Source organism: Populus trichocarpa, chromosome 18 (assembly GCF_000002775.5).
Source record: "Populus trichocarpa isolate Nisqually-1 chromosome 18, P.trichocarpa_v4.1, whole genome shotgun sequence".
In the NCBI taxonomy this organism is placed as follows: domain Eukaryota; kingdom Viridiplantae; phylum Streptophyta; class Magnoliopsida; order Malpighiales; family Salicaceae; genus Populus; species Populus trichocarpa.
In genome coordinates this window covers 3,933,547-3,998,053 of record NC_037302.2, presented here as the reverse complement: position 1 = coordinate 3,998,053, position 64,507 = coordinate 3,933,547, and the positions used below count along the sequence as shown (strand labels likewise).

Genomic DNA, 64,507 nt, shown 5'->3' with positions numbered 1-64,507 from the left:
AAACCTCAAATATATTTTTTTTAATTTTTTTAGGTTGACCGTGTGACCCGGGACTCGGCCCCTTGGCCGGGTCAATCTCCAAGTCGGGTTTGATAATTATGATCAGAATTTTGTTGATCAAGTGGTTACAGGTTCAAATTTCATCACCCTCATGTTAATTAATAAAAATTAAGCATAATGTAGTATGAGCATATATAAATTTCAAAACCAAAAAGCTTCATTTAAGAGGATGTGTTAAAGAATAATATAAATTTTTTTTGGTAGCCTCACCAGACAGTTTAAGTTATTGAATTGAATTAGTTTTTTGACATTGAATATCATGGTAAGTATTAAAAGCAACCGAAGTAGTATGAAGGAAAAGAACTTGAGGTTTGTTCCTTCCAATCTAAAAACCAAAACCTAACTTACCAGTGTATCCTTATTGTTCATAGAGCCTTGCTCCTATTTATAAAAAGAATGCACATACAGTCTTCTAAAAGCTATTCCTCACAAGAACAAAGAACATGATGCATGCTATTTTACTTGAGAGGCATGTAAACCTATAAGACTCCCTATATTATCATCTTATGAAGTTATTCAAATTATCTAGATTTGTAGAATGGGACGTTTATGTTCACAAAAACTAAACATAAACGGAGTACTCTTCCATGGCATGGTCGGCTACATGACTAGCTAAATAATTTTCTCAGCATGCAAACTAGTTTAAGAAATCCTCCTCGGTAACAACACAGAAAGTACTCACCCATTATTATTACTACCAATATTCAGACGAGAAAAAACAATTAACTCATGTTCAAAATTTCTGATACACTCGTGAGAAGAATAAGTTTACAACCATTGAGAATTCAATGAGTTTCATAGCATGATGTATGACAGACAAGGCTCGAAAGTAAGAAAAATTTACCTAGTTTTGCAATCAACTCTGGTTTGGTGTTGAATATGCTAGAACTTGTAAGAACAGGATCCACGAAAGTGATGTGAAGACTTTCTCTTCCTAAGTAAAGTATCATACCCCTTCTTTGTTTTCTTTTGTTAACGATGTTGCCTCTTCTTCTTCTTGGAAAGGTGAAGACACTACCTTTCTCCAACTTTTTTTTTTTTTTTATTTCCTTACCCTTTCTCCCTCTCTCTCTTTTTTTTTTTGCTTTTTGTGTTTTTGAGGGTCCCTTTTTATAAGAGGATGTCAATCATTTTATAAAAGAATACAATCACTGACTTTATGGAAATTGAATCCTTGAAGACTTCCCTTTTTAATCTGGAATGGAAACTAGCTTACATGTTGGCCACCAGCCCTCTTTTGCTTGATCTATATGGAGAGGATCAAGGCAGAAAATATGGTTTTTTTACTTCAAGATCGTGGACAATACGCTTAAGATTATGGGTATGTGTTTTTGTTTGCTGGGAGGATCAATTGGTAGCTAGGATTGGATCGTAAAAATGGCAAAAGATTAGCTTCTATATGGGTGATTTCAAAACCCAGAACTAATGCATATTTACGAACAAAATGGCGTCATTTTGTTTAAAGATTTAAAACATGTTCTTCCTCAATTTAAACAAAACACACTTAAGTGTGAAACGGTGTTGTTGTTTTTTTTTTTCTCAATCCGAATTAAGTCTTTTAATTGATCACGCTTTTTTTCATACCAAACTTTATATTTTAGTGCCTTTTGCTTTTCAGTCCCTGAACTTTCAATTCTCTTATTTTGGTCAATTTTAGCTTTTTTTCTCTTAATTTATTTCAATTTTGCCTATGATGTCCTTTGATTTCTCCATTTCTTTCATTTCAGTCCTTGGTTCTTCAATTCTTTATATTTTAAGCCAAATTGACTCCTAATTTTAATTTTTCTCTTCAATTAAGCCCTCAATTGATTTCTAACTTGACTATTTAATTCAACCTCATCCTTGTACTTTCAATTTCTTCCAATCCTAGCTAAATTAAATCAAACTAAGCTCTTTTACCAATTTCATCTTCAATTCAACCCTCAATTATGGCTCCAAAAAATTCAAAACTTAATTTTTACCTGGGATGCTCGACTATTGGTCCGATTTCAGCCCTATCTATTCATCACTATCGGTCTGATTTCATCCACATCATCATCATCATCATCATCATCATCATTATGTCTTCAAAATTGTGTTTTATTTTTAATTTTTCTGCTTTTTTATGTTTTTTTATGATTATTTCTAATCAAACACAAAATTAATGAAAATTACCAAAATAATAAAAATGGTTAAAATTGACTAAATTTACTAAAATAACATGTTTTTTATTTTTATGTTTTTAATGGAAGGTCTAAATTGAGTTCTAACAGTATTTATTTGTAATGACCTGGACTTTCAAATACTTTATCATCTTTCCTAACAATCTTGCACGTAAAGATTTTTCAAGTAATTTTTTAAAAAAATATCATGTACAAGAATATACAATTTATATTTACACATTAATAAGATTTCCAACACTTTCAATATCATATGTGGATATCTTGATTACAAATTTCTTCTTATCCATTACAATGACTTATCTGTAAAAGAAACTAAATAACTTGTTACCCTTTAAGAAGCGTTGATATCTTACAAGATAATTCCCTATAACACATGCAACGTTATTGAATTTAATCAGAATTCAAGTAATTATAATGACTAGTACTTATTAATCTATATTAGCAAACCAACATTATTCACTTGCATGTACAAAATCCATGACAGTTTTCAACATAATACTTTTCCATCCACCATTGATGAAATATCTTCCTTTATTAATAATTATTTTAAATCATCATCATCTCACTTCTAACAATTCCTTAACTTACAATCTATTTTCTTACTTGTTTAAATTTTAACTTCACACTTCTCATAAGTTATCTTATTGTATTACTTTAAAAAATACATAATCAATTAAAATATAACACACGACCTATTTAACTCATTTCCTTTCTCCATACTAATTTCGTGGAATGATCCATGAAGTGATCATCAAATTGAAACTCTTTACATATATGTCTATAACATATAATTAAATTAGATTATAAGTCATTTATTTCCACATAAGTCTATTCTCTAAAGACACTTTATTACCCTTAAAAAGATTAACACCAAGTAACTGTACATACTTGTCCATAACCATAACTATAAAACCTTAATCAACCTTAGAAATAATCACTTAATTGTGATTCCTTTACAATATATTACATCTATAATAGCTTACAATTTCTTTCAATTGATACTTGAAATATTATATCTTTATTATTGTATTACCCATAATATACAATTATATTGACTTATATAACCATTCATTGTAAATATTGTTTCCACAATTTCAAACCCACCAATTTCATTTGTTTCTTCTGTCATCCTCTAAGATTATTTATAGTCTTCCATCTATTATAAAAAAAATTTATACCTTATTTTCCTTTTCATTGTATTCTTTCTAAATTTCATCTTTTTATCTTACCAGCATATTAAATTCATTCCATTATTTCATTTTGTAACACATTTATTTGTACCACAATTTATTTCATTACTTCATTGAATTCATATTTCAATACAATTTTGGCATAATTTCCTTTTAATTGTCTATCATTTCAATATCTTCATTTTTTATTTTTCATGTATAATACCAAATCATTTCATTCATCACGTCACATGGTAGCCTCGGGCATACCCCAGTTCATTAACTCTTTGTTCTACAATTAATTATTTCATCATAATATCATTATCTTCATAATAACATATAAATCTTCAATTATCTTTTATATTATACATATAATATTATAAAAGATATACTCAGGCAACAATAAAATCAGTTACTAGGTCTATTTAGTTGTATGCAATGGACTTACAACACATATAACAATAAAATAATAGGTTGATCAACTTCACAATTCTAATACAATCATTAATTAGGCATGTTTAATAAATCTTTTACATATGCAATTGCATTACGACTTTCCAATTTAAATTTCATTATAATTTCAATTATTACCAATTTAATATATTCACATTCATCTCTTAGTTTGTCCTTACCAAGGACTATATATTACTAGTTAAGCATCCATGGTACTTTTAACTCTTAACTATCATACCATATCGATCTATTGGCCTTATACCCTTGACGAACATCATGTGTAACAACCTCAAATTCATAATCTTTATTTACTTTTCACCATATCAAAATCATACATCTTTACATATTCATGTCAAATGATTATTTATATAATGTATATGTTGTTCTAGGATTAAGGCAACAATAACACTTGAAATGGGTAAATAAGGTGTTTCATTAATAATAATAAATATTGTAATTAATTCAATTAAACACAATTAACTAACAATATATTTAAAGTGCTTAAAGTAAAGAGTATAGAGATAAAAATTGCAAACTTGGTTTTTAATGTGGTTCGACAATTCTATATTCACACCTCAAGCACCAAACCGGTTTTGAGTATTGTATTATTTACTAATCCAAGTCAAAGATTACAATGTCCTTGATGAATCCTCCCCAAGCTTTTTTTTCACCACTTAAAGAAATACCCTCTTCAAGATTTTTCACCTTAATGATGTACCTCACCAATAACCAAGAGTTTTTCACTTAAACTCTTGAAGGATTATAATTTGTTTGAATTATAACAACACTTTCTCAAAGAGTAGACAATATAATTGAAGCTTATATCTCTGTAGCTCACTCAATAGTACTTAGAATATATGAAGGTATTTAATTGTAGTGAGTGTGAGAATTTATACTCTTATGCAAGAATATAAAGGTTTTAATGCACATATATAAGTATCATTTAGGATTAATGATTTGAACTTGTTTTTGCTCTTAAAATAGCTTCCTTTTTTTTTTTTTATGTGTGTGTCTATATATATTAAATGTTTGTGTTTAATTACGCAATTAGACAAGCAATAAATATGTTTCTAGCAAAAACTAGTTGTTTTATAGCCGTTATTGTTCCTCTGATAGATGAAATGATCAACCAGTTCAGATTGGTCAAGCCAATTGATCAACCAGTTCCTGTAGATTAGCAGGTGTTCATTCCAGATGAACAAGCGGTCAACCAGTTCAACTTAAAATCCAGTTTTAGCAGTTTTAAGCCTAGTGAATCTTAAACCGACTAAATGCATATCAATCCTATAATGCATGCAATGTAAAGTGTGTGAATTCATTTTAATTTGTGCAATCAAATTAGATATAAAGATTTACATAATTTGCACTAAAATGAATCCTTAAGAACTAAGTCTTCACTTACTTTGCATCTTGAACTTATTGATTCATTTCTTCATTTAATTCTTCATATTTATTGATGATCTTCATATACATGTTTAAACTTATTCTCAACCAAGTATATTATTAGTTCAATTTCATTTAATTTTTATCATCGAAATACATAAAATATTAATATGTGACTCAAAGATCAGTAATAAATTCATCACCACATATAGTCAGCATATATCATTTTCTCATTTTAATAATTTATCATAAGAAGTGAAATTTCTCTCTTGCTTTCTCAAGATTCTCTCAAAATTCTATACTTTGTATACAAACTCTTAACCCTCAAAATACTTGGACATAAAAACAATGCCAACATCAACCAAACATCATTAGTCTCATGACTAATCAATTCCCTGCTAATATCAGATACTTGGATACCATTAGCAAAAATTAATCAATTTAATATCAATATCAATTATACTGATATTATTAGTCTCGCGCATGTGGACGACTAATCAATTTGATCCTAGTCATCAGTAACACTGATACTATTAGTCGTGGCAGAATAATCGGTTATGATATTCATCAGTAACCATTGATGTTATTAGCCCCCACCTCGTGGCAGACTAATAAATTGTACTGATCATCAGTAATCATTGATACTATTAGTCCCTACCTTGTGATAAACTAATTAATTTTTGTCAATCCATCCCCAACATTACTTTTCTTTTTTTATTTTTTCTATTTTTTTTCTTTTTTCTTTCTTACTTTTTTTCAGGTTTTCCAATGAAAACAAACCATTGCCTTCCTAACCATCCATTTTGAAACAAACCTTTAAATTTCAAATATCTTTTTTTACTACCAAATACAACATTGCACTTTAATTTTTTATTTCATTCTTCTATTCACATCATATATCGATTTCATAACGATATGACAATAAGTAAGCAACAATTCAATAAAAAAAATGTAAAATCTTTTAAAAAAGAAGAAGAAAAGGGTGTCAAGCACCTACCTGCAGCTCATTATGATCCTACTCCTATTGTTTGGGGTTTAGTTCCTAGAGTCTCCCCTATCATAATAGTATTTACAATCATTATCATCATATCATTTTAACCTAGGAATCAATGTTGTTAAAATCATGAGTTGAATCCTAAAATCATATGATTTTACGAGTCAATACATGCTTATCGTGTTAAATCGACTTAAAAACTCGAAAAGTGATAAAATCATAGTAAAATCATATTAAATCAGTTGAAATTGTGTAAAATCACGATTCTGAACTCGATTTCACAAGTTTATAAGGAATATATATATACTGCAATACAGTTACAGTAAGTGCACCAAAAAGTCAAAAAACTTAGCCATCCACAATTCCACAATAACCCTAGCGGGCAGCGACCAAGCCTCTCTCCTCAAATTCCTTTAGTGTTGACTGTTGAGTGTTCCAAAACAAACAATTAATTCATCATTGCAATCTGCCTCTCTTTAACCTTCAGCCCTCTCTCTTTTTTCTTCACTCACCAACGGGCAATGACATCATCTTCATTCTTCAAATCTTCATTGACTTGTACTTCTGGGAAGCAAATCAATTAATTTGATGAGTGATCTGTAACCTTGAAGTTTATTTGTTTATGGGGCTTCTGAATTAGTTTTCTTAGTTAATCACTGCTAGGAAACTAATTAATTTTGGTATGAGAATATTGATCTTAAACCCCCTTACTGTCATTTTCACTCCTTGTCTATTCCAGATGATTTCCAATAGTTAAGATGTGGGAAGAAAATATGAGCTCATTTTCAGCAAGCAGCAGATAGTGAACTTTGCTTGTTTATTATTGTGGTGATCGTATTATTTCTATATTAAGGAGGTTAGTTTTCTTTCTTTAATTTTCTAGATTTAAATATCAAGACTAGAACTTAAATACACTATACTAACATAGAGAGTGTGTTATTAATATGTTATAGAGATAAAGAGAAATGTATTCTGACAGATTTAATTGTTTTGGCGAATTAAAACAATTGTCAATGTGAAGGATGAGGAGCTTGGTTTTTGTGTAGATAACTGAATTGTTTTCTTATTTGGGGACCATTTACAGCTCTTACGTGGTTGATAAGATGGTGAAGCCAAACCACCAATTTAAGAATATAAGTTTCAGTATGTGTGCATGTTTTACTTTCTTTCTTCTGGATTACATGTGCTAAAAAGAAGACTGATATCTTAATACATAAACTATATATATGAATGTCATTTTAAGGTCAAATTACAAGAATTTGTTTTGCTTCTATCTCTTGTTTCTCGAGGGCTGGTGCAGGGGAATGGATGGTTTAGCATAATCAAGTTTATCTTTCTTTATTTGAAAACAAACTGGTGACCTTTACTCTCGTCATCTCTGCTAGACCAACAGAAACAGAATACTAGAGAAAGTTAACATGTGTTTTTGTCAATAGTTTTTTTAATGTCATTTTTCAACATTGCCATTTGGCATAATAAAATTTATAATTCTTCAATAAACACCTCTTTTAGTTGCTTGCATGCAAATAATTAATGGCACACTCTAAAGCAAAACAAAGAAAATATGGCTACTTGGTCAGCTGAAAATGCCACTGAATCCCTTAAAAAGCCCTACTGTAGAAATATGGCTATGGCACACTCTTGAATGGATGAGTTCTCTACTTCACTAGTTGAATTTGTTTTTGGGATAGGCTATTCACATGCAAAGGATTGTCTTTCGAGTAGAGGGCAGCCCTTGTAGGAGTTATTGTCGCCATAAACCACAAAAGTTTTTTCCCAATAAGGGTCTTTCAACATGAAGAATTCATTTTTGATTTAATTGGGTAAAATTACAAGCTCAAAAAAGAAAAAAGATGGTTTTAGTAGCTGCATGAACAAGTTCCAAGCATGTTGACTAATAGTAGATAAAGAGTATGTTCATTTGTCTATGTTGCTTACATGTATCATGTTTTGATTACTCGTGAATAACCTAATAATATCAAGATCGCATAAATGATGCAAAGAGCATTCAACATGCATATTCGATATCAAACATGATGAACTAATTTAAGCCTTGTTGCTTTAGTTTTGTGAGTTCTTTATACATGTTTGCATAACCCAATGATTGGATTGATTACGGAGCTGATTTGAGTTGGTTTTTGAATTGCTTCCACACCAGTAGATAGTTTGTTTTAAGTTTGTTACTTGTTAGTTAATGAAAAATTACTTAAATTATGTATGAATTTTTATTTGAACCATGTATTTTAAGGTACTTGAACTATGTATGGAAAAAATTTCCTTACGATTTTACGATATGTTTTTACGATCCGAGTTTATTTTGTATTTTTCATGCCGTGTCAAAAATGTGTTTTTAACAACCTTGCTAGGAACCATATCCTAGTTAACACATATATTCATAACCCTTTGAGTCAACCCTTAATCCACATGTTATATCATCATATGACAAAAATGTTCTTCTTTCAATTGTTCATTAATTTACCAAATTCAAAGTTTAAGCTTATAGCACATTTCAAAACATAACAATTTTCTCGTTATATTTGAATCTCTTACTATTGAACATGGTCCAAACATACTTTTGAGCCAAGTACACAAAATCCATATTCCATCATCATTAATTGAAGTTCAATATATGATTCTTTAGCATAACTAAACAATCTTTTAAAAACAAAAAACAAGTTTATTAAAACTCTTACTATTTACCCTTTTTATGTTGAAACCTCCTCTTGGAATTTTCTACACTTTTTTTTTTTTTTTTTGCTAATTCCACTTCTAAACATTATGTTTTCAACAATTCATAAGAAATACATTGGTATCAACCCATTCCTAAAGTCTTCTTAGTCGAATATGGAATTATCATTTCCATGGATTTTCTTTTGTAATTTCTTCAAAATTTTCTAAGCTATATTCATTTAACGTGTTTTCAACTTTCATACATTAATTTCAACATCATTTAAATATAAGTTTTCAAGCCAATTCCTTCCCTTTTCTACACCTAAGTTTCAGCCAAATAGGTTCCTACCCCATGGATTATTTCCTCATAATTTTGTGTTAAATTATACTTACTTATATTTCACAATATCCTTACATTATGTTATCACAAAATCAAGCCAACACATCAAGGAATTCCTCCCCTTTTGATTTTTCTTCATTTTCCAATTCAATTTCATGCATAATCCACATCTTAAAATCCGTATAACATGTTTTCAACCATTAATTCCTTTTTCCCAAACTTTCAAAACCCTAACTCACACATTTCAATATTCTAAGATTTTCAATTCTTCAAATTACCCATCATAAGCAAAATAATAAGAAGAAATAACACTTCTCAAGAGTTCAAGATGGATTTGAACATGTTTCCATGGCCATCTTCTTCCAAAACTTCCTTTCTCTTTCTACATATCATATTTTCCTTCATGGACTTCCACCCTTAACTCTTAATTTCACCCTCCAAACTCACTTTCATTGGGTTTCATCATGTTTTTTCTCTCAAATACCAACTCAATCTCACCTAAAGCTCTCAATCATGGTTAACACCCTCAAACGTTTAGGAGAAGATGAGGGCTTTACAAGCTATTTTCATAGCTTTTGGGTTTGTAATAGCATTTTTGCCTTTTTCAGCTATAATAGCCTTTGAAGGAAAGAATTTTTTTTCCTTATTGACCAATTTACCCCTCATAAATATCTATATATACCTTTCTATTAAATTTGGGTTTGTTGGTATCTTTTTAATACCTTTTTGAACTCTGATGACCTTGAAATTTTAACCCAGTGTAAAAATATATGTTAGGAGACTACAAGTGAAATTCCAGCTTGATCCAATGGCCAGATTGAAAGTTATGTCTGATACTGTAAAACTAGTTGGTAGGTAATTATACACAAAAATCCAAATTTTATTACTCAATCCTTCCATGAATCATATCAATCATTTTTCTAAATTCTTGGAACCATTTTCTTATTAAAAAATATATTTATTTCATCTTTTATCATTTATTTCATTTATGTATTTATTATCATCTCATGGTAACATTACCATTTTTTTTATTCTTACTGGTTTTATCAACTTTATGAATTTTAAACTAAACTTAATAATTCTTAATATTAACTTCGACAATACCCTTAGATTTGTTTGTGGAGATCATCCCCTCCATTACATATCACATTTATTATTATTCTCCTCGTTTATCTATTTCTTTTCATTCCAAATTTTCATTACTCATCAAGGTTTTATTATCTTTAGTCCCATGTTTGCGCGGGAATTTATATTATTAATGCTACTACTATTAATATAATTTTTATTTTCAAGTAGGAAACTCTTAAGAAACTTTTTGGTCAATGATGAAGCTAGCTTTGACTAACAAGTTTTTTAAATGTGTATAAAATAAAATTAAATAGCAAATAAAAGGTCAATGACTTCGTGGAGGTGAACCAATTATTTTATTTGTGTGATTTAGCAAATTATTTCAACTTAGAGATAAGGTCAAATTCCAATTTATTTTTGGACATGCATTTTTAATTGGTAAGTGAGCTAAGCCCTGATATTTATGTCCTCTCTAATTGGGCTCTAATAGCCCAATGCCAATATAGGTGAGAGGTTGTGTTTTCCTTTTAATCTCCAAAATTATCTCATTTAAGATGCAAAATAATAATAATAATAATAATAATAATAATAATAATAATAAAAGCCTAATAATCAACCCACAACTTAGGATAAAAAAGTGAACATTAATGTAAACTTGTATAATAAATTCTCATAGATTAGAGATTAGAGATAAGTGGTAAACTCATTATGAGGGTACCCTAGGGTGGTTGTGGTATTTTTTTAATTAATCTTTTTAATCAAAACTCTAGGATTAACATTAGATTTTTTTTTAATTTTTACTTTAAAAAAAAATGAGTGATGACTCTATTTTTATGAGTCATCTAATTTGTGATTGCCTAAACTTCGAATACGACAATTACAATTATAGCTCAATTAATAACATGCAAGAAATTAAGCATCTTCTCTCTTGCTTTTAAAAGGTTAAAATAATGGGTTAATAGTAAGGGTGAGAAAAAAACTGAAAAACCGATTAAACCGAGAAAACCGGAAAAAAATAACTGAAAAAACCGAATCGTGAAAAAAAATCGATTAAACCGATTAAAATTTTGAAAAAACCAACCGGTTCGGTTCGGTTTCATAAGCCTAAAACCGAAAAAACCGAACCGAACTCAAACCGAAAAAAACTGGGAAAAAACCGAGTCAAACCGAAAAAACCGAACCAAAACCTGAAAAACCGAGCCAAACCAGTTTGAACCGGTTTTTTTCCTAAAAAACCGAACCGAAACCAGTCGGTTTGAACTGGTTTTGGTTCGGTTTTGGTTTTTTTTTTTAAAATCAGTTTGGTTAATTTTTTTGGTAAAAACCGAACCGAACCGAAAATGATCACCTTTAGTTAATAGCTCAATTTGTCTTCGTAGAATTGGGTTTTTTTTTTTTTTTCATCTGTCTTTATATTTTTAATTATATCCTTAATTGAGCTAAATTTATCCTTGAATATACATTAAGTTTACAAGCTATCTTTCAGGTTAGATTTTTAGGTCATCCCATCCAAACCAGTTACTTCATTTGCACATAATGGTAATAATTAAGTTTATATTTTAAACATATGTTGTTAAGTTTCCACGTCACGTGCTTTTCTTGCAAATTACATGATTGATTTTGGTGGCCTAGCATGGAAATCTCTCCAGAACGGTAGATTAGAAGCTTAATATGTATTCAAATATAAAATTAATTAATTCAATTAAAAAATACAAAGATAAATCGGAGAGATATACAAGGACAAAATCATTAACCCTATATAATCGCTGCATGGATTAGTTTGCTAATTATGATCAAACCATAGACATCCGATCGAGTTTATGATTTCCGTAGCCCACCTCAAAATCTTTCCTCTTTATTGTCAACTGATATCTTATGAGCTGGGCTACAAGAAGGAGTTGGGTCTGTATACTTTTCAAACAGCTTTCTGGCTGCACTCCTGCCCTTTGGGGACTTGGAAAGTAGCATCTGCTAGCTTGCAACAAAGGTTTCAGAACTTGTTTAAAGATAGATGCAGAAAAGGAAGAAAAGAAATTCTCTTTAAATTGTGATTGAGACTGATATTCTGATTCTGTATTGATTCAGGATATTTGTTGTCTTTCAAAAATTGAATGAAATGATCCGCCCCACACACAGACTCCCTCTCGTACTACTGCTTTTCAGTTGAAAACGTGTGAGAGAATATATATAGGATGCATGCAAGGAATCCCAGTGACCTTTTTTTTTGTATCAAAGCACAAAACAATTCAGGAGCTATAATCTGGCCTTCTGGCACTGACGCACTGTGCATGGCAGCAAGCTTTGCTCACTTGTTCACCAGAGGAGCCAAGCACGAAGAGAAAATTGTACACTCTAGGCCCACCGATTTATTTAGTACTTCTAAAACCCGTGAGGAAAGTAAATACCATTCCTTTTGAGAGGCCCTTGTCTCCACGATTCTATTATTCTAAGCAATATTTTATGCAGACAGATTTGTTTGTTCATTGTGGTCAGATTTTCTTTCTGGTTTGTTGTATCTGTATGCCAGAAAACAACTTGCTTTTGCACCTGATTCGCATTTTTCTTGACTGGATTATTTCTTTGGAAAATAAAAAGGATAGCGAAGAGAAACAATGCATGTTAATTAACAGGTGAATATTCGTTCTTAAAAATGAAAAAGGTCGTGATCTGTGCACTTAAATTAAGCAATTTAATTTGAATACAGAGAGTATAACTTAACTAGTCAATTTATATTTATTTTATAAAAGTTATCGGTTTGAATTTTAAAAATTTCAAAGCTATTAGAAACTTAAATAGTCATTAGCTTTAGGATATATGGTATTAGTCGAGATACGTCCAAACTGTTTCGGACACCAACATTAAAAAAAAAAAAAAAGAAAGAAGCAATTTGATTTGATTTTCTCGAGCCATTCGTTCAATGCATGAACCATTTACATGATTATGACAAACAGGGCAGCGGCCATAAAAGCTTCAATCGGAAATCAACAAGACAAAGAACATGAATGATGTTTACGTTTGGTTTTGTTAGGAAACCAGCATTTAATTTTTAATTTGGACAATCCACTTCAAGTATCTTATCTCCTTGTTAAGGATTTTACGGTGTTTAAAGTCAGCAAGCCAACTGGCATCCTGCCCGTAGAGCCACATCGAATTCTCTACGAGGCCGTTTAGGTATAGCTTGGATATCTTTCTCTTTGTTTTTGCTTCTATTCTTGCAAAATTCATGTTTTTGTTTTGTTGCTGTATTTTTAAATTTTAATAGTAGATTTCACTACTAATAAATTCTAATGGGTTTTTAACTTTTTTTAATATATTTTGATGAAATACAATGATTTAAATTATGCAAAAAATATATATATATTTAGTATAAATTGTTTTTTTCTTATTAATTTTTTTTTTTACCAAAACATATAATTTTTATTTAACAGTATGGTTTCTATTGAATAAGAACTACAAAAATTAAAATAAATATTCAAAAAAGTTATCTTAAAGAGGAAAGAATGTATCTTCTAATAAAAACTCTTTTATCTTAAGCTTTTGTTCCTTCTCTTCTCTTTGACAAAAACATGTTTTTTTTTTTAAATAAAAACTTATTGTAATCTTAAAAGCAAGTTTTTTTTTAAAAAAAAACATGAATTAATCATTTTGATGCAAATGTATTAAAAAATACAAGAATAATAAATTTGAAAGAATTTATATAAAAAATGCAGATTAAAAAAAATAACATAATAGGTATTTCGTTAGTATTGAATATTCATGAATAAAACTTTAAACAATTATACATATTAAATTCATAAATAATTATTTAGAAAGTAATTAAATACAAAATTAAATACAAAAATTGTCTTATCATTAAATATCCAATTTAATTGTCTTATAATTAAGTACAAAATTCAAAGAGTGCCTCGAGATACAAGATTAAGTTTTTGCATGTGTATTTATCTTTTGCTTCAATAAAAAAAAATCAACTTTTTACCTTAATCTTTAATTATTATTAACCCTTTTAATTTATGTGGTAAAAAAGTATATAGAAAAACACGAAGCTTTTACATTTCTTTGTATGTTTTGCTCTATCAAGTGATATGAGAATTTTAGTAAATTCATGATATTTAATGGAATAAAGAGAAAACATATGATTACTTAACTATTCTGTTAATTTAAACTAACATCGAGATGAAAAATAGGATAGGTACCTAATTAAATAAAATAATCCTTGCTGGTAGGGACTTTTTCTAGGTTTGCTCTTAATTATTCAAGAAGCTGCAAATTGAGAGTGTGAAAATTCAGAACTAATCTTGCTATATTAACAAAAACTACAAGGCATCAGGAAAATAATGTGTCATGAGATACAAAACATTATGAACAAGAACAGTTTTTTAAGCACATTATAATTATTAAAAGCTTATTCGTATTTTTCTTTTTAAAAAACATTAAAATGATAGTCTTGCCCTTAGATTCAAAAATCACTAAGCTTATATATAGAGGTTTTTTTGTATTTTCAATTTGGTTTTTTAGTTATAACCAATTCAAATAAGGGGCAATTCAATTTTTTAATAAATATAAATATAATTAAAAATAAATAAATGACACGTGGTTAAGTACCAGTGAGTGGGAGGTGCCAGCACATGCAACACCTTCAATGGTCAAATTCTACATTCCACGACGACTTTGAAAACTTCGCATGGTCCTCTTAACGTTGATCAAGTGCATGTGCACAGTGCAGTAGCTATTGGGCTTTGATGGAATTTTTTTTTTTCTTTCCTTTTCCTCTTTCCTTGCCTCAAATCTCATGTCATCTCTTTAAAAAAAACAAATGTGTCATATTAGTTTGTATTTATATCAGTTTTAGTCCTTATTATTTTAATTTGTATTTTTTTAATCCTTTTCTTGATTTATAGATTTTTTGTTTTATCCCTTGTCATTTTAGTTTTCATTTAATTTTTGTATCCAATTTTATCCTTATTTTTTATTGCTATTTTTTTGTTTTTTATTCTTTTCATGAATTATTTTATTTTTTAGTTTAGTCCCTCATTATTTTTTTGGATAAGGTTAGTCCCTCATTATTTTTCTTTCATTTAGTTTTTATACTAGATTTGGTCCTTATTATTTTGATTGTTATTTGTCTTGTATTTTAATTTTGGATGATTAAGAATTTTGCTTCTTGATTTTTTTTTTTGTTTTTGCCTTCTACATGGTAGTTTTAGTCTCATGACTTAAGTCGTGAGTTTTAAAAATTAGCATGATTTAACTTCTGTCTTTTTAAAGTCTTTTTTTGTTGAATTTTAATTTTTTTTTTAAGTTATATCATTTGACATGAGGTTATTGGACCTTGAATTTCATGATTTTTTCCGCTTATTTTTTTGTTGGGTTATCCCGATTTCACATCTCAGGTCGCGAATTAGTTGAATTAACATGGGTTAACTTAGTTTTTTTTTAATTGATTTTTTTTTGTTTTACCTTTCATCATTTTGTTTGATTTATAGTTGATTGCCATTGTTTTATTCAAATTTGTTTGTGCGAAGTTATCCTAGTTTTTATAATCAGGCTGTGAATTTAGCACACTAACTTGAGTTAGGGTTTTTTAAAATTTGTTTTTTAGTTTGTCCTTCAATATTTTCTTTGCTAGTAATTGAGCTTTGAATTTCTTTCATTTTCCTGTTTCTAAGGTTATCTTGCTCGCATTCAATTTTTTCTTTATTATCAAATGCATCGTTGAGAACTTTTATGAATATTTAGAAGGTATATTTTCATAATATTGACAAACATTCAATATTTTCGATTAGTTATTGACCTTTTTTAGGTTTTTTTATTTTTATTAATTTTTTTAATCATATTATTAAATTAACCAGGATCATTGAACCCATTAGAATCAATTACTCAAGTCCCATATTTTTTTCACTGATTTGAAAACACTATTATCATTTTAGCATCTTTTTTTATATTTAAAAAAATTTGACCTGACTCGTGATATAATGCAGAACACTTATCTAATATATACCAAAAAAAACCCATGCCCTAACCCAATCCCTCATGGAGGTGAAATTTTATTTGTAGAGGAGTTGTTTTAGATGTAGATGAGGGAGAGGGAGAATTTCATCTCTACATTAACAAGTCTTGAAAAAGATGGAAGTTTTTTTCTTCTAAAAGTGCGTTTGTTTACGCGGCTGCGGCTGCGTTTTAAATAAAATGCAGTAAACATACGTTTGGTTACGGAGAAAAACGTCATCTACTGTTCATGAATCCTACCTTTTACTGCGTTCCAAACTCAGTAATCGCGAAGCAGTGGAAGGCTGTTTTTGTTTCAACAGTAAACAATGGTCAACACATATTTACGCACTGTTCATGCTAATAATTAGCATGAACAGTGTAGCGTACATACACTGTTCACGTGAACAGTGTATGCATGTTACACTGTTGACTGTAGCCGGCTATACTGTTTCGATCGGACCGGTTCCGGTTCAAAGTTTAAAATGCATTGAACCAGGTTCGACCCAGTAAAATAAAAATTATTTTTAATTTTTTAATTGTTTTTTATTCGAAAAACTAGTGTTTAACATTATTCAACGACACTACATAAATTAGACAGAGATCGCTTGATGATGTAGCATTTGCAGAATTTGATCGCAATCCCAATTTTGTTCTTGATTATATTTTACCTGATGTTATTGCGCGCTTAAAAAACCACAAAAACTGTAGTCCTTATCAGATGCATTTCATACGTGATGGAATTGTAGATATTTTAATGGAACAATTAAAAATATTTTATATAAAGTATTTTTTATTTCGTAATGTAATAATAATAGTTAAATCTATATACATTTTTTAAAATTATCTTATAACCTCAATTTCAAAAGCATTATTAACCAAACACATTAAACTACTTTTTGTTCAACCTCAATTTCAACCAAAGTTTTAACTAAACACACATAAATACCAAATCAACTACAATCAAAAGTATTTTTTATAAAATAACTTTTTTCAAACCACAACCACAACAGCTACCACGATACCAAACATATTCTAAGTGTTTTCTTTCAAATCCTTTTTACTGTAGATGTTTGACTTTTTGATCCCAAAATCTTCAATGAAAATTATAGGAAGAACGAAAATCATTTGACTTGATTTTATCTACTGATTAATGTCTAATTCAAAGAGAATATATTATTTTAAAAAGCAAATATAAATATAAGATGTCGGTTTGATAATTAAGGAGGTATGCTTGACTTTGTGAATTTAAACATCAGATCAACACTTAGCAGAATTTATAAAAAGGCATGTTTGGTCTCCATCATGTCTATTCTGTTGTGTTGTGAGATTAAAATATTAAATTGTTTGGTGATAAATTATTATGATGTGATGGTAGTAAAATTAATTAAATTAAAATCATCATTAAGAACATAACCTAATTTAATATTTCCTTTTTAAAATTCAACTTAATTGCTAAAGAAATAATTTTTTCTTGGAGAAAAATACATACATAACGAAGAAAAACATAACTAAAAGCTAATATACTTAAAATAAAATCAATGAGGTTAATTAATTTTAAAATATTTAAGATTTTTCACTATATAATTAAATATTAGTTAATTACTATATAAAAAATAAAATTGATTGGGGCTATAATTAATTTTAAAATATTTAAGATTATTTTTATCTTTTATAAAACAATTAGACCCCGTTTGGACCGCGTTCCCTAAAAATTTAAATTTTTTTGCTAAAAATTATTTTTTTGTGTATGTTTTAGATCATTTTGATGCGCTGATCTCAAAAATAATTTTTAAAAAATAAAAAAAATATTATTTTGATGCATTTCAATATGAAAAACACTTTAAAAAATAACCGCAAACAAACTGCGAAATAGACTTAGGCTTTCATCTCAAAACATAACTTCCCCATGTTACTTGAAGTTGAAGCTAATATACATTTAACATGTTTTTATATAAAATCACATTCCATTTTTAAAATTTAAATAGTTGATTTTTTAAATCCTAATCAAACACTTTTTTGATATTTTACTTAGTAAAACTAGAAAAGTAGGGGAAACATGCTCTAAATTTACCAAACCAATATAAAAGGTGTATTTTTAAAGCCACATCTAAAGCTAAGATTTCATTTCAACTAACACATATCTAAAAATTATTCTTATTGTCAAACCTAGACCACCCATATCCTGAATTCTCATGGATAATTCAATCAATACAAACTAATAGAGATCTATGTATGTTTAGTTAGGTGATTCAAAATAATTTTAAATATTTTTTTAAATTAAAAAAAATATTTAAAATTATATTTTTATATTTATGGATCATTTTAATGTGATGGTATAAAAATAATTTTTAAAAAATAAAAAATACATTTTAATATATTTTCAAGTAAAATATATTTTTTAAATAATTATTTTTATACCTTCAGATACATATAAATTACCTGGCTTTCTACCAACCTCTGAAAAATAAAAAATATACCGAGCCTTTTCTCGTCCTGTATTGGTTTCTTATGGCCCACAATCTACTGTAGTTTTACCGTGCACGATGTGACAAAATTCTTGTTTCATATGACAGTTCTGTTTTTTTTTTTTATTATTATTATTCCCCTGCCCTTTTTTTTTTCTTTTTTCTTAAAGTAGCCTCAGAAGTAAATTATACCAGACTGTGCTGTTTAGAATAACCTGCTGTGTTTGAAAAAAAATAATTTTTTATTATTTAATTTTTATTTTTATATTTTTAAATTGTTTTAATATATTAATATTAAAATTAATTTTTTAAAAATAAAAAAATTTATTTTTATTACATTTAAAAATAAAAATGATTTTTAAAAATAACCAATACCATTAGGAATCAACGTAATAAGGAAATGAATGTCATTCAAACTGTCAAGACACGTCTTGGCAAAAGGAGAAGTGGACATGACCACAGGTCAGCATTGGTGCTGTCTTTCCTTTCTAGTTCAACTTCCCAATTTCGCCCCCAAAACAATGTATAAATAATTAAATATAATAGAGGACTCTAGAAAGTTGCTCCAATATCGCAAGCATAGTTTTTAAAGCGTGGCCGGTCTGGTCCAAGATCTGAATCTCAGGTTTCATCAGGTTATTAGATTTTGATCAGGTCATCAAATTATTAGAATTAATTTTTTTTAAATCAAAATGATATCGTTTTAGTAAAAAAACAAAAATCAACGGGTTGCAACCGGGTTTTTGACCGGGTCTTACTGGATCATGCCGAGTTTTTCTTTTTTCTATTTTTTCTTTAACCCGACTCAGTTCGAGTACTGAATCTACCTATCATGCCGGACCAGATATGAAGTTATAATAAAAGTTTTCTTTACTTTTTCATTGAAATGAAGAGGAAATTGTTTAAAAAAAACAAAAACTTGAAGTGGTTTGAATAGTGGTAGGTGTGCGTGTTTTACTTGTTTTTGCCCACAAGAAGAGTGCCTAATTATAAAAAAGAAAAAGAAAAAAAATCTTGTGAACACATAATCAATTGGATTTGGATTATCCTTTAGATCACAAGTTCACTGTAACTTGTGTCTAGTTTCTATCTCAATTAGCAAGATGTACGAGCCCATGTCGTATAAAAAAACAAGACAGGATATCCCCCAAAAAAGGGAGGAAGAATAAGAAAAAAAAGACACAAGTTCTAGGATTAAAATATAAACAACATAGTTTATATTTTACATTATCTAGATAACAAATGTTAGCTACTTCAGTGATAGGATAACAACAAGAAAATTTACTTCTCATGATTATATAAATTTAAGTATAGGTAAATATTTTAAAAATCTAACTGTTAAAAATATAGTTTTTTATTGGATTCTTGCTACTAGCCACTTACCTATGTCATGTTGTGGATGAGATTCCGAGCTAATTTTTAACACAAGAAAAAATATATTGATATTGTAACGTATTTTCTTGTATAATAAAAAAATTTAACTAGAAATTAAAAAATTGTTGCGTAATTAATGAAGCAAAGTGAAAATTATATGAGCCAACAAATTATTAAAAGAGTTATTTTAGTTCCTATGATCTAGTATATACAAAATATAAATATGCATATTAACATATAGAAGTAAAATAATTTACACTACTTGTTGACACAAGATAAACTTGAAGTAGATTCAGATAATGATCAATCATTTAACCCTAAAACAATTTATTACTTGCTGATTATAATATTGTTTTTCAGGTTTACTCAATCTCTTATTCTTGCCAGCATAACCGAGAATAAACAGCGAACAAAAAATTTATATGTTACTCTCTATAAAAAAGGATCCTTAGAATTTTAATAGGAAGAATGTAAAAGGAAAAAGTTTTAGAAAAACTAGAAGTTTTCTGAATAATTAAAAATCATGTCAGAGTTATCTTTTTTTATAGGAAATTTATGACAGTTAAATTAACGTTACTTTTATTTAAAATATACAGACATATCTTTACAAGGATACAATTAAATTAATGTTACTCTATTTTAGAAGATCACAACTCTTCGTTCATCATATGTAACTTCTCATTCACTCTAACAATCCCCCATATGAATGAAAATCATTTGATTACAAAAAAAAAAAATACAAAGTAGGCATAGGAATTTGAGAGTGACAATGAAAAGTCTCTTTATCAGGCGAGGTAACTCTGAACCTTTCTTAGTGAAAAACTATTGAATTCACTCGGTTAACTTGTGAACATAATGTCTTGAACTGTTCATCCTTTTGTACAAAACCAGATAATAGAAATCACACAGACACTTTTTTTACAATTTTGATTCTCACAGTTGTGTTTATTTTGACCATGAACACGTCCTGATTTTAAATAGTGCTTTAGAGAATCTAATCTTTTTTCAATTCTCATGGAAATGGTCTCTTTTCACACTCACATAGATGATTCTTATTAAGAGTATCTTGTAATACCCCACTTGAATTTCTTAAGCTATAAGAATCATTAAAAGTTTAGTTTATCCTGGTTTTCCGTTGTAGGTAGCACTTTTCATCATAGAAATGGGTAAAGTATTAATATTGAATTGACACATGATTTGATTGTTCTTTTGGACCTAGATCTCAAATCAACTAAGTTGGGTTTCTATCATGGTAATTCTTTGAATATAGGTTTTAATCTCATTTTTCTCGATGATTTATCGACTTGCTCTCTTATTAAGCCTTTTGTAAGCATATTTCGAATGTTATCGTTTGACTTCAAATAGTCAATAGAGATAATCTCATTTGAGAGAAATTGTCTTACAATGTTGTGTTTTCTATGTATATGTCTAGACTCACCATTATATATACTATTTTATGCCTTAACAATTACAGGTTGGCTATCACAATATGCATATAGCTAGCACAAGTTTTTGCCAAATTGAAATATTCTCTAAAAAGTTTCAAAGCCATTTTAATTTTTCACCAACTTTGTCTAAAGCTATAAACTCAAACACTATAGTGGATTTGGCTATGCAAGTTTATTTAGAGGATTTCAAAAAGACTGTAGCTCTTCTAGTAATAAAGATAAACCCACTTGTGAATTTTAAGTCTTTAGTAACATATATCCAATTAACATCGCTATACTCTTTGGATTCTGATTAACTTGCAAACAACAGGGAAAATTAATAGATGGATATCTTGTGTAATGTAGTTCATATGTTAGGGTGTATCTCAAATATCTGAGAACCCTTATAATGGCCTTCCAAATGTCATTTCTAGGCTTACTTGTATATCTACTCAGTTTGTTAACTTTGTATGCTATGTCTAGTCTAGTACAGTTTATAAAAAGCATAAGACTTCCAATGATTCAAGGATATTCTACTTGAGATATTGCATCACCAATATTTTTAGATAAATGTAGGTTTACATCAATCAATGTCTTAGCTATATTGTTCTCATTCTTGTCAAACTTATCAAGAATTTTGTCATTATAATGACATTGATATAATATTAAGCCATCATATGTTTTAGAAATTTTCATTCTTAAAATTACATATGCTACACCTATATCTTTCATGTCAAATTTACTAGTCAACATTTGTTTAGTGGTCTTAATGATGTTAGCATTACTGCCAAAGATCAACATATCGTCTATATATAAACAAACTATGACATATATTGTATTAATGTTTTTTATATAAACACATTTATTAATGTCAAAACCATTTGACAACATTACATTGTCAAATTTCTCATACCATAATTTTGATGCTTGTTTCAAACCATATATAGATTTAACAAATTTACACACCTTTCTTTCTTGTCCTGGAACCTTAGATCCTTCAGGTTCTTCTATATAGATGTTTTCATTTAAGTTTCCATTCAAAAAAGCATTTTTAATATTCATCTGGTGTATCTTAAGATTGTTAAAGCCAATTATACCAATTAACATATGAATGAATATTATTCTTGTAATAGGTGAATATGCATCAAAGTAGTCCAAGTTGTCCTTTTACTTGTAACCTTTTACAACGAGTCTAGCTTTTTATTTATCAATCAATCCATCAACTTTCATCTTTCTTTTGAATATCCATTTGCACCTTAATGGTTTATTTCTAGGAAAAAGAACCACTAGTTTCCATGTATGATTTTGCATGATGGATTATATCTCATTATTTATAGCCTCTTTCCAAAATAGTGCTTCTAAAGTTAACATTGCTTCTTTAAAGCTTTGAGGTTCATTTTTTAACAAATTAGTTAGAATTTCATAACCATAATTTTTAGGTATTTTAGCCCTCTTACTTCTTCTAGGTTCCTCTTCCTTATCAACCTCTTGAGGGTCATTACTAATAAATCCATTAATTCTCCTAGTATTCTTTTTTTCTTATATGTTCTTGCTAGGAAACAAGTTTTCAAAAATTAATACATCTATGTATTTAATAATTGTATTAATATGAACACCAGGAATATCGGACTTATGCACAAAAAACTGATAAGTGGCACTGTTATTAGCATATCCTGTGAATATACAATTAACAATTTTAGGTCATTTTGACCTTTTTAAATGGAGGAATCATAACTTTTACTGGACACCGCCACACCTTCATGTATTTATAGGATGGTGTTCAACCCTTCCATAACTCATAAGATGTCTTGTTTAAATTTTTACGATGTATTTTATTCAAAATGTAATTCACTGGTAAAATAGCCCCCCATAAGTTATGAGATAATCATGTTCTTATCAACATAACATACATTATTTCTTTCAATATTTTGTTCTTACACTCGGGAATACCATTCTATTGTGGTGAATAAGGAGTCGTGTTTTGATGGATTATACCATGATCATTACAGAATATATCAAAATTTAAATCATATTCTCCACCTCTATCGCTTCTTATTACCTTGATTTTTTTGCTAAGTTGATTTCCAACCTCGCTTTTGAAATGTTTAAACATTTTTAAAACCTCATCTTTGCTTTTTAGCAAATAGACATAATAATATTTTATGCAATCATTAATAAAAATAATAAAATACTTTTTACCACTTCTAGTTTGCACAAACTTTAAATCATAGATATCAATATGAATTAAATCTAGAGGCTCACTACTTTTGTCTATAGAATACAAAGGTGCCTTAATCAATTTAGCTTCCACATAAATTTCACACTTATGTTTTTGATGAATGTGAAATCTTGGAAGTAGATCTAAATTACTAATCCTTTTCAATGTTTTGTAATTAATATGACCTAATCTATGATGTCATAAAACAGAAGACTTAACCAAATAAGCAAAAGAAAAATATGTATTAATCTTTTTTGGTTTTTGGTACAATAGTTATAACATTGAGCTTAAATACCTCATCACATAGGTATCAATTGCCTACAAATATTTCATTATTGGTGAGTACAAATTTATTAGATGAAAAAACCATTATAAACTTGTTTTTACTCAATAGCGAGCCAGAAACCAGATTATTTTAAATGTTAGGAGCATAAACCATATTTTTAAGAGTTAGCTCTTTTCCATAAGTCATCTTCAACACCACCTTTCCATGGCCTAGGATTTTTCATATTGAAGAGTTGCTCATGGAAAACTGTTCTCCATCAACAACTATTATATACTCATAAAAACTATTTCTGCTAGAGCATACATGGTAGGTGCCTCCAGTAATCAACCCATCATTGTTTAGGGTTGTCCACCAAGTTGACTTCTAACACAACATCAATAAGATCTATAACTTCCTCATCAACATTCTCAATCATATTGGCTTGAGCATTCTTTCTTTTATAATGACGATAGTTCTTAGCTTGATGTCATGTCTTATTACAAACAAAACAAGTTCCTTTAAACCTCTTTTTATTGTCACAATCACCAATGGGTCTTTTAGAAGAACCTACTCCATTATGCTTCCTCTTTTTGGTCTTATGAGTGTGTTCCACCACATTTTCCTTGGCTATCATGGAATGAAGAAGTCTTATTTGTTTTCAATTTCATCCTTCCATTCTAATTTTTTATATATTATTTTTTCCAATTTTGCCCTTAATTTTTTTATTTCTAATTTCTTTCCTTAGTCTTTTTGTAAAAGTTTTATTGATTTTTAATAAATTGATGGTATTATGTTTTCTAATTTGTTCCTCATTGTTGTGATTTCTAAATTTTCTTCTTGGCCCTTTTGTAAAAGTTATTATTCTTTTCAATTTCACCCTTCATTCAAATATAAAATTTATTTTGTATTTTAATTTTGATTCTCGTTCTTTTAATTGATATTAAATTTTTTTTTTGTATAATTTAAATTGTATTCTCAATTTCATCCTTCAATATTGGATTGATTAAGAATTGAACTTCATGATATTTCCAAATAAGGTGCTTCGGGTCAAATGATATAGGTCACGAGTTTAAAAAGTTAACTCCAGTTTTTTTTTATTTTTAAATAGAGCTTTATAATTCTCTTAATTTTTTTAAGTTATTATAATCTCATGATCTAGGTCGCAGGTTTGCGAGATATCCTGAGTTGGTTCAGTCCTGATTAATAGGGTTACATATTTATCATGCAATCTCAAGGTAATCAAGACTGGGTTTTTTATGTCCTTTTTACCTATTTTTTTCTTTTGTATTTAATGGACTTTGAATTAAGATACATCATTTACCTCTTTTGAAAAAAATATTTTTCCTCATGTTATCCTAATCATTTAAAAAAAAACTTTGATGATGTTGTTTTTATTTTTTTCTAATTGAAATAAAGTCAGTTTATTCGACCTAATTAGGTCTATGACCCGAGTTACATGTTTTTCTTTATTTTTTAAAATATGCTTGCAACACCCAAACATCATTTCTTGGGCAAAAAAAAAAATAGTTTGGCCTCACGGGGAAGCGTAGGCACCAAGGATAGTGGACTCTATTTTTAAATTGCAAAGCTTTTATGCATTTGGAAATCTCATGGCAATTTGAATTGTTCTTTGGTACTATGTTGTTGCTTTTTAAAATTTGTTCATAAAGTATTAGATATTTAAAATCTATTATAAGAGAAAAATGGTAAAGATATTGATTTTTTTTATTGATTATGTGACTTGTGATTTTTTTTTTTTATCATGATGACTTATGTTATTTATACGATGTATAGTCTAATAAAATATATAGACATTGTCTTTCATTGGGGTGTTTGTAGATATAGTGGGTCGAGTTTTGACTTATAATTATATCATACCCACTTTTGATATTTTACAAAATATAAACCTGATCCATTTAATATTTTTAGACCCAAACAAGCTGGATATATCAGGTTGGGATAAAGTTTTTGTGGATATTATAAATATCTGCAACTTGGGCATATCAATTCTTTTATTCTTTGATGATCCTAAAAAAATGTCGGTTTTTAACTATTGAAACTAGATATGACTCTTAAAATGCATATATTAAGGACAACATAAAAATTATCATAATTTCCATAAAAAAAACAAAAATCACATTCAATCATTTTATCAAACAGTTAGGGTGCAGTATGATACAAAGACAGACTAGCAGGAAAAGACTATAAAGTGCTTTTAGGTTTGTGATTTAACTAAGAAAATAAAATTTCAATCTCAATTCTTGAAATTTTCATTTATTTTTTCATGGTCTCTTGGTTACCAAACAAAAAAGACCGGAATTGTGAAATGCACTATCACTTCATCATATCAAACTTTAAAATGAACAACTATAATTTCTATGAAAGTGGAGTATAAAGAGAAGTGAAAAGGATTAAGAGAGTGAGAGGTGGTTGTGAGTGTGAAGGAGAGAAAGACAAAAAAAAAAGAGAAAATGAAAAATATTATTTATATCAAGGACTTAAGTTATTTACATTAGGTTATAAAAATTGGGTCAGGTTGAGCGAGTTTTAAAAATCCCAACTCGTACCTGACCCGTGATATCTATTTATTAGTTTTTTGATTCACTATCATTCAGAATATTCATATTATCCATCTTTAACAGGTTAGGTCAGATCAAATAATACAAATATTACAGATAAGCAAGTTTTGTTTGAACACCCCAGTCTTCCATCACTTTTTGGACACAAGATTAGGCTTATTTGTTCTTCAGATTTCATAGTTCTTAGTATTTACTAGATTTGTGGCCCACGTTCCACTGCTAGTTGGGCAAAACTTTTTTAAAAGTAAAAAGATAATGCTAAGAAAAAGAAATTTGAGACCTGAGTCATTGGTTCAATTGGTAATTTAAATAATATGATTAAAAAAATATAAATATTAGCAAATAAACAAAAAAAATAACATCAAAAAAGGTAAAAACAAAACATGATCAGAGCGAACCCGAATAATAAAACAACTCAATGATAAAGGGTGAAATATATATTTAAAAAAATGCAAAAAAACCTAGTTAAACTAGTGAATCGCAAACTTTGCGACCATAGACATAAGATTAAGATAATCACATAGAAAGAAACACAAAAAAAAGTTTAAAGATTAAGAAAAATGAAAAGAATAAAGGTGAAGCTCAATCTCTAGAAAACAAAATGTTAAAGAATGAAAATTAAAAAAATGTATAATTTAAAAAAGGTCATAAAAACTCGATCTGAGTCCACCCAAATCAAGGTGCAAAATCTTTGATCTAGTCATGATACCAAGGTGACCATGTTCAAATGAAAATTGAATAATATCATGATGCTCAATAATCAAACAACTTAATGTTGAAGGATGAAAATAAAAAAAAGAAATTTAATTTAAAAAAGTAATGAAAAAAAATATGAGTCAACCTAGGTTAACCTGGAAACCCCACGACAATAGAAATCATGAAATCCTTAAGCTAGGGTTCAATCAAAAAGCTTAATTCCCAATTAATTTAATTTTAAATGATGAAATCATGAAAAAATATCAATTTAAAAAACTTGCCAAAGGATAAAAGATAGTGATAAAAAAAACTTTAAACAAAGGGTAAAAAGAAACATTAGTTTTTAAAAAGGGGGGAAAAACTAAGCTCACTTTGGTAAACCTTCTAAACCAGATCGAATCTCTAAAACTCGCAACCCGTGAAATCCTTGATTTAGGTTCAATCAAGAATCTCTAAAACTCTAAACAAAGGGTTAAAAAAAAGATAGCAATAAAAAGAATAGAGATCAAATTTGAAAGAAAACAATCCATGAATGATGAAATTGCAAAAAAAAAAAAAAAAACCCAAAAATGATCCCAAATAAAATAAATAGCAATCAAAAGAATGTGAACCAAATTGAAAGATAAAAACAATAAAAGGTTGAAATAGGAAAAAAATGTAATTTTATAGCTTATTAAAAATAAAAAAAAATAGTAATCAAAAGAATGGAGACCAAATATCAAAGAATAAAAAAAATAAAAGAGGGTGAAATTGAAAAATATTTTTAGTTTCATGGCTTATTGAAAATAAAAAATAGTAATTAAAATGATAGGGACCAAATATGAAGAGGAAATAAATTGCAGGGCTGATATGAAATTCAAAATGGAAAGAGATAAAAGAAAAAAAAAAAAGAGAAATGGTCGTTAGTGCCAAACCCAATAAGTGTTAGGGGCATGCGCCTCCTTATTACGTCGAGGGCGCCAAGACATTTCAAAGGCCACCATGAAAGGCGGCGTTTGGTAGCCGGAAGGCCTTATGTGCGCCGCATTAATAGCTTAGGTGTTGTCCATACCCTTGCGTGTGCTCGCACGAGATAACAACTTTTTTTATTTTATTTAATAAATGTAATTTACAACAATGCCCCTGAATACCATTGGAATTTACAATATAACCAATGCAAAATACCAAAAAAGCCATTGCATAAAAGTTATGTTGATTTTTTCTTTAAGGGCATCAAAATAATCACACCACTCTAAAAAAATTAAAAAGACAAAAATATCACTGATTAGTAGACATTATATTATTTGATTCCAAGGTTAAATTAGTAATTATACTGTATAAAAGAGATAAAATTACCAATCTAACATCATACAATTTGTAAAAGACAATTGTGTCATGGTAAAAAGACCTTCTTACCCCCATGCCTTGTTTAAAGGTTTAACGGCTAAGGAGCGATTTTGTCATTACAACTCAGATTAACCTATTGAGCATTATTCTTGAGTCATGAGGCCAGAATAAAGTAGTAGAAACAAAACAAAAAAAATCATGAAGCATAATTCTTAAGCAACCAAATATTAAATGATGAAATCTTGAAAAAAATATTAAGACAAAAAACTTGTAAAAGAAGAAAAACTAGGAACAAAAACAATAAGGATGAACTTTGACACAAAAAACTCAAAGAATGAAATTTGAAAAAATAATTAAAATGATCTCGAATAAAATAAATAGCAATTAAAAGAATGAGAATCAAATTTGAAATATTTAAAAATCATAGGGGGTGAAATTCAAAAACATTTGTAATTTGATAAATTATAGATTAAAAATGATAAGGGGTGAAATAGAAAAAAAAAAACATTGTAGAGGGCTAACCCAATAAAATCAAACAAAAAAAAATAAGAAAACAAAAAGAAGTTGAGAAATAAGAAAACATTAACTTAAAAAAGGGAAAAAATCCCAAGCAACTTGGACGATCCTCCTAAATTTGGTATAATCTCTAAAATTTGGAACTTGTGAAATCCTAGACCCGAGTTTAATAAAAAAACTTAACTCTCAACAAATTTAATTTTGAATGATGAAATCATGAGAAAAAATATTAATACGAAAAACTTAAAAAAGAAAAAAAAACAACAACAAAAAGAATGAGGATAAAATTTGACAAAAAAAACCTAGGGAGGATGAAATTTGAGTTTTGTTTTTTTTTTTAAATGATCTCAAACAAAATAAATAGCAATCAAAAGAATAAAGATCAAATTTAAAGATTAAAGAAATTTTAGGGGGCTAACCTTATAAAAGAAAAACCACAAAAATAACAAAACAAAATAAAAAAAAGGATAAAAAATAAAAACAACATCAGCTTAAAAATAAAAAAATTGAAGAAAAAAACCAAGCGAACCCGAGCAAACCTTCTAAACTCGGTCTAATCTCTAAAAGTCATAACCTGTAAAATCAAAAGCTTAATTCTCATTTAATTTAATTTTAAAAAATAAAATCAGTGAAAAAATATTAATAAAAAAACTCACAAAAGCAAAAACAAAAATATACAACAAAAAGAATGTGGATAAAATTTAATAAAAAAAATCCAAGTAGGATGAAATTAAAAAAAAAAAATTTAAAAAATGATCATAAATAAAACAAATAGAAATTAAAAGAATAAGGATCGAATTTGAAAGATTAAAAAAATCATAGGGGGTAAAATTAAAAAACATTTGTAATTTGATAGATTGTCTATGGATTAAAAAATTACAATGGGTGACATTGAAAAACATTATAGGAGGTTAACCCAATGAAAGGCAAACCATAAAAAATAACAAAAAGAGAATAAGAAATAAGAAAATATAAGCTTAAAAATAAAAAAAATAAGAGAAAAAAATCAAATAAACCCGGATGAACTTTATAAACTTGGTTTAATCTCTAAAAGTCATAACCTGTGAAATATTGGATCCAAATTTAATCATGAAACTTAATTATCAATCAATTTAATTTTGAAGGACGAAATCGGTGAAAAGATTTTAATAAAAAAAGCTTGCAAAAGAAAAAACAAAAAATAAAAAAGAACGGTAATAAAATTTGATAGAAAAACTCAAGAATGATGAAATTTGAAAAAGAATATTTTAAAATGATACTAAATAAAATAAATAGCAATTAAAAAAAATCAAGTAATCAGGATAAACTTCTTAAACTTGGTTTAATCTTTAAAAGTCATAACTTGTGAAATATTGGATCCAAATTTAATCAATAAGTTTAATTCTCAACTAATTTAATTTTAAAGGATGAAATCGGTGAAAAGATATTAATAAAAAAACTTACAAAAAAAAAAGAACGAGGATAAATTTTGATAGAAAAAAACTCAATGAGGATGAAATTTGAAAAAGAATATTTTAAAATGATCCCAAATAAAATAAATAACAATTAAAAAATCAAGTAAACCCGGACAAACTTCTTAAACTTGGTTTAATCTCTAAAAGTCGTAACTTTTGAAATATTAGATCCGAATTCAATCAAAAAGCTTAATTCTCAACCAATTTAATTTTGAAGGATGAAATTGGTAAAAATATATTAATAAAAATAACTTGCAAAAGAAAAAAAATAAAAAAAAATGAGGATAAAATTTGATAGAAAAAACTCAAGGAGGATGAAATTTAAAAGATAATATTTTAAAATGATCCCAAATAAAATAAATAACAACTAAAAAAATCAAGTCAACCTGGACGAACTTCTTAAACTTGGTTTAATCTCTAAAAGTTGTAACCTGTGAAATATTGGACTCGAATTCAATAAAGAAGCTTAATTCTCAACCAATTTAATTTTGAATGATGAAATCAATGAAAAATATTAATAAAAATACTTGCAAAAGTAAAAAAAAAGAATGAAAATAAAATTTGATAGAAAAAAACTCAAGGAGGATGAAACTTGAAAAAGAATATTTTAAAATGATCCCAAATAAAATAAATAACAATTAAAAGAATGAGAACCAATTTTGAAAGATTAAAAAAATCATAGGGGGTGAAATTGAAAAACATTTATAATTTGATAGATTATTTTTAGATTAAAAAATAATACAAGCGAAATTGAAAGAAATTTGTAATTTGATAGATTATCTATAAATTAAAAAATAGCAGAGGGTGAGATTGGAAATTATTTGTAATTTTATAATTTGTTCTAAAATAAAAAATAATAGTAATTAAAATGATAAAGATCAAATATGAATGAAAAAACATTAAAGAGACTGTTTTGAAATTTTACAAGGGCGACATAAAATTAAAATTCAAGGTGAAGAGAGAGATCAAAAAGAAAAAAAAATGGTTTTCAACATCAAACCAACAACGCTTTTAATACATGTGTTGAACCATCATATAGAGGATATTGAGGTTTTCCAAATGCCACAACAGAAGGCGGCACTTAATAACGAGATGACCCTGTACGTGCACGACGCAAGGCCATTTACTCGCTGATTGCAAGCACTAATAATTTTTTAATAATATTTAATATATATACCAATTATAATAATACCACTCAGCAACTTTCAAAATTAACAATCCTTTGCTAAATTCTTAATGGATGATGAGAATGTGTTGCTTTTGGGTAATATGAAAGCTTTTAATACAAAAATTTGAGCAATACGGAACAAGAGTATGGAAGACTTGCTTAGTATTAGAAGGATATGGAGTGTGATGTTTTATAATAAGAGTAGGGTGTAGGTTGTTTTTATTTTTTAAAGTATTTTTTTATTTAAAAAATATTAAAAATATATTTTTTTAATTTTTAAAAATTATTTTTGATATCAGCGCATTAAAATGATCGAAAAACACTAAAAAAATTAATTTAAAGTAAAATAATTTTTAGACTTTTTCAAAAATATTTTTAAAATACAAAAACAAAAAATAAACAAGGTCTAAAACTTCATTTAACTTGTATTGATTTTTAAGCAAAACCCAATCCAATCTATTGTATTGGATTATAAAAATACATATTAGCTTGTAATTTTAAGAGATTGTTTACAATAAAGAAAGTTTGTTATTTTTTTGTTATTTTTTGAATTTATATTTTGGAAGTAAATCGCATTTTAAAATTGTTTGAAAAATAAACTTATCAGAAGAATATAAAACCCTTCCATCTTACCATTAATAGTTATTTTATTAGACTCAATTTTAATGTGAAAAGAATACAAAGGTCAATAATTTCCCAACTTGATATGATGTCGATCACTAAATTATTACCATCGTCGTTGATTAATTTTAACCTTTCCAATCTTTACCTTTATTTTTTTTTTAGAAATCATGTAATAAGACTTTACTTTTTAAAATACGTGTAAAATAATTTAAAGTATTTTAATTAAGAAAATGTTCAATTCTTTTATTGAAAAGATGAATTAAAATAATCAAACAATATCTATATAAAACATAAGGGATTTTAAAATTATTTTTACATTAACACTTTCTAAATTTAATCCAATATTCAATTCTTTATCAATAGATCAATGTAAGTTTTTTTAATTAATATTGTTTCGATAAAAAAACCCTTTAAACTCAAAAAATTTAAATTATTTTTTTTGTTAAAAATAATTTTTTTTTATGTTTTAAATCGTTTTGATGTATTGATTTTAAAAATAATTTTTAAAAATAAAAAAAATATTATTTTAATATAAAAATACTTTAAGAAACCATCCTAATCACACATCGAATCAGCAAGCGAATACCAAATTAATATGCTTGCTGAGTTTCATAACCAAAAGGCTAAACTCCACCGGCAAATTCGATTTTAAAATCTCATTTCCCCCTCAGGTGACGCCTTACATGGTAATAAATATATCATAATACTCCCTAAAAAAAAAAAAAAAAAAAAGGATTTGCTAAAATAAAAAACAAAAATCCAAAAAAATAAAAACCAAAGCATAGCTTCTCTTATCTCACATGAAACACACATCACAATCTCTTCATCTCCCTGTCTCTCCCTCTCCCTCTGTTAAAAGAATCCTTCCCTTTCCATTTCCCTCAACAGATCTCCAAAAATAATTCCTCATCGAACCCTCATCTCATACCTTCTCTCTCAACCCACTTTCTTTCTATCGAATGATTCTAGAACCTTGATGAATCCACCCACCACCACCTTCATGGACCACAACCACCACCGCCGTCCATACGATGCCTGAGCTGCGTAGCCGAACACGCAGAAATCGGGCTCAGAATAACAATCAGAATCCGAATCCGATTAAGCTCACTGTACAGACTCGTAAAAGAAGAACCGCGGAGGTTAATAACAACAGAAAAAAGAACGCGATCGTTGATGAAAAGGAGAACATTGTGAGATTATCTGATACGACGCCGTTTAGAAAGGAGCTTCTGGACGAGGGGGCTAGGGTCTTGAGAGGAGAAGAGGAGGTTGCTGAGAAGAAGATGGATGAACACGACAGCGGAGGAGGCCGAAGCGCCGACAAGGGACCGGGAGCGGATGATGAAGGAAGCACTGCTCCTCTTCCTGATAAGGTGAGTTTTTGTTTAGGTTTTTTTTTTTTTGGAGAGATTGGGTTTGGATGGAGAGAAAATGTGGGAAAGTGTGAGAAAGTTTTTTTGCGTTGTGGTTTGCATGGAATCGGCTTAATGCATGTGAAATTAAGTGTATGATATTTGAGCAATTTTACTTTTTTTATTGCGATGTCTTTTAGTTTGAAGCTATTTTTAGTAAATTGCAGGAAGTGAAACCAACAAAATCAGTAAAATATATGTGATTTGTTGTTAAGATTCCTTTCTTTTGGTGTCACTTAATCAACTCGTTTTGATAATTTAGCTTATATTTAAATGGGTAATGGTATTGTGATTATTTGTAAAGGAAACTTGTCTTATTATTTTTTATTTTTTTACAACAGGTCCAAGTTGGTGGCTCTCCAATGTACAAAATAGAAAGGAAACTGGGTAAAGGAGGTTTTGGACAAGTGTATGTTGGTCGACGAATTGGTCCCACAAATTTTGCAAATGAAAGAGGTGGCCCTGGAGCTTTAGAGGTATATGATTCTTGTATCTATTATATAGCTGCTCGATAAAATGTACTGGATTTTATGATTGTAATGGGTTCGTGTGTAAATTGTAGGTAGCATTAAAATTTGAGCATAGAAGCAGCAAAGGATGTAATTATGGACCGCCTTATGAGTGGCAAGTTTACAAGTGAGGTTCCTAGTGCTGCTTGTTATGTTGGTGGTTTTTATTCTGTGTATTGCATTGTTAGGGAGGGAATGTATATTGGGGGTTATGACTTTGTTTATATCTTCTGTGTGTACAGTGCACTTGGAGGCAGTCATGGTGTGCCACGAGCTCATTACAAAGGGAGGCAGGGTGACTACTATGTTATGGTATGTGTTGTTTGTTTTGTGTCCTCCTTTTGATCTTTCGGTTGGTAAGACTTACGAATCAGCCTCTAGGCAATTTTTTTAGAGGAGTGTTTAAGAAAATGCTGTACCTTTTGCAGGTTATGGATATGCTTGGACCTAGTTTATGGGATGTTTGGAATAACAATTCTCACACGTGAGTGTTGTTGTCTTGGTAGTTTTCTCTTAGTTAACACCATCAGATCAAGCATTTCGAATATATTTGATTTGTACTTTATCTTTGCAATTTCAGGATGTCCATTGAAATGGTTGCTTGCATTGCCATTGAAGCCATCTCTATACTCGAAAAGATGCACTCTAGGGGGTGAGACTTTTTAATAGTGATTCTGCTGATAATTTTGTTCTTATATATATGTAATCTCGTTTTTGTTAAGAATAGACTACTTTTGGTGATCTGATGAATGGATTTTGGATTTTGAGATTGATGCGATTGATGTTTAAGCTGTCTTCTTAGTTGGTCCTAGAAGGGCATGTGGACCTTACTGGTCTCCATGTTTAGCCTAATATGGCTTTTTAATTTTTGTATAATCAGCAACAAGTAGCCATCTTGTGTCATTTACTTGTTTCCATTGGGGATGAGTGTGATAAAGTGGAACTGCAATTTTCTGTTCCCTTGCAATCAAAATTATTATGTTTAGAACAACATTGCAGCCAAGCAGATTGGGTGAATCAGTTGTAATGAGAAACTCCCAAATAGCACCGCCATTGCGCTACCATTGTTTTCTCATTAGAAGGATTTTTTCGTGATATAGTTGCTTCTATTCTGGCAGGTATGTCCATGGGGATGTAAAACCCGAAAACTTTTTACTTGGTCCACCAGGAACTCCTGAAGAAAAAAAGCTTTTCCTTGTCGACCTTGGATTAGGTAAGCTGTTGAATTTGCCAGTTAATGTGGCACCTGAAACTTTCTTTAGGGACGATGGGTGCCTAATGTTTATTCCTGTTGTTGCCTGTTTCCTTACAGCAACCCGGTGGAGAGATAGCTCAACTGGTCTTCATGTTGAATATGATCAACGCCCAGATGTTTTTAGGTAAAATGAATGTGTGATAACTGGAACATATGCCAGCTTAGCATTATCTTTGGAGATCCTATATCTTTTTTTGTCCATTGCAACTCATTGGTGCTGTGCTGCAGGGGAACTGTTCGATATGCCAGTGTTCATGCTCATCTTGGTAGAACTGGTAGCAGGAGAGATGACTTAGAATCTCTTGCCTACACTCTCATCTTTCTTCTCCGTGGTCGACTGCCTTGGCAAGGGTATCAGGTTTGCAGATTCTTAAATCTAATCTGTGCGTGCTGATAGGATCAGTTTCAATTTCTCTCTAATGTGGTGATTTCTTTAGGGGGAAAATAAAGGGTTCCTTGTTTGCAAGAAGAAGATGGCAACTTCACCAGAAACTTTGTGTTGCTTATGTCCTCAGCCTTTTAGACAGTTTGTTGAGTATGTTGTAAATTTGAAGTTTGACGAGGAACCAAATTATGCAAAATATATCTCTCTTTTTGATGGAATTGTTGGTCCAAACCCAGACATTAGGCCAATTAATACTGACGGTGCGCAGAAGGTACCTATAATGTTTTCTTAATCGAGATATGATTGATGGTTTTGATCACTTAGACAAATACTTTGTTGTCCCCCTAAGTGGAGGTTGTGTTAACCTGATATTTTGTTCTGTGAAGCTTATATATCAGGTTGGGCACAAGAGAGGCCGGTTGACAATGGAGGAAGAAGAAGATGAACAACCAAAGAAAAAGGTCAGAATGGGGATGCCTGCAACACAGTGGATTAGTGTTTATAATGCTCGTCGGCCAATGAAACAAAGGTATGCACTCAAGAGTTACATACTGTGCCCTTTGAATTTTTGTGATCAAGGATAAAATGCTGATGTTTTCATTTCCTGGTGTAGATATCACTATAACGTGGCTAATGTGAGGCTCTCCCAGCACATAGAGAAGGGTAACGAAGATGGGTTATTTATCAGCAGTGTGGCTTCTTGCACAAACCTATGGGCCCTAATTATGGATGCCGGCACTAATTTCAGTGCACAAGTTTATGAGGTCTCTCCTCATTTTCTCCACAAGGTTGGTTTTGATCCATGAATCTAAGGACGAGTATCTATCATGGGTCTTCGATGCTATCATGGGTCTTCAATATGAACATCGCCATTTTTAACTTGTTTTTTGCATATTATCTTGCATTTTGATGTTGAAGATTATATACCTTTTAAATGCTAACTCAACTTACTCTTGCATGTTATATTCCTTGTTTGTTTTTATAAAGGAATGGATAATGGAACAATGGGAGAAGAATTACTACATCAGTGCAATTGCAGGAGGAAATAATGGAAGCTCATTAGTTGTGATGTCTAAGGGTTAGTGTCATATCTCCTTCATAAGTGGTCATTCTACTATTTTCTTATTTCATCTCTTGAATTTTTGTTGCTTTATTAAATTCAGGGACCCAGTATGTACAGCAGTCTTATAAAGTAAGTGATTCATTTCCCTTCAAGTGGATCAATAAGAAATGGAGGGAGGGTTTTTATGTCACAGCCATGGCCACTGCTGGAAGTAGATGGGCAATAGTTATGTCTCGTGGCGCGGGATTTTCAGACCAGGTTCCTTTTGTAAATCTCTGCTCAATGAAATGCTTATGGGATGGTGGAGCTAGATTTTCTATATCCCAAATACACTGAGACCAGGTTCCTTTTGTAAATCTCTGCTCAAATTTTAGGTTGTGGAGCTAGATTTTCTATATCCCAGTGAAGGCATTCATCGTAGGTGGGATGGTGGTTATCGCATCACTTCAACTGCAGCTACGTGGGACCAAGCTGCTTTTGTTCTCAGTGTACCAAGAAGAAAACCGGTTGATGAAACTCAAGAAACACTTCGAACTTCTGCTTTTCCCAGTACACATGTCAAAGTTTGTGGATTTTCTCCTAGTTTTCAATGTCTTGATTTTTGTTTGATTCTAACCATAAATTCTGTATGTTTGATTCACTTCATATATATGTTTTTTCAGGAGAAATGGGCAAAGAATCTCTATATTGCATCAGTTTGTTATGGTCGAACTGTCTCATGAATGACTGAAGTTTTGTGGGATGCTGCTACTGCTATCATGACAATTTAGAAGACAATTCTTACCACTTATAACCTTTGTTTTGAGAAGCAAAGATCTGCTTAAGCCAAGTTGACTCATCATGGGATTTGGGAGTCTTGTATGCAAAACTCCACCTTAATGTAGCCATGACTTAGCATCCATTATACCTGTGCATTATCTTTCAACTGGGTTGAAATGCCTTTAGGATGGCGCTGATTTACCCACTGCTAAGAAGTTTGTATAGTTATGAACAGTAGTTGAAGAAATGTGCACAGGTGATGTTTTCATTACTGATGGTATTTTTGAGAGCGTGCTATCGTGATTTTGCAATAGGCTGTTAATCATTCTCAGTCATTGAGTCTGTACTTGTCTTATGCTTCTTCCATCTTTTCTAGACTTGAAGATCCTTGTGATCTTTCACTTCCGTACTTCCTGGATGTCTGCATGACCTAAGAGATGGAGGATGTACTTCTTTTGTATACTTTTAAACAACAGTCTGTACTTTTTTCTAATTATCACTGTAATCTTAATGCATATTTGTACCTCTTAAGATCAACTTAGTGTCCGTACTTCCTGGATGTCTGCATGACCTAAGAGATGGAGGATGTACCTCTTTTGTATACTTTTAAACAACAGTCTGTACTTTTTTCTAATTATCACTGTAATCTTAATGCATATTTGTACCTCTTAAGATCAACTTAGTGCATGTGCTGCATTATTTGTCTGGCTGTGTTTCAGTGCTGTTGGCTGAGCAAACATTAAACCTCAACTGATTTTTTTTATCCTGAAGAACATTCTTGTTTATCTTGAAAAATTATCCAAGTGGCTTCCATAACTTTGGTTTGGCAGAGTACAGAGCTGATACCATTAAATTTTTGGGGAAGTATGTCTATGTTCAGGTCTAGGTATTTGATTTCTTAGTGAAATATTTATCCTTGAGGTGGTGCATGCCAATTTTCTGTCAGGTTAGTTGCAGTCATCCAGATTTTAAAAGTTGTCATCTGTGTATCAGAGTGGTTGTCATCCACCAATTATTTGTTTGTCTATTTTTGTTTATGTAACTTGACAATGGAGGTACCTAGACTTTGGGGTATTGACAGGAATCCTAGACTAAATTGCGAGTATTTGTGGTCAAATTCTTCAAAGCAGAAAGCAGGCTGGGCTCCTTTTTTCAGCAAGGATTCGTGGTGCTGAAAGATCAATTATCCTTTTGCTTGGGGGGTCCTGGGATCCTCAAATAGAGAAATTCTTCAGACTTGGTATTTGGGTGCAGCTTTTTATTTCTTTGCTCGCAGCTGGTTCATTATCTCATTTGGATTGACTGAATTACTTCTATTTTCAGGAACCACTTCTGTACATGAGAACCAGGGATGTATGGAATTTGAACTGGTAACGTCTCTACAATTTCCCTTGTTTCCTTGGTATTTTATTTATCATATATAGATCAAATCAAGAATGAGGCACAACCTGTTTTATTGGCAGGGTGTACAGACTGAATGGATACTTGTTCTGTGTCTGATATGGTTGCCGAATGCTATAATGTGCTGCATCTTGATATCTCTACTGAAAAGCGAGGTTTCTTCATGCATCAGTAAGCAGCCCTTTTAGTCTTTCCATAATTTGCTTTCATCAAAGTGCTAACATTTTTATGTTTTCATTATTCTTGTGATGGCTGCCATTTCTGCTGGCGCTTCACTGAGCACATTCTTAATTATACTTCTATGATCTGCACTGTCAGTGTCTTAAATTCCATTATGGACCTTCTATATGTGTCTCCAGAAATGATTGTCATGCAAACCACCTCACATTTGGATTGTTTGAGAATTTGAGTTGTATCTTGAAGCGATCTGTTACGCCGAATTATTTCCACAGCTGATTTGATAAAATAACTTCCGATCCCTTTGATTGCTACAAAACATGATGACAAATACAAGCTAATAATTAAAACCTCCAGTTCTTGTTTGCATTCAAGAAATGGAAGGAGGAAAAAGAGATCTCCAATAAACCGACTCAGGCATGTTGGGACTGGGTGGGCTAGAGTATTAATCCTTTCCGGATACCCAAGCCATTCCTCTATAACTCCATATACAGCAACTGCTGGTTTCATAGTATATTGAGAAAATAATTTTGATTTTATTTATTGTCCTTCCTGTATTACCTGTTTAAAAAGCAACTGCTAGCGGAATGCATAAACACCAGAGCAGTATCTGAAATTGGTGCACATTTGCTGATAGTGTTTAGTTTAGACTACTGAAATTCACACATTCTTGCTTGCTTGCTTGCTCAGGCTTACAAGTAGTTGATTGCTCGGTACTGCACAATATCCTGGTTGCAAGCCTCCATCGATGGCAAAGGTGGCTGCATGGGTGCCGAGATTAATCAGAATCTTCCCGATGAGATAGGACACTTTGGATGCTGGATGCTGCAATGTTGGGAAGTGTTCAATTCTTACATGAATATGCTGGATGCAATGTTGGGAAATCGTCTATTGTTACATGAGTGTGCTCGTGTTTTTATATTCGGTTGATCGATGTGTTTTTGCTTGCTTCAATCCACATTTGTCTTTTGGAATAGACGTGTTGTGAAATGTTGGTCCATGTGGCACGTGACCGCACACCAACCAGATTTCATTTTTATGTCGATACATGCTATGCTCTCCGTTACTACCTAAATGCAGACTGTAGCGGCATAATTTAGGCGTTGTCTAGCCTAAAAAAAGAAAACTACAGAAACATACAAAACTTCGTGCTGGACACAAATGAAGAAAGATGGCCGTTTCCTGAGGTAGTGTGCAATGGCGTTTACTTGAAACAATTAAGAAAACAATAATTAAAAAAGCAACCCAAGGTTAGGGTTAGCTAAACCAAAGTCTTGACCATAGCAGACCGATCCTTGGCGATACCGAGCTTGTAGCTTAATGGGGCTTTAAGCGTGCCGGCTCTTCTTTCTTGTGTAACAAAGCACCGCTAAATAATCAGTCCTCGGTGTGCACTTTTAGGGTTTTTCTCCTTGACCTATCTTCCTAATTTCATAATTATTATTATCGTTAATTTTTTCTTGCACAATATGCAGTCAGTAAAGCTCATATGATGATCCAAGCATTTCTTTAATTTCTGCTGGAGAATTTGGGTGAAAATTGAATGAGGAAAGCGTTTGAAATGAATACAACGATTAAAATTGTATTGTCAGAAACAGGCTGGGTTAGAGCAATCAATCTGACTTGAGCTTTCCCGAGATATTTATAATGTATATTCATAGATTAAGTACCCTCCCTACCAAGCCTTGATATGAATGAAGGACAAAAAGAAGTGAGCTGAAAAATTAGATTATCACAGAAGATCTATTATGCCGGCCTGCAACATAACCTCCTCAAACGGACTCTTTCCTGCCAAAAGAGAAGACAATTTAGCAAGGTAATTCCAGTATTACGCGTAACTGAGAAATCAACATGCTATGGACATGGATATGTAATTGATACTAGCCTCAGTGTTGTCATGATCATATCGAACCAAGAAAAGGCACCGGCAACCTCTAATGTCATGTGTTTTCCTTTGAATGTCGACAATGTGGGCGTCAAAGTACTGTGCCTGGTCCCTTCTTTCCTAATAAAATTCAAACTGCACTAGTAAGCTACCTGTAGAAAGTAGGGGTGATTTGCAGGGAGTGACAGGATTACTGCTGCAACTAAAAATCTAAAATACCTGAAAGCAGCACACTAAATCTCCGACCTTCAATTTGTGGCATTCTGAATGCTCAAGAGGTATTGAACGTTCTCGCACTGCATTTTTTACATTGACCCACTCATCCTCCTCAGCCCCAAATCCAACAAATCTAACACGAACTTCCTTTAATAAATGAAAAAACTTCATGAAAGATGTATTTACAAAAAACACGATGATTGACTCTTTAGCACGTTCCCATTTCTAATTTGAGTGGAGACCTAACTAGAAGAAGTTTCAGTCCCAACTAATCAGATTTTATTCCATATGGATGACCTCATTATCAATTATACTTCTTTGGATGACACCGAAAATTCAGTTTTTGTTTTCAACATCATGCCCTGCACTGAGGTTCTGCAACTTTGGACATGTGTATACTAGCTCAACATTAGTCAGGACAAACCAGCCACAACTAAAATGCTTGAAGTAATAGATTATGAAATAGAAACTTACAGCATCCCCAGATGCAAGAATTCTATGAGAGAGGAACATGTCAACATCATACCTAAAAGAAGAAAAGATCGTTAGACATTAACCTTGGACATCCTGTCAGGTGACAAAGTATGCAGCTACCATTCTGAAATAAGTATCAAGGTGACCATGCACTTCTTACTCAAACTGGCATGCCTATCAAGAATATTCTCATACAGACACATAAACAGCCTGTGATTTTTTATTTACTTCTCATTTTTTCTAGGAAAATTTATTAGGAGAAAGTAGAATTATCCTTAAGTTTATATTCATAAGAAAACTAATAGGTCAAACAGGAAGTGAAGCTACATGGATCAGGCTAAGTTTGCTTGCCTCACTGTTACCTCTAAGCGTGATGGTTCAGAGAGAAACATTAACAACAGGCTCTGTCCACTAGTGACTAGGGGAGGCTAAGTAAGCCCAGGCAGTCATCAATCAAACGAAGGGAGTATCCTAAACAAATGCTGTGAAGGTTTATCTCAGTATGGATCTATTCTTTAGGGGGCTTTTTCCACTAAACCATCTCCATTCTAGCCCTAGGTAATGAGAATTTCGATATTTCTGGGGCAGCTCACATTTTATCAATGGCCCTAATATCAAACAATGTTGACTGTGATCACGTTTTTTATCCACAAAATGGAGATATGTCCAACAAGGTAAAACCAAAACATTTAAAAGCAAGGTTCACAATTTTTGCTTGCTACATGTTTCCTTACCACGCCCCATCTTTTGATGACCTTGCCTCAAATTTCAACTCTGACAAATCTGGGATTGTTTCTCCTGTTTTTAGAAGAAAAAAAAATTATTAAGAAATATGGGGAAAAGTTGGCTACAAAGAGATAAAGGGTAGACAAAAAAGCTCTCATAATATAACCTAATTTTTTAGGTTAAAAAGAGAAAGGGAAAAGAAAGCCAGAATGGTTGTTGAAACAAAAAAAGCTTCATCTGTAAACAAGATTCTTCAACATCAATTTTGGGCATACCAATTCCCAACATAACATCCAAGTATATCCTACCAACTGTTATTAGAACCCACCGAGACTGTGGCCTTGAAGGTTAATATATCAAACAATAATTCACTACAAATGATGCTGAATGATACTGAGCATCTACCTGAGGAATAATATCTAAAACTACAAATGCAGTCTATTTAACTTTGAAAATGACACAAAGCATGATTAAACATGAAATACCACTAAGCTCTACATATTCTTGTACCAAACCCCCACCTACATATTCTTGTACAAATATCTGATTTCAAGCAGTAGTAAATGTCATAGAAAAATATCAAGAAAGAAAAGCACCTTCAGGAATTCGAGAACTTTCTTTTGTCTTATTAAAAGAATTAGACTTCGGGAGTGGAGAATCATGATTTGAAGCATCAGTTGAAGATGCAACTTTGGACAGGCAATCCTGCTGCCTAGTTCTGAACCAACTTTGTACCTAAGACACAATTGTAACATAAGGGAAGCTACGAGATAAGCACAAACATAATGCTAGAGCTTTCATTGCAGAATAAAAGGGTTATAACAACAACGGAAATGGTATACAGAAGAAAAAAAAGGAGTAATCAAGAAAGTAAAACCTCAGTCCATTTAACAACAGGTTTCCCAGCCCGGGCAGCAGAGGAGCTGCAAGGACATACCAAATCAAAACCAAGAGGAGTTAGCACCTAATGTAGATATTTTACATGAACCAACATCATGTGTCAAAATCTATAACTAGAAGATATGCATGGTACAAGACTTGCCTAAATCTCCTGGCAACTTTCTGAAAGAACTCCTTGTCCAGTTGTTGGTCTGATTCCTTTAGCAATCTCTCCATCTTCTCTATCTGTTTTCATGGACGAGGATAAAAATAAAAACTTTATCATGTCATTTGCACAACACAGTCGAAAAAACAAAGGAGATAGTAAAGCATCGCCATATGGGATCATCAGTCACAGCACCCCACAGGCACAAGTATACAATTTTGCTTGTAGCCAAAACAATACATATGTGCATTATTCTTTACCCAACAACATTTAAAATGTTACAAAGCCAAGCATAGACTTGGATACACAATTACATAGACATCACATCAATCTAGATTCGCCATTTACAAAAAACAAGATCTCAAAGAATTTAACTGAGATTATGAGTAAATAATTCGTATTCATGACCCATTACCATTTAGCAAATAACAACCCAACAACCCTGAGTTTGCTGTCAACCAAGACCCTTTTCACATAAGAATAACCAGAAATCTACCCACCCCATCATAAGCAATTGCCCCAAATCAACTTAACTCCATGGCTAAACTTTCAAATTCTCTAAGCACCTATATGAGAGGAAAGTTATTGTATTTTAAACACAAATCAATATAGTTAACCACATTAATCCTAAAAGACACCATTTCTGGATAAGATACTAAAATAAAAAACATCCCAATAATTGTTTTAAGAAACTAACAAGAAATAAGCCACAATCAACATAAAATGTACATAACTGCAAAAAATAAGAAAGCACCATATAAAATAAACATTAATAAAGAACAAGAAAGCAAATCATACCTCAGCCGTTGTGAACCCAGAGAACACCGGTCTCTGTCTTCGGCGGAGACGATCCATAATTCTATCCACACGTAAAAAAAAAAAAAAAAAAAAACTTAAACCCTAGCTTTTTGACAATTAAGAAAGTTGTTTTGCTTTCCCTTTCCTCTAAAATTGCGTGGAATTTGGAGACCTGTGTCGATAGCTAAACAGGGAAAAGAAGGTTTTTTTTTGGTGCTTGTTCGGTTTGGTTTCAGAGAAAGCAGAGGTTTGTACTGTGCTTTCCAGCTTTAAAGGAAACTGTTTAAGCGCCTTTTTAGTGTTTGGTCTCGTTTTGTTCTTCGGGATATTTGGTTTCTGGAATTCACTTTTTAAAAAATCATTTTCCAAACTTTCTTGTGTTTGTTTATTATTAGAAAAATTAGTCAACAAAAAACAATTTTCGATCAACGGAAAACACTTTCCAGTCAAATAAAAATTTAGTTTGGTTTCCAGGAAAGTGTTTTTCCTTTTGGCTGTGTTTGTTTTCCGGAAAGTGGTTTCCGGGAAATCACTTTCCTAACTTTCTTGTGTTTGTTTGCCATTAGAAAATTTGGTCAACGGAAAACACTTTCCAGTCAAAGGAAAATTTGGCTTGGTTTTCAGGAAAGTGTTTTCCTGGAAAATTTGGGCGGAAAACACTTTCCGGAAGTTGTGAAAAAATTAAAAATGTTATTATTTGCTGATTATATCAAATTTGATCCTCAAACTTTTGATTGCTATATATAATTTGTTTTGAATATTTATTTTTCAATTCCATCTCTTAAAATTTAATTTTTATATTAATTTTGGTTCTTATTTTTATAATTGCTATTTGCTTTTTCCTTATCATTTTTTTATTGAAATTTTTTATCTATCAAATTTGGTCCTCATTCTTTTGATTGTTACTTATTTTATTTGAAATAATTTATGAAATGTTAATTATTATTATTTTAATTTCTTCACCTTTCATTTTTTTTAATTTTTTAGATTTGATCTCTATTATTTTGATTATTATTTATTTTATTTGAGATAATTTATGAAATTATATTTTTTTTTCAATTTCATTCTCATTCAACTTTTTAATTTGTAAGATTTGTTCCTCATTATTTTAATAAACTTGATAAAAATAAAATATTAATAAGTTATTTTCCAGCTCATTTTCCATGACATAACCAAACACTGGAAAGTGTTTTCCAACTTATTTTCCATTACACTACCAAATATCGGAAAATACTTTCCCGAAATTCACTTTCCCCGGAATTCACTTTCCAAAAGAAAACTACTTTCTAGCAAACAAATGGGGCCTTAGTTGTCGTATCTGTCCTGGAGATGATTCAGAAAAGTGCCTGCCTAGAATATTAAATTATCGAATCAACTCATTAATTACCTATTTAACATGAATTAATTACTTTAATTTAAAAATATTTTTTTATGAGAAAAATATTTTTTTAATATTGTTGAGTAGGCTTGATTTTTTTTTTTTTGTAATCAATAGGCAATTTTAATTCTATAAACTAAAAATACAAATAAAAAATTTTACTTTATATCTAAGTTGTTTTGATTGTTTGGTTACTTCTTCAGTTGAACTACTGTTTGTATGAAGTGAATTTAATCAAATTGATACTTGTGCAATTTTATAATACAAATTTGAAATTTCATGAGTAGATCTAAGACTAAATCAAGAATTAGAATTAGTTAATTGAGAACTCAAGATTTCACCCCAGCTAACTTAAAACTCTAATCTTAAGAATTCGAAGTTTTCTTAATTAAGACAGACATAAAAGAACTTACATTAAATAATTGGCGACAACAGTGGGAGTGTCAAGTTAATACTTTAGAATTATGACACCTAAAAAATTAAAATCACTAAGAAGTTTAGAAAAGAAAGATGAGTTAATTAATGTTCATGTTGGAACATAACATGAAATACCAACTTTTCAAGAAATAAAGTCATAAAAGAAAAATAAGAGAGACATAAAATAGATGCATTAGAAGAGATGCATGTCTTGATTGAAGATTAGATGAAACTAATAAAATCATTGATGAGAAATATTGATGCCTTGTTGAAGAAATGTTGGAAAGACATAAGACAAGAATAAAAATTTGTGATGACTGTTACAACAGTAAATGATAGATCAATTTATACTGTATTAGAGTCCAATGTTAGAGAAAGTCATGCTTGTGAAAGGAATTTAGCAAGAAGCTTTGAAAGGAATTTAGAAGGAAGTTTTGAAAAACTATATAATTTCAATAAAGTTTTTTGTCAAGAAGTTATTAAAACACTCGAAGATGTTAATAGTAAGTTAGACGCCAACATAAGAAGTGTAAATGATGAAATAATATTTGACTTTAACCATTTGATGATGGAAACAATTAACAAGATATCTAAACAAGTGGTAATTGAAGCAAAAAATCACATTGATGAGAAAGAGGTTAAAGAATCAAACTTTAGGAAAACAGATCCTAAGTTAGTTGGTAAAAAAACTAATTTGGCCAAAGTAGTTCAACTTAAAAAGTAGTTTCACATCCAAACCTAGAGTAAATTTAGGAAAACCTGTAGTCGTGGAAGAAGCGAGAAGTAATTCAAAAGCAAGGATTATGGGCGTAAAATTGATACCAAGCGATCCAAAGTTTAATACCCTACTAGATATGATTGATCCAGAATATATTTTAGAGGTAGTTGAATAAGCTTATAGTCCAAGGGTTTAACAAATCCATAAACCAACTTATATGAGACCTTATCCAGAATACATAGATAGAATGTACCCTTATCCCACCCCACCACACCAATTTTAGATTCTTAGACTTTACATTATTCAATGGTCAATAGTCAATATATGTCATAGAACACGTAGTTATATTCATCTTCCAATATAGAGAAACTACTAATTCTGAATTTTTAAAGTTAAGATTGTTTTCAAATTCATTTATAAGAAGTGTACTCACTTGGTATATAATTTTACCACTAAACTTTGTTTAGAATTGGAATGACATGCAAACTATATTCCGGGCACATTTTTTCTAGGACAGAACTAGAGTTTGTGTTAATAGACTTTGTAAAATTGAAACAATACCCTAGAGTGACTATGAAGTAGTATTTAGATAGATTCATGAAGGCTAGAGGAAAGTGTTGGTCTAGGATTCCTGAAAAGGAATTTGTAACAATTGCACAACAAGGTCTGGAATGAGAATTAAGAAATAAATTCAAAGGGATGAAGTTTAAGGATATATATGAGTTAGGGGTAAGAGCTTCTAGGTATGACAGTTTATTGAGAGAAGAAGTAAATAAAAAAATCCCAATTTATAGAACTTATTATCAAGAAACAATAGACATGGATGTTGTAGAGTTCATAAAAGGTGAGCCATAGTTTGCGATGCATAAACAAAAAAGAATGGTAAAGTTTTAATATCTTTGAGGTCAAATGAAGAAGTCATTATTCATTTGACATAAATCAAGTTGATGCTATCTTTAATTGGTTGTTAGCAAATAAAATGATTAAAATTAAAAGGAAACATAAACAAGTGACTGATGAAGAATTGAAAAGGAAGAATTATTGTAAATGACATGGGGTGATTGGCCATTCCATAAAGAATTGTGTAATATTTAGAAATGTAATCCATAATTTAACAGAATCAAAGCATGTTAAGTTTCCTAACAAAAATGAAATAATGAGAATTGATAAGAATCATCTTCCTTTAGTCAATACACTGTTAGTTAATATGACAACCATTGCTAATGATATTTTATTATCATAGGGTGTTACCTTTCTGGTTGTTGTAGCAAATGAGTTGTTTGATGCTTTAGAAGCAAATTAAATACTTAGATTTACAGCAGCAGAACAAATCACAAGACACTAAAGGATTGTGTAGATGACATATGACTATAAGCCATACTACTGACAAATATACAAACTTTAGGATATTAGTTAAAGGAAGAGTAATGAAAGGTGTGATAAACCTTAATAAGGAACAAATGCAAATTCTAAAGTTGATAGACTTTAGTGGGCTCTTGAAATCCAGAGGGATGTAAGAAAGACGACTAATACCAGTGTAGAGGTTGAATGTGGATGGGATGACTTATCTAGAAGCAACCCCAATAAAAAAATATGGTAACATATGCAACTCTTTTAGTATATATTTACCCCAAAACTCTGATTCTTCTTTCATGGTTGAACTATAATTATTGCATATGGTTTTTCGAACTTTTACATTGAAAAAGGGAGAAGGAGAGAGAAAACAATTGATTGACGAGATTCATTAATAAAAAGTTAAATTTAATATCAATGTATTTCTATTGAATAAAGGAGTGACATTGAGGTGTGTTCTAGGATTCTATTTTGCTGGAAAAAAAAAAGTAAATCGAGGTTTAGAGATTGACATTCTCTTCAATTTAATTTAGTGTTTTTAATGGATTTAAAGGTGTTTTGAGTTGATAAATTAGTTTATTGAGGTTATAAGAGTTTTATTAGGATTTTTAGGTGTAAATAGATTGAAAAATGGATTTTGGATCCAATAAAACCTTAGCTCGATTTTCTAGCCAGCTATTCAATGGCTTCAATATACAAAAGAAAAGGACACATCATCAACTTTATTTTTTTAAAAAAAATAAAGGGTGTGCCGACCTTTAAAAAATCAAGTGCAAGTACGCTAGCCTAGCCTTGTAAGCCCATACACACCGACCCTTCTTTCTGTTAGGCTTGGGATGCAAGGCCCATCTCTTTGGCCTTAATGACTAACCCTTTCTATTTTTTTTGTCATAATTGTTTTTTTGACTTTTCAAGAAAATGCACGGTAGGAAAAAGTCTTGGCATAATATTTAAATTATTGTTCAATTATTTCATGGTTCTTAAATAGTATTATAGGTTTTTATGAGAATGTTAATAATTTTTTTCTGATTATTATGTACCTAATAAGCAAAAATAAAAAATGAAATATTTCTCATGTGTGTGTGTATATATATATATATATTATTTTTAATGGATTTTTATATTATTTTATCACATTTATTAATTGGTGACAATGTCTTAGTATTTTTTTAAGAAAAAAACTTTTAAAATTATGATAGATTAAAAAAAAAAACAAAATCAATGCTTACAATAAAAAAATGATTCCACTCAAACAATCAAGAGATGCATAAGAAAATGAAATTTACATTGAAGTGCATTTTTACTTGATAGTTATATTCATTGTATTTTTTGCATATGTCTATTTTCATAGTCGTTTAATTAAATAAAAAATAAATTCTAAAAATAATGTTATAAAGCCTAATTAAAGTCATGATCTAGATCACAAGTTGGGCAGGTTAAATCAAGTCAATTCAAAATATTATTATTTAATTTTTTTTTAAAACTCTAGAGGCAACGATGGGTTATAATGTTAACCCGACATGTTTGACCAAGTTACTTAATATTATCCAAAAATTTCCTAATGCATATTATAACTAGTTATCTAAACAACTAAAACACTAAGAGTTGGTTTTATTATTCATATGAATAATGAAGCAGGGTAATATATAATTTTTGATATTTTTATATAAAATGCTTGTGATGGCGGCATCAGTTGAGGCACGCAAGGGGCAACTCTAAGGTCGTAGGTTCGAGCCTCTACAGGCACACATTTTTCTTAAAATAAATATAGATGACCTGTCGTCTGTGTTTTTTTTTTAAAGGAATAGATGACATGTCGTTCATCCCTTATATAAAGTAAAACAAATAGCTAGGCACGCAGACCTCCCTCAAGCCCACGCGTCTAGCTCTTTAGGTCAAGGCTAAGCTTTTTTTTCCCTGCCTATTTTGTTTTTTTGGTTTTTTTATAAATTTTTTTCTTTCTAGTCCATCAAGTGAAGCTTTTATTCAATTTTATCCTTCATGCTAGATTTTTTTTCCCTAGTTATTTTTTTTTGGGCTTTTTTTTTTTCAAGTTTATCATTTAGAGTGAGGCTTTTATTTAATTTTATCCTTTAGTTGATGGTAAATAACTTTTTGTATTTTCTTATCATGTGATGAAATTAAAAAAAAAAAGACTAAATAGAGTTCAAAACTCGGATCACGGGTTGAGTAAATACTAATAAGAGAGTAGGGTTGGGATTTATGGGCAATTTAAACACATATAAAAAAAATCTTGATTTTTTTAAATGAAAAATAAAAAAAAGAGGCTAGGTGTCGCCGAATCTCGAAAGCCAAGCCTCTAACGAACCCAATTTGAAAGGGCTCGTGCACGAGCCCTTTTTTTTTAAAAAAATATCAATTTGCCTTAATATTTTTTGAAAATTGTTTTTCCAAACAACATTTTATCCACCCCAATATTTTTTAAAAATATATTTTTCCAAACAACCTGTCATCTGGTTTTCCTTAGATTCTGGTCACTGTGGTGGGTGGAAAAACAAGGTCTATATGTTTTTTTTTTAATCTAAAATCATTTCAACCTATTTTTTTACCCAAAATTCTTAAAAAAGAAGCTTAAACACCTTGATAAACTCATAAATAGTCTTAAAAAAATGCACATAAAAAACCTAAAATCAAAAATCTTTTTGGGCTTAGATATGGTTTTTTTAAGTAGTTTCAATGTGAAAAAACACTTAAATGGAACTTCATTTATCAAATGAAGCCCTTTTACACCAAGATCGACTATTATGGTAACCCAAATCAGTGTCAACATTGATTTTCTTTTTTTACCGTCAAAATTCAATTCTCTCTCTCTCCCTCACAAACAAGGGACCATAGTTTTAAAACCCGGCTCGGCCCGGCGGGTCAACCCGGGACCCGGCTGACCCGGGGCCGGAACCGAGCCGGGTTTAAGGAAAAATCAACTAGGGATTTGGCCCGGAAAAACCAGGTCGACCCGAAGGGTTGATCCGGGACCCGTAAGACCCGGGTAAACCCAGATGAGACCCGACTTTTATATATATAATTAAAACGTCACCGTTCAGATAGAAAACCCAAACTCTTCAATCTGCAAAGCCATCAATTGCAAAAAAAGAGAAGATAATTGCAATGGGGAGAGAGATGCATGTCGGGTGGTGGTGGCAGACGCCATGGGATGGTTGGATGGATGTGTTTGTGTTGCAGGGAGAGTTTGTTGAGCGGTTGTTTAGAGGGGGGGTCAGATCTTGTGGTGATGGCGGCGATCCAGTTTTGATTGGTGCAGACATGGGTGTGGGTTAAGGGTTTTTATGGTGAAAATCAGCGCATGTTTGCAAAGAAAGGGTTTTGAGGGTGAAGAGGGGAAGATTAGAGAGAAAAACACAACAAACCCACTGGTGTTTTTGTGGTCTGGAACAAAAACAAAAAACTGTAAAAGAAAGTACAATACTGTCAATACACACATAAAAAGGTTGAAATAAGTGGGGGGGAGAATCTCGCTTTTTCTTTGTGGCTTGGTTCATCGATGCTTTCACCCCAGCAACATAACCGCCATGTGTGATCTGGAGTCCTGTTGGCATGGTAGTTGAAGAAGAAGAAGACGTAGAGAGCTGGGGAAGCAAAAAAGTGAAGTTGTACTCTACAAAAGCGAATCCATCATTGAAAATTCAAAATAGAGAAGGGAATGCTGGATTTTTCTTCCTTTATCTCTCTAGCTTTTTGTAGTTAAGCTTAGAATTTATTTTTCTATTTGCGTGTTGTGTAAATCATAAATAAAACAAGGATCTTAAATTCTAATATCTTTTCTTGTTTTTTTTTATTATTATTTTGGGTTGATCCGGGTTGACCCGAGTCAACCCATCTAACCCGTGACCCGATCATTATACCGGGTCGATCATCGGGTCGGGTTTAAAAACTATGCAAGGGACTATAAAACAACACAAACAATTTTTTATACCAAAATTGAATTGTAAAATTATTAAGGGCTAAGTAGATATAATTTGTAAAGTTTAAGGGTTAAAGTAATTTTTTATAATAACTTTAAAAGTATCACCTATTTATGATATTATTTATACTTTAATCAATTATTTTTTAATTTTATTCTTGATTCAATTATTTTTTAATTTAGTCCGACACAATTAAAAAAAAGAAAGAAGAAGAAGCTAACAGTGCAAATATATACAATCATCAACCCACGTCTTTTTGTGATTTTACCATTGACAAGATGCAAAAAATTGTCTCAGCAACATCAACGGTATTACGTAAGGTGGACAAAGCTAAAATGTTTTATTTGGAAGATTAACAGGATGATTATTTTTTGTTTAGTTTGGTTTTTATTAAAAAAAATAATTAAATTAGTTTTTTTTTTTTAAAACCCAAAACTGGTTCAAACCGATCGGTTTTGGTTTGGTTATTTTGGAAAAAAACCGGCTCAAACCGGTTTGGTACGGTTTTTCTGGTTTGGCTCGGTTTTTTTCCGGTTTTGGCTCGGGTTTTTCTGGTTTGGCTTAGCTTTGTTTTGGTTTTTTTTACGGTTTGGGTTCAGTTCGGTTTAATTTTTTTCAGTTTCAGACTTATAAAACCGAAATTGAACTGGTTAGTTTTTTAAAAATTCTAATCGTTTTAATCAGTTTTTTTTACTGTTTAATTTTTTAATTAATTTTTTCAATTTAATCAGTTTTTGAAATTTTTTACTTACCTTGATATTGACTGATGCAGCCCGTGAGTGAGAATTCAAGTAGGGATGTTGGCAATGGCTAATGGCAGATCCGTTGAAAAAGGTCAGTCAAGTTAGCAGCAACAGCCAACCAATATGTATGGCCTATTGGCTAGCCCTTTAGAAATTTTATTTTGAATTTCGAGCTCGACCGCCTGATGGGTTGGTTAGGTACAAAACACCTCACGAGGTTTGAATTAAAAACTCTTCTGACTAAAGTTCTTTTATTTTTTAATAGTTTTCCATTATTTTCAGATTTTGCAATAAACTTACGTTTGGAATTTACAAAGAGGTTAATCATTACCTCCTAATTGGTGTTTTCAGAAGATAAATTTTATCCTGCGAGCTATCTCTCCCTCTCTCTCTCTCTCTCGAAGTACACACCAATTTAAAATATTTCCTCTTTCTTGTCACTAACACCTTTCAATCTATGAATATACTAATTTGTTGAAGCTTTTTAAAAAAGAATTCTTAGTTTTTGCAATGTTTTCTTTTATTCTTGTTTTTGTTTTTTAATTACCAGCTTAAATATTAATAGATGCCCAAACTTTAAATTTTGATAAATTATTTAAATTTAAATTTTGATAAATTTTAACTTATTATATAAATTTTGTTCGGTTTCGGTTTTATAAACCTGAAACTAAAAAAACCGAACCGAACCCAAACCAGAAAAAAACCAAGCCAAACAAAAAAAACCGAGTTAAACCGGTTTGAACAGGTTTTTATCAAAAAAACCGAACTGAACCGAAACCGTTCGGTTTGAACCGGTTTCGGTTAAAAAAAAATATTTCGATTTGGTTACTTTTTTTTTTAATAAAAACCGAACCGAACCAAAAATAATCACCCCTAATTATAATTACCACGAGTTTCGAAGTAAAGAGAAACACCATTATCCTTTTTAATTGGAATTGCAGTTACTAAGTGATTAAATTGTCCTGCTGATTGGAAATGATTAGGTCTTATATTTTATCAGTTTAAACCGTTTTAAGTAATTTCAAAATAAAGTTAAGTTAAATGAACATTAACAACATTTAATTACAAGACACTGCATAGTAACTAGCTATATTATTATTATTATAAAAAGAAACAATGTTTTATTTTAGCAAGTGATTTTGTAAATGTTTTTTAATTTTTTCATGTTTATGCATTTTATTTTTGCAATTTTTTTTTTAAATTCTAATTTTTTTTTGCACTTGACCTACTTATTACTTTTTTCTGGGCAAGCATTTATTATAGACATGGTTTATGCTTTTATTTTTTAAAATTCTATTTTTTTTCAATTTGCACTTGACCTTCTTATTATTATTTTTTTTAATCTTTGCACTTAACTTACTTATCACTTTACACTTGTGTCATTTATCACCTATCTTCTTTCTTCTTCTTTTTTTTTTTCTTCTTATGTTGCAAATTCTTTTTCTATACACTTGGCATATATATTTGTTTTACATGTGGCTTACTTGCCACCATATTTTCCCTACCTTTATTCTTATCTTCATTCATGTATATAGATGATTTCTACATGTTTGTATATAGTAGATTTTGTAATTCTAATCTAAGAAAGACTTTTGCTCTTTTTTTTTTTGTGTGATTTATAAATAAAAATTTACTAATTCAGAACAACTTTTCACTTAATCCCTCCACTATGGAAGTCATTATAGGTACAATGACTAGACAAAGTGATACAAATAGAAATGACACAAAAAAATAGTTAACACAAACAACACAAAATTTCTGTGTCAAATAGGTTATCATACAAAAATTCTAATTCAAAATTTTACTACTGAATATTTTCTCTTCAAGTATTCTGCTAAGATACAAGCTTAAAAATGCTATTTATAATTGTCATAGGTCTATCTTGAAGAGTAAAAAAATCCTTATAAATAATAATAGTTATTATAGTGATTCCTAAACTAAATAGAAAATAAAGTCACCAAGTACAATATTTGATTTTCTAAACTAAATAGAAAAAAATAAAACGTCATGTAGGAAAATATTTCTTGCACCATTCTTCTTAGATTGAAAAGAACTTATCCTTAAGTTCAAATTGTTATTATCTTGATCTCGTGGATATCTAATCAAAACTCTCCATTTCCAAAAGAAAATATTTTCTCTCTTTGTTTAAGGTGTATAACAATTCTAAATAACAACTTTATAGTTTTCTATCAACATATGTTATATCCATACAACACTTGAATAAATTTACATTTTTTATATTAATAAATTTGTAATTAAAATAATCAACATAGCCTAAATTAATGGTTTCTTTTTGTCGAGCATATTTAATGTCTTCTTTACAATTAACCTCTAACTCTTTAACGATGACACCATGAATGATATTATCACTCTCACTCCAATCATTGTTTATGTTATTATCATCATCATCAAAATAAACATCATGAATTGGTGGTTGATTTCAATCCATAAAAGAATTATAAGCATAAAAATTTTAGTTTCAATATGTTTTTAAAACTGATTATAGATCCATTATCACTCTTCTTATAATCTTTCAAGTTTTTCATTTTCACCAACTAACGGATCAATTCTGTATTCTATTACCAGTTTCTTAACATCTCTTTCTTGAGGAAGAACCTCCCCATTCCCTACCATACAAGCACGTCATGCTTTGCATCTTCTGTAAGCCATGATTATTCTAGCATAAAGCATTATTCACGGGGAATTGTTGGTTTCTGATTTCAATTTATATTGAAGAAAATAACACAAGAAAGATAATAAATATAAGCAATACACAATTCAATTGAATAAGGTTACCACATAAAAACTCTAATTCAAGATTTGTTTTACTAAATATTAGTCTACTGAAATACAAGATAAACAACACTATTTATACTAGTCCTAGGTCTATTTTGAAGAGGAGAAAATTCCTAATAAATAATTATAGAGTTATTATAGGTATTTCTAAACTAAATAGAAAAAATATAATTACTAAGCACAATATTTGATTTCCTAAACTAAATATAAAAAACAATAAAACACCATAAAGTAAAAATATTTTTCAGAACTAAATAGAAAAAACAAAACCACCATAAAGAAAATTAATTCATGCACCACAAAGTTCACTTTGGTACCTATAGTTGTATTTTTGTCAATTTGGTCCCTAAAATTTTATGCTTTTATATTTTATTTTAGTCTTCAAACTTTATTTTCATTACTTTTTAGTTCCCAACTTCTGAAAGATGATAAAGAGTCACCAAAAAAACAGAGATGAAAGTGAAAGAATTTGGCCGACAATATTTGGTTATGAAAATGACCAATCTTGGTATCAATAGGTTAGCTTGGAAAGTGGAGTTCAATGGTAATGGTTTAACTCATCAACCATGCCTGAAAAAGCATAAAACTTGGAAATAAGTTTTAGATTTAGTTTGATTTTTTTTTATTTTTGTAGTGACTTTAAGGTGTTTAGGAGTTAGAAATGAGGTAATTGTTGAACACTAAGTGTTTTGCACTAATTCAAAGCTAAAGTTTTGTATTGAAAACGTGACAGTGAAGCTAAAGCTTTGTAACAACAAACGTGGAAGTGCAACTCTATATATTTCATTAAGAAGAGTTCAACTTAAATAGAAATACAAATAATAGATAAGTAGAAAAATATGCAGCATCTATCCCATGACTAACTGTCACCTAGTCAGCTGGGATTTTCCTAAGGAATAGGTAAACAATTGACTGGTTCCTGGTAAATAGGAACTTATTCAAATACAGAGTAAATCAAATAACAAATAAACAATAAACATTTAACACCCTCCCTTAAACTGATTTCTGCAAAAAACAGTTTAAGATGGTACTACTATGGAGGTTTCATCATAGCAGTTTTATTAAACAAACAACATAGCTGCTGTCATCAATTTCCTTGCTCAAGAACCTGAAACGAACACATTCCAAGTAAATTACGCAGTTTTTCAAATGCATCCAATTTCAGTGCCTTTGTCATGATGTCTGCGATTTGATCTTCACTTCGGCAGTAAACCAATTCGATGGTCCCTTCATTTGAAAGATCACGAAGGAAATGATATCGCACATCTATGTGCTTGCTTCTCCCGTGAAGGACTGGATTTTTAGAAAGCTTGATTGTTAAGCTGCTGTCACAGTGAATTATTGTAGGATCATGTTGCTGAACATGCAGATCATCAAGAATTCTTCTCAGCCATATGGCTTGACATGCTGATGTTGCTGCGGCTATGAACTCTGCTTCGGTTGTGGATAGAGTAACCACCTGTTGTTTTCTTGAAGACCAAGACACAGCACCTGAATTCATCATGAACACGCTTCCTGAAGTGCTTCTCCTGTCGTCTAAATCACCTGCGTAATTACTGTCAGCATAGCCAATGAGTCTTGAAGCTTCTCTTTTCTTATAGTGTATACCAAAATCAATTGTTCCCTGTAAATAACGAAACACTCTCTTCGCAGCTTGGGAATGCAGACTTGTTGGTGACTCCATGTACCTGCTAAGAAGACTCACTGCACACATAACATCCGGCCTAGTAGCCGTTAAGTACATTAAGCTCCCAACCATTTGTTTGTAATAGGTGCTGTCGATTCTTTGTCCATCAAGATCCTTATGTAGCTTCAGTCCTGGTTCAATTGGATTCTTGACTGGATTGCAATTTTGATAATGAAATCTTTCCAAGATCTCTTTTGCATATTTCTTCTGCGTAATGAAGATTCCAGTTGTTGATTGCATGACTTCAATTCCAAGAAAATAACGCATCATACCCAAATCAGTCATCTCAAATTCAGCTTTCATGGAGTCTTTGAATTCTTGAAGCAAAATCCCATCATTCCCAGTGTAAATAAGATTATCCACGTATAAACACACAAACAGGAATTTACCTCCACCTGCAGTTTTAACAAATAAAGTGTGTTCATGTGGGCATTTTCTGAAACCTGCCTTAGTGAAGAACGCATCTATACGACTGTACCAAGCTCTAGGAGCTTGTTTCAGTCCGTATAAAGCTTTGTTCAATTTGTAAACCTGCTCCTCATATCCTTGCTTCACATATCCAGAAGGCTGATCAACATAAACTTGCTCTTCCAAGTCCCCATTCAGGAAAGCAGACTTTACGTCCATCTGAAAAATAGGCCAAGTGTGCTGTGCTGCCAATGAAATTACAAGACGAATGGTATCATGCCTGACTACTGGGGCAAATACCTTATCATAATCGATGCCATGCTGCTGTTTGTAACCCTTTACCACTAGACGAGCCTTGTGCTTGTCAATCTCCCCATTCTCATTTAACTTGGTCTTATAGACCCACTTTACGCCAATAGTTTTCTGTCCTCTTGGAAGATCTACAAGTTCCCAAGTGTTATTTTTGTTGATGGCATGAATCTCTGTATCCATAGCTCTTCTCCATTTGTCTTCTTTTACTGCATCTTCGAATTTTATAGGATCAGAACCTGCAAATAAAGCAAACTGAGCAAAGGTATCTTCATCAGAAAATTCATTTCCATTGACATAGTCATTCATCCATGCAGGAGCTGTTCTTTGCCGTTGAGGTATGTTGGATGTCCCTTCACCATGTGGAACAATGGTTCCTTCATGTGGAATAGAAACTTGCAGCTGCTCTTCTGTGTGAATTTCACATTCAGGTGGCTGAATGTGAGACTCAATTTTGCGATCACCAATAAAACCCTCTTCTGTTCCGTAGCTTGCATCTTCATACAGGTCAGAATCTTGAAACAGATTTGCATCTGTTTTATTCCAATCCTATGTGTTTTCTTCATCGAACTGAACATCACGACTGATGACTATGTTTCTGGTGATTGGATTATAAAGCTTGTAAGCTTTTGATTCCTCACTAACTCCAAGAAATACACACTTTACTGCCTTGTCATCCAGCTTTGTTCTTTTGGCATCTGGAACATGTGCATATGCTATGCACCCAAAGATTCTGAAGTGATCAACCATAGGCTTAGATCCACACCAGGCTTCTGTTGGTGTAATATTCTTTACAGCAAACGTAGGGCAACGATTCAATATATGAACACTCCATTTAACTGCTTCAGGCCAGAAACTCTTCGGCATTTTTCCCTTCAGTAACATACTACGAACCATGTTCATAATTGTACGATTTCTTCGTTCCGCCACCCCATTCTGTTGTGGTGAATATGCTGCTGTAAGTTGCCTTTGTATTCCATGCATTTCACAGAAATTTGCAAATTCATGTGAAGTAAATTCACCACCACGGTCTGTTCGAAGGATTTTAATGGGATTACCACATTCCTTTTCACTATGAGCTTTAAACTTCTTGAACACAGTAAAAGCTTCAGACTTATCTTGCAAGAAGTAAACCCATGTCTTTCGACTGCAATCATTTATAAAGGAGATAAAATACCTCTTGTTGCCATTTGAGGTTGGATTAATTGGTCCACAGATGTTCGAGTGAACCAAATGAAGAGTTTGTTCAGCTCGCCAAGCTTTTCCTTTTGGAAAGGAATCTCGAGGTTGTTTCCCTACAACACATTCCTCACATAATTCAGTAGGACAAGTGATCTTAGGAAGCCCAGTCACCATGTTTTTCTCTTGCAGTGCCTTCAAGCCATCGAAATTTAGATGCCCATAACGAAAATGCCATAACCAAGTTGAGTCATGCATTTTCGTGGAAAAACATGTTTGAATTTGATCCTGCATGTATAATGGAAACATGCGATTGCTTGTCATTCTTGCTTTAGCAATTACTCCCTTCTCTGGATGATGTATTTTGCAACAACCTGCTGTAATGATTATTGTATATCCCTTCTCTTGCAATTGTCCCATACTAATCAGATTACTCTTCAATTCTGGAATGTAGAAGACACTGGATATTGTCTGCACTGTGTTATCTTTTGCATAAAATCTCACATTTCCCTTTCCCATAACAGTAATGAACATGCCATTCCCAAGCTTTACTGTATCTTTGTAATTTTCATTCAAACAAGAAAATAATTCCTTGTTTCCACACATGTGGTTACTGCACCCTGAATCCAAATACCATTTGTCTGATTTGGATTCTTCTTCTTCAAGAAATGCCATTAAAAGCATTTCTTCTTCGGCTTCAGCTTCTACAAGATTCACCTTCTCCTCTTTATCTGTGCATTCATATTGATAATGGCCATACCTGTGGCAATTATAGCATTGAACTCATGATTTGTCAAATGGTTTTTGATCATAACCACGACCTCTTCCACCACGGCCTGTACCTCCTCTGCCCCAGCTGCGACCTCTTCCATATCCCCTTGAAGGTACTCCACCATTCATTGATACTTTCAGAACTTGTTCCTCAGGAATAATGCTCACCATCCGCTGCTCATGCAATAGCAATGAGCTTTGTAGCTCATCAATCGAAAGTTCTTTAATGTTGTGTGATTCTTCAATGGAGCAGACTACATAGTTAAACTTTGCAGACATTGATCGAAGAATCTTCTCAATTATCGTTACATCCTCCATTTTATCACCATGTATTCACATTCTATTTGCAATTGCAAGAGTGCGTGAAAAATAGCCATCGACTGACTCTCCAGTATTCATGTGAAGAATTTCAAACTCTTTGCGAAGAGTTTGAAGCTGCGCCCTCTTCACTCTTGTTGACCCTTAATACTTCTTCTTCATTGAGTCCCAAATCTGCTTGGATGTGTTCTTGTGAAGAATGATCTCTAAAATCCCCCGATCAATTGCTTGGAACAAGTAATTTTTTGCTTTAAGATCCTTCAGTTTATGATCTTCAAGGATTTTGGTTTGTGCTTCTGTCAGCACACTTCCAACCGTTGGTTCATTGATCCCTTGTTCCACAAGACTCCAATACTCCTTTGACCTCAAGAAATTTTCCATCAACATACTCCAATGGTCATAATGACCATCAAAGCGTGGGATTGCAGGTTGCACGTAATTATTTTCTGATGCCATTTTCTTTGCTGCAGCAAAAGACACAAAACTCACTATCTCTCTTTTTCCCTGTGTTTCCCAGTGTTTCTCTCAATCTCACGATCTCTCTTCCCTGTGTTTCCCTTAACTTTCTGATTTGTCACACTCTAACACTCTCTGGCTCTGATACCACTTGTTGAACACTAAGTGTTCTGCACTAATTCAAAGCTAAAGTTTTGTATTGAAAACGTGACAGTGAAGCTAAAGCTTTGTAACAACAAACGTGGAAGTGCAACTCTATATATTTCATTAAGAAGAGTTCAACTTAAATAGGAATACAAATAATAGATAAGTAGAAAAATATGCAGCATCTATCCCATGACTAACTGTCACCTAGTCAGCTGGGATTTTCCTAAGTAATAGGTAAACAATTGACTGGTTCCTGGTAAATAGGAACTTATTCAAATACAGAGTAAATCAAATAACAAATAAACAATAAACATTTAACAGTAATTTAGGTTTTTAAGATGTTTTACAAGTGTTTTCTGGTTAAAATAAGCCAAAAATTAAGCTTTCAGAGGTAAAAAAACTCAATCTTGATTTTTCAGCCACCAAAAAATTATTGCAACGGATGACACATCGCCTGCTACAATTTTTTTTTGATATTGAGCAGAGAATGCGTCGTTCATTTAATATTTCTTTTTTTTTTTTCCGGAATAGTAATGCTGGTATACACACTATTATGGAAACTAAGCTTATTTTGTAACGACTTGAATATTTTTCCTCATGACAAATCATAGATTTAAAACTCGGCTCAGTGGGTTGACCTGGAACCTGGCTGACCCGAGGCTGGAACCAGGCCGGATTTATAAAAAAATAGAGGTAGTTAAAAATTCAGCTGACCTGACGGGTTAACCTGGTCAAAAATTCTGTTGCAACTCGTTGATAATTTTTGTTTATCAAAATAACATTGTTTTAATTTATTAAAAAAAATAAGATTAATCCGAATAATTCGATCAAAACCTATGATGAAGCCTGAATCGATCGACAACTGGACTGAGTTTAAAAACATTTAGAATTTGGAACGCATTGATGTGTGTGCGCGCCCGTCAGAAACACTGGTAAGTGATAACCCAGCTGTCCAGTGTCGATATAATCATCGCTAAAGAAAAATTTAGGGCTGGTCTCTGATTATCACTCTAATGGAGCAAGATCCACAGCCAAAATGGGAAGGCAAGGTCTCAGAAAGGCTACCAAAAGCCACAGCAGATCAAATATGGCCTCTCCTCAACGACTTCTTTAACCTCCACAAATGGTTTCCTAGCCTTGCCACCTGCTATGGCATCCATGGGACTAATGGTGAGCCAGGTTGCATAAGACACTGTGAGGGCTCCTCGATTCCGTCCACTGACACCAATACAGATGGCCACAGTCAGCCTGTTAGCTGGTCCTCTGAGAGATTAACAGTTGTTGATCATGTTGAACGTAGCTTGAGCTATGAGATAGTTGACAGCAATATTGGGTTCAAGTCATATGTTTCAACGGTCAAGGTTGTCCCACAAGGTGATGATGGTCAAGATGGGTGTGTGATCGAATGGTCATTCAATGTTGATCCAGTGGCAGGGTTGGTATTGGATGAGCTGGTGAGAAAGTATAAAGTGGGACTGCAGCAAATGGCCGAGAGACTGGAGGATGCAGTTAAAGGTTTGAGAAAAGTAGACTTCCTTTTCTTGTTTTATATGTTTGCTGCAGCTCTCGATTATTTTTACAGCTTATAGCCTGAGATTTTTATTAAGATACATTTTATTATCATATACTGTAATGTCCAAAATATAAATAAAAACAAAATGGATTTGAAAAGTCAATGATGCCCTTGTGTGCATTATTATGGTATTAATGGTTCATGCACAATTAGACAATTCATGTGATTTGATTTGATATATGCAAAAAAAAAGAAGAAGAAGATTAGATTTGTACAGAGCCGAGAGCCGAAATATGAAGAGGGGAAGAAGGAGATAGAAGAAAGGAGAAAGGAGGTAGAAAGGGAAGAAGTGAAAATTGGAAATAATGGTTCTAAGATAAGATCTTGATGTTTTATGCTTAAATTTATTGGTTTGATTTTAGGGTTTGGATGATTTAAGAGGTTTAATAAATATTTAGGGTGTTAGTTTGGCTTAAAACGAACTAATTTGAAGAGTAGAATTATGAGCTTTCGAGGAACTTGTTGATTATCTTTGGATCTACAGTTTGGGAGACTGACAGATAAGGATTATAAAATCCTGATCAACTGGTCTACATGTTGGTCTTAATTGGTCAGCCGGTTGGTTTGTGGTGGCGTTGATCGGTTGGTTATTTTGGTCTGCCGATTGACCGAGTAGTGGGATTCGATCGGTTCTTTTAAGTTCGATTAACTTGGGACATGTTCAAGATCGATAGGGTGAATTAATATGGTTTTATAATTATGTTTTGGTTTCTAAGTTTAGAGTTGTAATATTTAATATGCATGTAATATAAATAATATATGTATGTTGATTATATGATGAGTATAATTGGTTGATTGTTGAATATTTGTATATGTTTCTTTATTTTCTAAATACTCATCCATTCTTTAATTTGCACTTGCATTCTATTGAATTAAATTTTATTCAATATGATATTTATTTGCTTTGATAACTATACAAGTATTTATTATGTCTTGATATCAGTGTACTTGTCAGAAACTTCATACTAACAGAAAGTAGTTAATCTATATGTACATAATAGTATGTATACCTAGTTGGTGAGAGAGACACCAACTTGTGACGACTGATCCTCTCATATTTATCTGACCTGTATTCCACTACAATGCTTAGTGTGTGTGTGTGTGTGTGGTGGTTTGTTTTAATTCTTAGACTTTTATTGTATCACAATTTATGGTCTATAACTTATAAATATCTATAATGTATATTAAATGTTATAATCTCATTGGGTTGGTTGAATTCACCCCTCATTTTTAATATTATTTTCAGGTTTTTAATTTTTATTAGCAGGTTGACTTTGTTGAGAGTTCCTGCTTCATCTTTTTGGTTGGTATGCCTTGCTTGCTTCCGCGAAGCTTTCTTTTTAGTTTCTTATTTGATGTCTTAGAGTGCATCACCATTACACTATTTTAGTTAAATATTAGATTTTGATATTGTAATAAGTATTATGGATTATTATTTGTTTTTGTTTTATTTTGAAGAACATTTGAAATTTTATGAAATATTGTGTATTTCGTACAATTTGATTTATGATATGTATGTATGTTCTGAGGCTAAGCATAGGCGAGTGTCCTTTTTAGCATCACTCCTGCGTTGCCGATTATGGATCTGAGATTCGAGTCACAACTTATACACTATATTTTGTTTTTTTTAATGTATTAAATCTCAAATTTTGACTTTTTAGGATAGTTGTATCTCCTTTTACAGACAACTAAATCTATATTTTGTTTGGTAGGCATCCATGTCAGTTTATCAACCAAACTAGTTGTAATTATTTTTTTTTAAAAAAATATATGATAATTAAAAATTGTTTAAGACAACCAAATCTATAT

At 31.0% G+C, this 64,507-nt stretch overlaps 3 protein-coding genes across 3 annotated transcripts; 2 read left to right on the top strand and 1 right to left on the bottom strand.

The window, feature by feature from the left end:
• The first annotated feature begins 33,169 nt into the window (after positions 1-33,169).
• LOC7476691 (casein kinase 1-like protein HD16) lies at positions 33,170-38,487 on the top strand. Its single transcript, XM_024590004.2, has 16 exons — positions 33,170-33,772; positions 34,153-34,287; positions 34,374-34,447; positions 34,563-34,632; positions 34,749-34,804; positions 34,901-34,972; positions 35,439-35,533; positions 35,633-35,699; positions 35,804-35,933; positions 36,013-36,231; positions 36,347-36,489; positions 36,574-36,748; positions 36,948-37,038; positions 37,124-37,281; positions 37,398-37,586; positions 37,686-38,487. Exons 1-16 carry the CDS (start codon positions 33,431-33,433, stop codon positions 37,743-37,745), a joined length of 2,076 nt encoding a protein of 691 aa, XP_024445772.1. The 5' UTR covers positions 33,170-33,430; the 3' UTR covers positions 37,746-38,487.
• A 2,363-nt stretch (positions 38,488-40,850) lies between these two features.
• Positions 40,851-44,805, bottom strand: LOC7476692 (protein SAWADEE HOMEODOMAIN HOMOLOG 1). The gene is made up of 9 exons (XM_002324754.4): positions 44,505-44,805; positions 43,704-43,786; positions 43,539-43,584; positions 43,258-43,396; positions 42,670-42,733; positions 41,936-41,987; positions 41,465-41,608; positions 41,246-41,365; positions 40,851-41,148 (listed from the first exon to the last, which is right to left on the bottom strand). The coding sequence occupies exons 1-9, from the start codon at positions 44,559-44,561 to the stop codon at positions 41,107-41,109; spliced, it is 747 nt and encodes a 248-aa protein (XP_002324790.2). The 5' UTR covers positions 44,562-44,805; the 3' UTR covers positions 40,851-41,106.
• Positions 44,806-62,033: 17,228 nt separating this feature from the next.
• Positions 62,034-64,177, top strand: LOC7480429 (lachrymatory-factor synthase). Its single transcript, XM_024589546.2, has 2 exons — positions 62,034-62,640; positions 63,945-64,177. The coding sequence occupies exons 1-2, from the start codon at positions 62,139-62,141 to the stop codon at positions 63,950-63,952; spliced, it is 510 nt and encodes a 169-aa protein (XP_024445314.1). The 5' UTR covers positions 62,034-62,138; the 3' UTR covers positions 63,953-64,177.
• The last annotated feature ends 330 nt before the right edge of the window (positions 64,178-64,507 follow it).

What these genes read in the sequence shown, in the direction of transcription:
- LOC7476691 (XM_024590004.2), top strand. Translation starts at nt 33,431, where the DNA reads ATGCCTGAGCTGCGTAGCCGAACACGCAGAAATCGGGCTCAGAATAAC. An exon ending in AGGGTGACTACTATGTTATG is followed by an intron (nt 34,633 to 34,748) that starts GTATGTGTTGTT and finishes TACCTTTTGCAG; the next exon opens with GTTATGGATATGCTTGGACC. An exon ending in ATTAGTTGTGATGTCTAAGG is followed by an intron (nt 37,039 to 37,123) that starts GTTAGTGTCATA and finishes TATTAAATTCAG; the next exon opens with GGACCCAGTATGTACAGCAG.
- LOC7476692 (XM_002324754.4), bottom strand. Translation starts at nt 44,561, where the DNA reads ATGGATCGTCTCCGCCGAAGACAGAGACCGGTGTTCTCTGGGTTCACA. An exon ending in TTCTTGCATCTGGGGATGCT is followed by an intron (nt 41,609 to 41,935) that starts GTAAGTTTCTAT and finishes CATTTATTAAAG; the next exon opens with GAAGTTCGTGTTAGATTTGT. An exon ending in ATTTAGTGTGCTGCTTTCAG is followed by an intron (nt 41,366 to 41,464) that starts GTATTTTAGATT and finishes GAATTTTATTAG; the next exon opens with GAAAGAAGGGACCAGGCACA.
- LOC7480429 (XM_024589546.2), top strand. Translation starts at nt 62,139, where the DNA reads ATGGAGCAAGATCCACAGCCAAAATGGGAAGGCAAGGTCTCAGAAAGG.